The sequence below is a fragment of the Nicotiana sylvestris genome, chromosome 6 (assembly GCF_000393655.2).
Source record: "Nicotiana sylvestris chromosome 6, ASM39365v2, whole genome shotgun sequence".
Taxonomy (NCBI): Eukaryota; Viridiplantae; Streptophyta; class Magnoliopsida; order Solanales; family Solanaceae; genus Nicotiana; species Nicotiana sylvestris.
The window spans coordinates 164,930,031-165,002,119 of NC_091062.1; the positions used below are offsets into that span (position 1 = coordinate 164,930,031).

Below are 72,089 nucleotides of genomic sequence, written 5' to 3' on the forward strand. Positions count from 1 at the left end.
ACCTTGGGGCAGTGCAAATCGGAAGCTATTATGGACAAGAGGGAAATTCCCAAGGCATGTGGTTGGAGCTGACCAGGTCTACAAGAATAGTACAAGTCCGTACCGTGACATTAAATGGTTGTACCAGCCGCATATCTTTGTCATAAATGCATCCGTACTATGTTGGGATTCCCCCTCCTATATAAAGGGGGCCCATATCATTTTGTAGGACACATGATATTCAATACAAGAATAAGAACATTCCTGCTCCTCAACTTAAACATATTCTGCGATCGCTCATTTGATTTTATTGCTTACATTAATTGTGTTTTATCGATTGTTCTTCATTTATTACTCATCATTGATCATAAAGAGCCACTATCAAGGTTCTCAGAACTGTTAGTTCTTCATCGACCATTCCTAGTCAGGCACTTTAGCTCGACCTCGAGGCCCAGCATAGGCCAGCTCGAGACCCCGATTTACGGCTATTCGGTTTGCATAACATATTGTCCTTGAGCTCTTATCTCATTCCTCTAACTTACACTTAGCACCTATTACTTAATAACTAGCATTAAAATTAATCACATATTTTTATAACCACAAAATCAAATTACATAGTAATTACCATTTTCAAGGTAAACAGTTTGGCGGCCACCGTGGGGCAAAAAATAATAGTGATTGTTTTTGTGTTGGTTTGAAACACAAGTTATTCTTCACACTTTTTCTTGTCCAAGAATCTTTGATTTCAGTTCAAAATGTCTAACTCAATGAATTTACATGAAAACAACGGTCCTGAAGACCATGGAGATAATGGTGTAGATGTTCCAGGCGTCGGTGTACCACTGCGAAACCCTAAGGACGCACCAGAGCCAATACCCATGGATGTGGTCTCACGCAAGGCCCAACACGTCGATATAATCTCTCACACTAACGGGAGTATACGCCAAGAAAAACAACAAGAAGCTTAGAGAACCCCAGCTCGGGAGGAATGAGAGATTAGCCTTCACATCATTTTTGAGATGTGCCGGCACAACAACTGGCGATTGATCAACTACAAAGCCACCAAAAAACTCCAAGCACAGCAGCACCGGAAATGGCTCCTCGAGCCAAACAGGTACCGGAAAGATCGAGCAACGAGTCAGCAGCCGACCCCGCTATTATAAAGATGCTCGAGGACCTTACAAAGAGGATTGAATCGGGCAAAAAGAAGATAGAAGCCAATGACAAAAAGGTGGAGACCTACAATTCGAGGGTCGATCAGATCCCGGGCCCACCCCCGATTCTGAAGGGTGTAGATTCAAAGAAATTCGTACAAAAGCCATTCCCATCGAGTTCTTCTCCAAAGCCCATTTCGAAGAAATTCAGAATGCTTGATCTGCCGAAGTACAATGGAACTTCAGACCCCAACGAGCACATCACTACTTACGATTGTGCTGTAAAGGGAAATGACCTGAAGGACGACAAGATTGAATCTTTCCTGTTAAAAAAAATTGGAGAAACACTTTCAAAAGGGGCCATGATGTGGTATCACAACATGTTCCCTGGTTTGATAGACTCATTTACCATGCTGGCAGATTCTTTTATAAAGGCAAATAGAGAGAAATCTGATGTCTTCAAAATCAAACAGAGAGAAAACTAGATGCTACGGGAGTTTGTATATCGCTTTTAAATGGAGCGAATGGAATTACCACCACTCTTTGATGACTGGGCAGTGAAGGCCTTCACCCAAGGTTTGAACAAACGAAACTCGATAGCTTCGAAGCAGCTAAAGCACAACTTGGTTGAATATCCTGCCGTGACTTGGGCAGATGTCCAAAACCGGTATCAATCAAAGATTAGGTTCGAGGACGACCAACTAGGATCCCCCTCAGGCTCAGTATATCCTATCAGGCTCCTAGAAAAGGAACCAAGGCCAAACAAAGAAAGGTACCAACCGTACATTGAAGATCGAAGAAATGCCCCAAGGCGTAACATACCCCAAAATGACTGAAGGGCAGATCGAGGTCAGAATCCTCAGTGACTCATGAGCAGAGCCAGATTATACAGGCACACAGGACTGACGGAGGTACACCGATTATCTGAGTACAACTTCAACATTGATGTTTCGAACATCGTATCAGCCATAAGTAAAATCAAAGACACCAGGTGGCCAAAACCCATACTATTAGATACGTCGCAAAGGAACCCTAACCTGGTGTGCCAATTTCACGGCACACACGGTCATAGGACCGAAGATTGCAAACAGCTCCGAGAAGAAGTAGCCCGACTAATCAACAAAGGGCACCTCCGAGAGTTCCTCAGTGACCGAGCTAAAAATCAATTTCGGGAAAGAAAAGCAAATAGGAAAAATGAAACAGAAGAGCCACAACATGTCATCTACATGATAGTTGGAGGAATTGACATCCCATATGAACCCATTATCAAATGAACAAAAATATCCATCACCAGGGAAAAGCGAACTCGAGGTTACATACCCGAGGATGCTCTAATATTCAACAAAGAGGACATTGAGGCCCCGTCTCAACCTCATAACAACGTATTGGTAATTTCTTTTCTTGTGAATACATTTCAAATTAAACGTGTACTTGTGGATCCAGGTAGCTCGGCCAATATTATCAGGTCGAGGGTAGTGGAGCAGGTCGGACTGGTCGACCAGATCGTGCCCGCCTCTTGATTCTTCAACGGATTCAACATGGCGAGCGAGATGATAAAAGGGGAGATCACCCTCCCGGTCAACGTGGCTAGCACAACCCAAAATGTCAAGTTTCATGTCATCGAAGGAGACATAAGGTACAATGCCTTGCTCGTAAGGCCCTGGATACACTGCATGAGAGCAGTACTGTCAAACCTTTATCAAATGATTAAGTTTCCAATGAAAGACAGAATAAAAATGGTATACGGGGAGTAGCATGTACCAAGAGAGATGTTCGTGGTGCATGATGTTGTACCGGCCTCAACACATTCAACATCGAAGAAGCCAAAGGATAAGCAAACAGCAAAGTAGCAATCACAAGCTACATTCTCGACTGCACCCGAGTAAATGAGCAAATGATCGTACCGTGTCCCCGGAGCGAGCAGTTGAAGTATTAAGGCTTGAAGCGCCATCACTACTAAGGTATAACCGTCTCCCTTTTTATTTACGTCTTACACTAACCTGTGTGCAGGTGTCCGATTAGAAAAATCGAAGCACCTTCCATCTTGAAGACCATAGGTTTTAAAGCATGTGTTGCACTCTTTTCCTTCGATCGGATTTTATCCCAAGAAGGGTTTTACCGGCAAGGTTTTTAACGAGGCAACATATATATGCTACCTAATGAGAACTTAACAAGTATTCAAGGCTTCTTTTCAATTAACCACGAATACTGGGGGACATCCCCCTGGGAGATCATATCCCCAGAGAAATCAAGATGAGCCAAAGAGGGTCTCAATAGAAAAATGATATATCGGGCCAAACGGTCAAATGAACCGTGTCCACATAGAATAATTGAACCCTCGACGATGAAAACATGTATACTTGTACCAAGTAATCAATGGAGTATCTTTTACAATCAAAACGCTTTTACCAAAGGAGTATTTTTTACCATCAAAACACTTCGCACTTCAAAAAAGTTTGCTATTTTTACAAGAAACGGCCCCAAAATTTCTCGAACACTCGGGAAATGACATCACAACCTTGAAGCCGTAAGACCTCCGGGCCGGAAACGTCAAGCTCATAAGCCCTTAATAAGGCAACATCAAGTTTACAAGGAACGACTCCAAAGCCAAAAATGTTCAATGTCTCGGGGACTGTCGCCGACTGTCACCCCATCGAGCTATCAAAAACTCGAGGAAATAAGAATCCAAGCGGGCAAACTTGAGCTCGAAAGCCCTCCATGTGGAAATGCTAGAAAATGTAAGGCCTCCAAGAGGCAACCTTGAGCTCATAAGACCTCCATAAGGCAATATAAAATTTGTAAGAACTCAAGTAAGGCATGAATTATACTTGTGTCAAGTAACGAAAGAATTTGTAAGACCTTAAGTAAGGCATGTTCAAATTTATAAGACCTTACAAAGGGAATAATACCGATCTTAAAGTCAAGGCTATATATTCTAACTTGTAAGACCCCTAAAAAGTCATACCCTCGATATAAACGCCGAGGCTACCTCACTCGGGGACTGAAAGGCTACGGCCAAACACAATGACTACGGTCATAAGGCTCCGGACAAACTAACGTGACTCGGGGATGCCCGACCATCGCCATAAAATCACAGGACTTCAATTACTTCGAAATACTTTGAAAAGAACCGGTTAATCACGCTACCCTCGGCATAAGCAAAAGAGCTCCAATCATGTCAGCTCCAAACAATGAAAAGTCTTCGAAACAATTCAGCCATCTAGCAAAACTTTCAGAGGTGCTCATTTATCGTCACATAACGGCCCACCATTGAGGTTCTTATTGAACCATCGAAGAGTCGGACGAACACAAAAACTTCAAAAGATTTTTGACGAGGGAAAAATAAAGCCTATATTAGAGGTCGTACCGACCCAATGCGTAAGAGCCTAAGCGCCAACCTATATTAAAGGTTGTACCGACCCAACGCATAAGAGCCTAAGAGCCAGCCCATATTAAAGGTCATGCCGACCTAACGCGTAAGACCCTAAGAGCCAGCTTAAAATTTAAAAACTTAAGGATCGATGATCTCTAGTCGAAACTCGACTCGAAGACTGAGCCTGAAACGGTTAACTAAAAAGCGCCTAAGGGCAAATGCGTAAGAGCCTACGGGCCAGCCTAACAAGCCTCAGGGCCAATTTGTAAACCTAAGGGTTTAACCCCGAAGTCCAATTCATCTAGCTAATCATTGACAAACATCAATATTCAAAACAAAAGAAAGGTATACACAAGCAAAGGGAAATTCATGAAAAGGGAAAACCAAAAGCTTATTTTTATATGCATATGTGAAATAATACAAGGCTCCATTTACAATGTTCTCTAAGAGCATTGTATGCAGAATCAAAAAGTAAAGCCTAGTCTACTTTCCACTCGAGGACTACGGCTCCATCGGCCTCTTCCTCATTATCTTCGACATCGTAGGAACTTGGCATCGTATTCATCCACATTGGCTTACTCTATCTCTTCTAAGAGATCGAGGCCCCTAGCTTGGATCTCCTCGAGGGCTTTCCTCCGGGATCAGCACCGAGCATATTCATTGCTTCTGCTCTCCCGATCGGAAGCCCCTCTCAGCTCAGCTCGAGCGTCGATAGTGTCTTTTAAATAGACAGCCACTTTCGTATCAGCCTTAGCTCGAATCTCTTCAGCTTCAGCCCGGGCGTTACGCCACCTCGGCCTTCATCTTCAAAAGGTAAAACTCGATCCTTACAATCTTGCTCGTCAGGACCGAGCTATTTTCACGAGCATTCTAGAGTTGCACCTCGAGGGAAGAAGCCTTGGCCAAAGCATTCTTCTTGGCCGCAACTTGGGCATCTATCTGAGCCCTTAGCTCATTGCACTCATACTTGGCCTGACAAACTTTGCCCCAAGGGCATTCCAGGATCTTTCTCCGCAACTGAAGTATCAAAATATTAGTCTTCGAGGATAGAAGAAGAAACATGCATCCCCTCGAAACAAAGGTTACCTATCTCTCGAGGAAACCTTCGTAGTTCTGGCTTCGATTCATCTCGTACCGAAGGTGTATCAACTCCTTTTCCCTTTTTATCATAAAGAAGCCTAAGGGATTTCTCTCCGTCTAAGGCTTTCCGCAACATGGCTTCATGGAGGAGCAACTCAGACTTGAGCTTGTCAAATGCCTATGAAAAAGAAGCTCAGTGAAACAATGAAAATGCAAAACTGAAAAACCAATAAAGTCAACCAAAACTCACTACAGAATAGAGCCGCTGAGCCTCCTCAATAGTTGAGTGTACATCTACAGGCCTGGTCTCATTGTCCCCAGTTGAACCGCTATCGGTAGGGATAGGACCGTTCGAAACCCCGCTTGATTTAGGCGGCCCCTGGCCTCGAACATCCCTCGAAGTAACTTCGACGGGAGATGAAGACGGCTGCAGAAAATCTGTATCCCTCAAAGTATCTTCGACGGGAGAAGAAGATAGCGGTGAAAGATCCTTGTCCCTCGAAGTACCTTCGACCAGGGAAGAAGACGGTGGCAAAAGAGGAGCCTCTTCACCGAGGCTATAAACCTTGGGTATTGCAGGCTCAGCTACCCCGAGAGGTCTTTCGGCTAGAGTTATCGATGTGTGGCTGCTCCCCTCTGTTGCATCAATGTTCGCAAGACAGCCAATAGGTACATGATCTACCTCAACGGTTGCATCTCCTTTACACCTCCGGGCAGACCCTGCCTCACTATAAATCTCCTCGCCCACCTAGGATTCCTTGTGCTTGTTATGGCTCTTCGGCCCCAAAGCCGATGATCCTCCCTCCTATCCAAGAGGGCATGGTCTCTTCTCGGAAAATTCTCCAACGCCTGCAGTAAAGAAGTTAGGAAACACAAAGGGAAATATTCCTTAAAGAAAAGAATCATATGGTACTCACTGTGGTGTTTTGCCTCCCATCTACCCTTCGACAGATCTCGCCAATATACTCATCGTAGGTTGATCAAGTTGCCAGTTTTTGAGTCTAACCCGCCAGATTAGGGACCTCGTATGGCAACCATGGGATTGCTATGGAAAGGGAAAAGAAAACACCTTTATGGAGTCTGCCTTCACTATGAACAAAAATGACAAAAGCACAAGTGTACCACTTACGTGTGAAATTCCATTTCTCAGGGAATTGTAGGGACTCTACGCGGATAATGTCAACAGTTCGCACTTCGACAAATCAACTCATCCACTCTCGGTCCCTGTCTTCTTCATTACTGGCAATAAACGGCCGGGTGGATCGACGTCGTAGAGTAATCAGGCCTCGGTAATGAAAGGGCCGGTACAATCTAATAAGATGGCTGAGGGTGAAATCAAGCCCAGCTTTATCTACAAAGAACCTTATCATCAACACTATCCTCCAAAACGACGGGTCTGTGCCAGGGTAACCCGATATCTTCTACAAAACTCGAGCACGACTCTATCGAGAGGTCCCAATGTAAAGGGGCACGTGTATACATTCAAAACCCCTCTACATAAGCCATGATGCTCTCTTCTAGGGAAGGTACCTACAGTACCGCCTTTTCTCCCCATCTGTAGTCTCTCTAACTGCCTCAAGGTGTTCCTCTCCTATTGATGAGATGAACCTCGATGCATGATCCTAATGGCCCTGAACATTAGGAGGTCTCTAACGTAAAGTCCCTCCTAGAGACAAAGCATCTCAAGGTTATCTCACCGTATGTCGGCGGTGTACTACCGACCAAGCGGGAAGCAGAAGCAGAACTCTCCTCTTCTTAGTGAATAGATTTGGGCGTAGCAGCCACAATTATGGTGAAACAAGAGAAGGAGATGAAAACTTAGGCGTAAGCTTTGAATTTAAATGGTGAAAAACTAATGCAAGGGAGGAGAGCTCTATAAAAAGGATAGTTTCTCAAAGTAGCGGAATCCTCAAATAAGAAGAAAGCAAATACATATATAGAGCAAGCGGTGGTTGTTCGTCTATTCTGAAGGCCAATAAATTCTGACCATGCCATTACCTCTTTTGGGGAAGTGTACCGGTGGGACCACCTCGATCACTTCACGGTCGTGTCATATGAATGACACTATCATACAGCTCGAGAGCTATCGAGATCCCCACATCGATCTAGCCTCAAGATGGTGCCCGATCTCAAGGATCTTTGTTACTACAAGTATAGAATCTAAAAGAGCTATCAATCTAGCCTCGAGATGGTGCCCGGTCTCGAGGATCTCGGTTACTCCAAGTATGGACTCTAAAATAGCTATCAATCTAGCCTCGAGATGGTGCCTGATCTCGAGGATCTCGGTTACTCCAAGTATGGTCTCCAAAGAGCCAACATCAAAATTCAAAGATTAACTTTGCATAAGCACTGAAGAATAAAATTTGAAGACTTGAAGCAAATGAATCTTTATGCATTCCCAAAAATACATTTACAAAGGGTGTCTTTACAAATCCCCCCTGAGGAATCCATATACAAAAAGAAAGAAAAGGAGAAGCAGAGATGACAACGCGAGTCTATTCTTCACCCTCACTACTATCTGAATCACTTCTGGAACCCTCATCCGAAGAAGTTGAAGGTGCTGATTCTTCCTCTAAGGCTCTGGCTTTCTCAATCTTAGCAGAGAGATCGACACCTTTGGCACTTGCTTCCTCGAAGGCCTACCTCCTAGCTTGTAGACGAGCATGAGCAACGGCCTGAGCCAACTTGTGCTCGGCCTTCTCGGATATCTCTCTGACTCGATCATTTGCGGTGGCGGCATCTCTCTTGTATGAGGACGCATGTTCATTAGCCTCAGACTTGGTCGCAGATAATGCAGTGGCCTCCTTCTGAGCACTTCGAAGAAGATCCTGGGCCAAGGACAACTCTCCCCCAAAAGGTCTTTCTCCGAGGTCACGGTCTCTGTATCCTTGGCTGCAACCTCTTCCTGAAGTTGCCCTACCAGGGCATTCTTTTGCCTAATCTGCAAAGGCGAATCAATATAGTGAGCATCAAGTCATAAGAATAAAAAGATGAACTCATAAATTTCGTGTTACCTGCTCGGCAAAGCTAGTCCATTCCTGGTGCACTCCCTCCAGACTCGCCTGAAGCTCACTCAACTCCTCTTCCTTTCGGGTAGAGGAAGCCTTCGACTCATTTAGCTCCGAGGTGAGCTTCTCAAGCTCCTTCTCACGGCATGAAAGCTTATCTTGAAGCTTATAAAAGGCATGGTCATATAATTTCTTGACCTACAACAAAGCAGAGAAGTTAGAAAAGCAAGGGTAAAATTTGAAGTGCAAATGATATGTCAAGAATATCACCTACTTTTGGGGCCTCTCAGCCTCCTCGAGAGCGACGGGGGCGTCGAGATATGTGTCCTCGTCGACACCGACGAAGTAGTCCTTAAACGTATCGTCCTCTCCCTAAGAGATCGCCACATCGGCAACGCCCCTGTTCTGGGCATCCCTTATTTCCCCCAGAGAAAATGATGGGCCCGATTCAAAGCTTCCCACAGTATCGATTTCTATAGGGGTTTCTTCTCAACCCCAAAATATTTTGAATTCAGGCCCTCCAAAATCACCAGTTGAGGATTCCCTGGCATGGATTGTACCATGTCCAACTTAAGGCTCGGGGGCTGCACCCAAACCCTCCTCGAGGGTCTCGTCAACACTAATCTGGTCCAAATCGGCCACCCCTGACTTAGCGGCCTTCCGCCCAACAGCTTGTGGAGCATCAGCGCTCCATCTTACCCTTTGTACCAAAAGGTGATCGCCATCATCATCATCTTTGTCTTCGGCATAAAGATTTGCTGCAGCAGTCGAAGTCAAGACCGTGGCATCGGTCTGAGGCCTGCGAACCTTGGGTTTCTTTGATTTTGGAGACTCGATCGATGTCTCCTTCATCCTTTTCTTACCCTTGTCAGGTTCTGAGGCTTCTTCTTCACCAAGAGGAGGCGATCTCGTCGACAAGCCTTCCTTGAGGCCTGTAGAGGTATGTTGTATTAAACTTACCGCCACAAAGAATACTCATAAGAAACTTGGTAATGACAACAACAAAAACATACCGGGGTTCTTGGCCTGCCACCGCGTTTTGGCCAAACACGCTCGCGGTATGGAAAAGTAGAGTCTAACAGTTTGATCCATCCTAGAAGGTTCTGAACCGCGTCGGGGAACCAAATGGTGGCTACATAATTAAAAGAAGATCATTTTAGAAGAAGAAGAAGGGGTAATAAAATGTGCTCGATGTAGGGACACTTACACTTCATGTTCCATTCCTCCGGGAATGGCATCCTATTAGCAGGGATAATATATGAGGTTCTTAATCTAACAAACTGGCTCATCCATCCCCAATCTTTGTCCTTATCGATGCTCGAAAAGAATGTCTTGGCGGATCGATGGTGAAGCTTGATTAAACCCCCTCGGAAGAAACGGGGGCTGTACAATCTGATCAAATAGTTGAGGGTAAAGGTCATGCCCTCGATTCAGTTGGAGAAATATCTAAGCATGTAAACAATCCTCCAGAAAGAAGGATAGATCTAACCGAGTGTCACTCGGTACTGATGACAAAAGTGAAGAATCACTGGATCATCGGTGGGGAAGAAGAATCTACAGGGCCTAGAGTGAAGGGGTATGTGTATACGCAGAGGAAGCTAGGCTTGTGTGCTACTATGCTTTCCTCAGCATTTGGGATCTCTACTTGCACTGCCACCCCCATCGGCAGTCTATCTTTACTCTCTTTGTGTCGGTCACCACATTGATGTACCGAGACATGGGGCTCGCATCGGCCCGGTGTAGAAGGGGGTTTTTCAATGGTAAAATCGGAGATCATATCGAAGTGGCTAGGGATACATTGCTCAATACTTGGAGGTGTTTTTGGTTTGCACCTTGGACGGGATGAAGAAGTGGTGCCCTCTTTCTGAGGTACCGTTTTGGAGGTTTTAGCCATAACTATAACAAAGTTTCTAAGAAAGAAAATGAAGAGACAAGCACAGAAAGGAGATAAATGCAGAAGGTGGTGAACTTAGCTCTGAAAACTTAAAGATATTGTAAAATTATGAATGACAAACAGTTGAGGTATTTATATAAGCCATTTGGGCAATGTTTGAGAAGCAGAATAGTCAAACCAATAACGGTTCGTGGGCTTTTTGATAAGTGTTGAAAGCGACCTCTGTGCAGCCTTTGAGTCATGCCATTTAATGCTCTGACGGGCTGACGTCATGATGGAAGTATCGAAGAGGCAAGAATTCAAGACTGTTTCTTATCATTTTTACTCTAAAATACGCGGGGACTATCTGTATACGACTAAAGCCGGAGAGTCTGATTTTAAGATCATTATGAAACTCCATAGCCCGTCTCCAGAAGGCTTGAGGCACAACTCAAGGTTCGACCCCGAGGGTTCCCTATGTTCGACCTCGGGGCACTGCAAATCGGAGGCTATGATGGACAAGCGGGAAATTCCCAAGGCACGTGGTTGGAGCTGACCAGGTCTACAAGAATAGTACTAGTCTGTACCGTGATATTAAATGGTTGTGCCAGCCGCATATCTTTGTAATAAATGCATCCGTACTATGTCGGGATTCCCCCTCCTATATAAAGGGGACCCTTATCATTTTGTAGGACACATGATATTCAATACAAGAATAAGAACATTCTCTGTTCCTCAACTTAAACATATTCAGCAGTCGCTCATTTGATTTTATTACTTACATTTATTGTGTTTTATCGATTGTTCTTCATTTATTACTCATCATTGATCATAAAGAGCCACCATAAAGGCCTTCAGAATTGTTAGTTCTTCATCGACCATTCCCAGTCAGGCACTTTAGCTCGACATCGAGGCCTAGTATAGGCCAGCTCGAGACCCCGATTGACGGTTATTCGGTTTGCATAACATATTGGCTTGAGCTCTTATCTCATTCCCCTAACTCACACTTAGCATCTATTGCTTAACAACTAGCATTACAATAAATCATGTATTTTTAGAACCACAAAATCAAATTTCATTGTAATTACCATTTTCAAGGTAAGCACCAATGTTTGGAAAATTTGGTGTTCTTGAACAACTTGAAAGATTTCTAGGGATTTCAAAGATTTAATGATGTTAATACTAGTGTTAATACAATGTTATTAACTTAAAATATCCACACAAAAAACTAACCTTGTATTCTTATGTAGTCCCTAAGGTCGAATCCACCATGAAAGAACCAATCCTTAGCTCAAGAAAATCCCAAAAATGGCTGATGCCCGTGACTGCCTTATATAGGCACAGGTGCTTCAGCGACTTGTATCTTGCGTTGTGCAGGTTGTACCTCGTATTACAAGTTTTTCCTTGGTGGACACCTTTTACTAAAACGTCCATAACTCCTTGTATAAATATCCAAATGGCGAACGGTTTGAAGCATTAGAAACTAGACTCGAAGATCTTTTATTTGATAGGTTGTCCATAATATAACTCATATATATAGGCATGCTCTTCTAAAGTTAGGTTTTCTGTGTACTCATTTGGAACTTTAGTCTATCATGTAATTTCAACCTTGACTTAGACTTAATTCTTAGACCCCACATAACTTATAATATGACTCGTACACTTATTATCATACGAACCTGTTGGAACCTTGAAATCCCAATTCCGAGGTCGTTTACTCAAAAACTCAACCTTAGTCAATTCTTCTAACTTAAAGCTTTAGAAATGAGAATTTTCTTACCAAATCAACTCCGAACTTCCCGAAATTCAATTCCTACCACACGCATAGGTCATAATACCTGAAGTGAAGCAGCTCAAGGCCTCAAACAGCCGAACGACGTGCTAGAGCTCAAAAGAACCGATCCGATCGTTACACTTACCAATGAATTTAGGAAGAAAATCTCTTGAAAAATAGCCTCTAGCGAGTTTAGGGTTGAGAGTTTTAAAAAATGAGCTAAATCCCATTTTTTCCTCTTTTACCAGCTGTGGATGTCGCAATTGCGATATCTTATTCGCAAAATACGAAGATCGCAAATGTGAGAAAGAGCTCGCAAATGCGAACCCTTCTCATAAAGTCAGTCATCACAAATGCGATGTTTTGGTCGTAAATGCGAACCCATATCACTTGCAAATGCGGATCATTCCTTCGCATATGCGAAGAGCCAGGACACACTGAGTCACAAATGCGACTCTGCCTTCACAAAAGCGGCAGTTGCAAGTTCGCAAATGTGAACATTTACCTCGCAAATGCGAGACTCCCCCAATCCAAACCATGCTTGAATGCGAAGCCTTGTTCACAAATACAAGCCAAATCTCGTAAATTGCGAGATCTCCAGCAGAGCACCAACAATAGTAAAGGCATCAACTATTATTCTAAGTCCAAAATCACTCTGTAGCCTATCTGAAACTCGCCTGAGACCCTCTCTCTCAAAACTAAACATGCATACAAGTGAAATAACATCATAAAAACTTTCACGCATGATCAAAACACCAAAGTAACACCTAGAACTACGAATCGAACACCAAAACAAATGAAATTTTCAATTTGTACCGACCCGGCTGGTCGTTTTGAGCAATTGAATCTAGTTCGGTGGTTTAAGGTCATGATAAGCTTAGTATTATGTGTATCAACTTGCGTGCATGGTTGGATTCTGTTTCTGGATGAATCGGAGTCGAATTGGAAGAAGGAATCTAGTTTTGGAATCTTAAGCAGTGAGAATTTGACCGGAATTTGACTTTTGAGTAAACAACTCTAGAATAAGTTTTGGATGATCTCATTAGCTTCGTATGGTTATTTTGGGCTTAGGTGTGCGTTCGGATTTGGATTTGCAGGCCCGTAAGGTAATTTAAGGCATTTTGGCGAAAGTTGAAAAAATTGAAGTTTGGAAAATGGAGAGGTTTGACCCATAGTTGACCTTTGTGTTATCGAGGTCACAATACGATTCCAAAAGTTGGAACAGCTATGTTATATCATTTGGGACTTGCCTGCAAAATTTGGCATCGTTTGGTGTTGATTTGATATGGTTCGGACGTTTGGTTGCAATTCTAGAAGTTCTTGAAGTTCACAGTGATTTTCATACATTTTGGCATCCGATTCATGGTTCTAAAGGTTATTTTGATGTTTCAATCACACAAGCGAGTTCGTTTTGTGTATTCAGACTTGTGTGGGTGATTGGTTTGGAGCCCCGAGGGCTCGGGTGAGTTTGGGAGTGGTTTCGGAATAGCTCTCATGAATTTTGATTTAATGGTTCTCGTTTCTTCGCATTAGTGATGTTCTGGTCGCAAATGCGGCCACCGCATTTGAGAAGAACCATCGCATTTGCGAATCCTGAGCGGCTAGGCATTTCTCGTATTTGCGATGAGGCTACCGCATTTGCGAAAGTTAACTTTCGCAATTGCGAAGTTTCTGTCGCAAATGCGGCCTTAGCAGGGTAAGTCCAGGCTTCGCATTTGCGAAACTTTCTTCGCTTTTGTGAGTTCGCATTTGTGAACCCAGTTTCGCAAATGCGACATCTACATAATGCTAAAAGCTGGGAATTCCGAGTTTTTGCTTCATTTTCATATTTTTGAACCCTAGCTTCGAGGTGAGGCGATTTTAAGAGAGGGTTTTCATACCAAAACATTGGGTAAGTATCTTTAATCAATTTCCAACTATATTTTGTGATTATATATTAGATTTAACATCAAATTCAAGAGAATCTAAAGGAAAAATTGGGAAAAATTGTAAAATCTTTTAAAAAAAATAAAATGATAATTTGACAGGCCAAATGGTATCGGAATTTGATGATTTTGTATGGGTGAACTCGTATCGTAATGGGTATTCGATTTTTGTAAATTTTGTCGGGTTTCGAGCTGCGGGCTTGGGAGTTGACTTTTGTTGACATTTTGCAAATTGTATAAGAATCATAGCTTTGTTAATTGAAATTATTTTCTCTTGCATTGTTTGATGTATTCAAGTCATTTTTGGCTAGATTGAGCCGAGTGTTGATGAATTGGTAAAGAAAAAGCTGAATTGAGTATTGAATTGGTCGGATTGAGGTAATTTTCTTGCCTAACCTTGTGTGGGGGACTTCCCATTATGATTTGAGTCTTCTAAGCTAATTGTAGCCCATGCACGCGAGGTGACGAGTGTGTGATCCATACGATGTTGTTTGCGATCCTCTAACTCTTACTTGTTACTTGGCCCTTATTTGCCTTATTTTCCTTACTTGGCCCTTATTTGCCTTAATTGCAGTGATTGTCCTCCTTATTGTTTTGTTATTTCTTAATTGTGAATTCCCCTATGACCTTGTACATATATGATATGTGTCCAATTTGTTGTAGTTGCCACTGTAGTTATCACGTGCCTTATATGTCTTGTTCTGCTTCTTGGTTATTCTGTGATTCTCTTGTTACCATGTACTCATACTCTTGGTGGTAGAAATCCTTGTGATTGAGTTGTTGAATTGTTGTTGTTGATGATTTTAAACTATGTATGCCAGTTGATATGTTGAGGAGGAATAAGGGAGAATTGATGTTGTCTGGTGGGATCGGGTTGCACACCACAACAAGGATTAATAAGGGTAGACATATGGGATCGTGTTGCATGCCGCAATAGGAGGAATAAAGGTGATATATATTGAGGAGTAATAAGGGTGGACTGGTGGGATCGGCTTGCACGCCACAACAAGGAGTAATAAGGGGGAATGATCATGTTGTTACTGATATGGTGATATATATGCTATTTACTCTTATTATAATTGTTAAGTAGTAATAAGAGAGGATTGGTGGGATCGGGTGGCATATCGCAACAAATATATACTAGTTACTTTTACTGTAATTGTTACGGAGGAATAAGGGAGGATTAGTGGGATCGGGATGCGCGTCGCATCGATATATATATATGCTTATGTATTCCTCTTTGACTGTACAAGTTATTCGGTGGTTTTACATTTAGGATTTGGTTATAGCTGAATACTGAGAAGACCCTAGTTTATTTATTTAAGACTTGACAAATTGTATTTCGGATTTCACTGAGTTGTGGAGATCGGGTTATTGGCATTTAGTTGTCGTCTTGCCATTGTTCCTTGAATTCTTTCCCTGAAACTATTTTTCTAGTGAATTAATTTTCAAAGTGAATTTATTACGTTCAATCATTTCCTCCTGTTCTATTAAGTTATAAGTAATATCATGAATTAAAATAAAGGAGTTAGTACTACGGTGCTATTTATGACTTTTAAATTTGAACTCGTCGTGCATATATGTATCTTTCAATAATCCAAACTCCTATAAATGTTATGTTCTATTTCAATTAGCTTCTCAATTAAATTTTCTTAACCTGATGATATCGGATCTTACTTAAAAAAGTGATTTCTACTAAGTTTTAATTTAGTAAATCCTATATTAAAGGTAATAACTCATTCGATATTGTATTTTATTTGAAAAGGTTATTTTCTTTATACAAATGATTTCTAAAAATAGCTTTATCTTTCCTTGTTGATTTTCTAATTTGTTTAGAAGTTGTAATCTACTATATGTCTCATTTAGTAATTGTTCAGAGGTATGTAATTTAAAGTTAGTGAATATCAATATTATTTCTGTAAATGTTAGGCTTACCTAGTTTAGAGACTAGGTGTCATCATGAATCCTTCGGAGGGATTTTGGGTCGTGACAAGTTAGTATCAGAGCTCTAGGTTCATAGGTACTACGACTCATAAGCAGTTTTAGTAGAGTCTTGCGGATCGGTATAGAAACATTTGTACTTATCTTCAAAAGGCTACAGAACTATTAGGAAATTCCACTTATTTCGATCCTTAACGTGCGATATTGATTCAGCTCGAAGTATATAACTTGTGTTCCTTTACAACCACATGTGTATGATATTACTCTCTCAATGTCCGATGTGCACTAATGGTTCGTGATGCTACAGACGGGCTACGAGGGAGTCAGGGGTGCTCAGACTTTGTCTCAACGTGTTGTCCAGACTGAAGATATAGAAGTATTGAGGGACTATTCAGTTGTTCATATGGAGAAGCAGCGATTTCCGGAATCTAGTTGATGAGTGCGAGATTGGGAAGGTTTAATTGGTTTACTAGTCGTCGCGATTGTGGAAAGGTCATGAGATGGGTGTTGATTGGGGATAGTTAGTGGTATTGGAGTACCATGTGATTTGTGTTGTTCGAGCTGTGAAGGTTATTTTTTCGGATCATCGGATGATGCTTTCTATGGTTCGCGCCAAGTGGAGTAGTCCACTAGCAGCATTCAGATTGTAGAGTCAGATTTACATCGGTGTTGTCCTGAGGTATATGTATATGTTGTATTGGTAGGTTCCCGAATTTTGTGTATGACTAAGGTTTGAGAACTTGCACGGGATGATGTTAGGGCTTAGGTGTTTCTGCATCATCAATGAACCTACATTTCAGTATCAAGGGGAGTCGGAGGAACAACTTTAGATTCATAAAAGGTCTATTCAGTGTGGGTATCATGGTTGCGGAAGGATGGGGTGCTTCAGAGGAAATGTGGTGGTTTATGAGTTGCTGGGCTACGTGGTTCGTGTTAAGATTATCTATTTTTGGGGCTTTGATTGGGATTATTACATATCGGCTATCCGAAGAAATGGGTCAGTTCCGTGGTGTTGGGTCAGCATGGCAATGGAAGTAATTGGTCCTTTGAATAGGAATTCTCTACTGGAATTGTGGCAACACTCTGGTATTGGAAGGTTTTTGAGACTCTGTTGTGTTGGGGAGATGCGGTTCTAATGGCTTAGTTACGTGCGGGCGGATGTCTAGGAGATCTCGATGGTTTGGGCAACGGCTTGAGTTGGTTGGCTGATATGGGCATAAGGAATATGTTGTACATTGTGGATTTCTCCTGAATAGGTATCATAAATTAATAGGGTATTGGCATTGTAGGCTGTCATATATGAAGAGTGTGCATTTTTTGAGACCTTGAGTTTGGTTTGCGGGTGTGTGGCTAGTAGCATGGTGATTACTGGGTTTTGAGGCTTTCGAGGTTCATGTTTTGTTACATGGCCGAAAACTCTATATGAGTGCTTGAGCAGAATGATGGGATGTGAGTGATGTATCAACCATTTGATTTGCGTAATTGAGATTGGGTATGGAGATTTTGGTATTCCCGAGGTTTGGGGGCTAGATGCCCTTATGTGTGGACTATTTCCTGATTGTGGATTGTGAAGAAATGTCGAGGATGGCATAATTAATAGCATGCATTATCGGTAGGTTGTTGTAGATTTTTGAAGATTATTTTACCTAATTGGGAAGGATCAGGGTTTTGTTGGGGGCTATTTGGAAGCTCAATGATAATATGTATTTCTTATCAGGTCAAGTTTGTGTGCTCTTATGAGATTGTAATTATGGTTATGTTATCATGCAAAATGGATATTATTTGTGCCCCTAGCCTATGTTATGTGCTACTCTTTTATGATGTGTTGGGCGCTGAGGTTGTATGATTATTCCCCACGCATGTTGTAATTTTGTTCAGACCTTATTGCGATGCGGGCGAGATATCCCTCGTGATGTTGATCTCCTCATTTCACCCTAGCTATGTTTGCTTTCTTTCATGTCTATTTATTTATTTATATTCATTTTCTCACAGTTATAGTTGTGCACTCTACTGTACTTGATATCAGTATTCATATGATCAGTGAACCCGAGCATGTTGGCTTGATGAGTATTTAGGAGCGGGCTGCACGCAGTAGCGGATGTTATGTGGGATACCCTTTCCTTGTATTTATTTGGTGTTGTGTTTTCCCTCTGTGGGACGATTTGATGAAAAACTATACTTTTGTTATTACACATGTTGTACTTGTTAGATAATTCTTATACTTTACTCTTCTTTATTTGTGTTGCATAATTGAGTTATTGCTCGTTTGGTGTACGATTTGTGTGGTGTGAAAATCCGCGTGGTTTCATGATGAGTTATTAGTTGGGTTGTTTGAATTGGTTGAGATGAGGTTCTTATACCTGAGCTTAGCACTATAGTATTTGGGGGTTAGGAGTGTTTGGAAGTATAAGGTAGTCTCTGCTAAGATTTTGTCAATGGCCCTTGACAGGCAGGGGAGCTTCTTGACTTGTTGACTTCATGGGTGGCTATGAGTTTCTGCATGTTTCTTTATCATGGCCAGTGTTGTGGAGGTCCGGAACAAGGTTATAATCAATGAGAAGTGTATTGCCAGCATCCAGGATGATATTTGAGCAGCTATGGTGGTCAGAGGTTATTACTTCGGGCATTTTAGTTTTGTGGAATAGCATGTGATTGTATTCTAGATTGGAATTTTGGCTCGATTTAGCTTGTTCAGGTTCATACAGTGTGATGATGTGGGATTCGGGTCCTATGATGAATTTCAGATGTTTGAGGCTTCGATTTTGTCATAAGGGTATGGACTAAGGATGAGATGAGACCTTCAGTTAAGTTGCATTGTCAGTCCTATCTAGGTTTGGGTGATGGGGAATCACCCCCGGGTGTATGTATGAGGAGCACATTCAGTGGTTCGATGGCTTTGGAATGACTCCGGGCACTTTCGAGGACGAACGTATGTATAAGTGGAGGAGGATGTAACAACCCGACTGATCGTTTTGAGCAATTGCGTCCGATTTGGTGGTTTGAGGTCACTAGAAGCTCCATATTATGTGTATCGACTTGCGTGCATGGTTTGATTCTGTTTCTGGATGAATTAGAGTCGAATTGGAAGAAGGAATCTAGTTTTGGAAGCTTAAGTGGTAAGAATTTGATCGGAATTTGACTTTTGAGTAAACGGCTCTGGAATGATTTTGGGATGATCTCAGTAGCATTGTATGGTGATTTTGGGCTTAGGCGTGCGTTTGGATTTGGATTTGGAGGCCCGTAAGGTAATTTAAGGCATTTCGGTGAAAGTTGGAAAAATTGAAGTTTGGAAAATGGAGAGGTTTGACCTATAGTTGACTTTTGTGTTATTGAGGTCGGAATGCGATTCCAAAAGTTGTAACATTTCCGTTATGTCATTTGGGACTTGCCTGCAAAATTTGGCGTCGTTTGGAGTTGATTTGATAAGGTTTGGACACTTGGTTGCAATTCTAGAAGTTCTTGAAGTTCATGGTGATTTTCATGCATTTTGGCATCCGATTCGTGGTTCTAAAGGTTATTTTGATGTTCCGATCGTGCAAGAGAGTTTGTGTTGTGTATTCAAACTTGTGTGGGTGCTTGGTTTGGAGCTCCGAGGGCTCGGGAGAGTTTTGGAGAGGTTAAGGTATAGCTCTCATGAATTTTGATTTTCTAGTTTTGGTTTCTTCGCATTTGCGATGTTCTGGTCGCAAATATGGCCACCGCATTTGCAAAGAACCATTGCATTTGCGATGCCTGAGCGGTTGGGCATTTCTCACATTTGCGATGAGGCTGCCGTATTTGCGAAAGTCGACCTTCGCATTTGCGAAATTTCTGTCGCAAATGCGACCGTAGCAGGGTAAGTCCAGGCTTCGCATTTGCAAAGCTTTCTTCGCTTTTACGAGTTCGCATTTGCGAACCTAGTGTCGCAAATGCGACATCTGCAGCATGCTAAAAGCTGGGAATTTTGAGTTTTTGGTTCTTTTTCATATTTTTGAACCCTAGCTTAGAGGTGAGGCGATTTTGAGAGGGGATTTTCATACCAAAACATTGGGTAAGTATCTTTAATCAATATCCAACTATATTTTGTGATTATATCTTAGATTTAACATCAAATTCAAGAGAATCTAAAGGAAAATTTTGGGGAAATTATAAAATCTTTCAATAATGTAAAATGATGATGTGAAAGACCAAATGGTATCGGAATTTGATAATTTTTGTACGGGTGAACTCGTATCGGAATGGGTATTCGATTTTTTGTAAATTTTATCGGGTTCCAAGGTGCGGGCCTGGGGAGTTGACTTTTGCTTACTTTTTTTAAATTGTATAAGAATTATAGCTTTGTTAATTTAAAATCTTTTCTCTTGCATTATTTGATGTATTCAAGTCATTTTTGGCTAGATTGAGCCGAGCGTTGATGAATTGGTAAAGAAAAAGCTAAATTGAGTATTGAATTGGCCAGATTGAGGTAAGTATCTTGTCTAACCTTGTGTGGGGGACTTCCCCTTAGGATTCGAGTCTTCTATGCTAATTCTAGCCCGTGCAGCGAGGTGACGAGTGAGTGCTCAGACTTAATTGTGGAAAACTTGGTAGAGTTCTTAGGTCCTTATGTTCATTAAGCGGGAAGTATTCTGATATGATTGAGTTTCCTAACTGCTTGATTTACCTCTATATGCTCCATACGATGTTGTTTGCTTTCCTCTAACTTTTACTTGTTACTTGGCCTTTATTTGCCTTAATTGAAGTGATTGTCCTCCTTATTGTTTTGTTATTTCTTAATTGTGAATTCCCCTATGACCCCGTACATATATGTTATGTGTCCAATTTGTTGTGGTGTCCAGTGTAGTTATCACGTGCCTTATATGTCTTGTTGTTTTTGTAAAGGTGTTGTGCTTCTTGGTTATTCCGTGATTCTCTTGTTTGTCGTGTACTCATACTCTTGGTGATAGAAATCCTTGTGATTGGGTTGTTTAATTGTAGTTCGTGTTGATTTTAAACTATGTCTGGTGGTTGATATGTTGAGGAGGAATTAGGGAGAATTGATGTTGTCTGGTGGGATCGGGTTGCACGCCGCAACAAGGAGTAATAAGGGTGGACAGGTGGGATAGGATTGCACGTCGCAACAGGAGGAAAAAGGGTGGACAGGTGGAATCGGGTTGCACGCTGCAACAAGGAGTAATAAGGGTGAATGATCATGATGTTACTAATATGGTGATATATATGTTATTTACTCTTATTGTAATTTTTAAGGAGAAATAAGGGATGATTGGTGGGATCGCGTTGCACGCCACAATAAATATATACTAGTTACTTTTATTGTACTTGTTACTGAGGAATAAGGGAGGATTGGTGGAATCAGGATGCACGTTGCATCTATATATATATATACTAGTCTTAGGGTACGCACTTTGCGCGTGTACCCATGATAATAGGCTAGATTCATGTAATTTGGCGACTGTTTATACCCCAGCTTGACTATGTTTCTCTGTTATAGGATAGTTAAATGATTATAAATTGGCTCTAATTGTGAATTTCATGTTTTGCAGGAGCGAGTTGCGCGTACGAGGACTTAGCACTATATTTAGAGCTAAATTGAAGCAAGGGAAGCCCCTCAGAGCTGAGTACGTTGAAAGAAGAGAGAAAAGAAGAGCTGAAATGATGATCCACTAGCGCGACCGCGCTAGCCCAGGAGTTCGAGGAAGAATACTATGCCATATGCGCGCCCACTAGCACGACCGCGCTAGTCCAGTTCGGAAAATATAATTCAGGGGTAAACTTGGAAGTTCGAGGGTAATTCCACTTAACCTATAAGAGGTCCAGCTCGCCCAAAGGGACATTATCAAGGTTTTTAGATTAAATTGGAGGCAAGAACAAGTGTGAGAAGAGCAATCAACCATTATAGTTTTTCAATCTTCTCTTTGTTATCTTTATTTGCACATTATGAATACTTTTGTGGTTTTATCTTGCTTTGCTATGAGTATATAAATATTTAGTCTAGGGTTTTGATGGAACCTATTGAAGGATGAACTTCGTGTTATGTTAATATAGTTTTCCCGGTTTAATCTCTATTTGTTCAACTGTGTTCTTGTTGTAGTTAATTGATAGGATCCTCAATTAGCTGTGCCTATTTAGTATGTATTACTCGGGAGAGAGTGCATATTTAGGTAATTACTGAACAACACCACTCCCAAAGTATATGAGGGATCAATAACTGAGGGTTTAAATGCGGGATTAGGGATAACGAAGCCTTGGGTGCGATCTAAAGTGAGCTGTAATAAAAGCCAGCTAGCGTAACTCGGGAGAGTGTGTCTAGTAAATTATCGTGATTACTCGGGAGAGATTTATGGTAATAAGAGTGCACATGATTAATAGAGACGATTAGGCAAATCCATGCGAAACATAACAGGAAGGGATTCTGTCAATAGGGGAAATGATAACCTTAGATCCTTCTCTTACTTGCATACAACCAAGTCATAGTTAGCTTTTAGTTTACTCGCTTTCATTCAGTTATAGTTAGTAAAAACATCTTCAATTGTTATTCAAAATATCTGGAAAGTTGATTATGAAGAATTTAGTAAGTCTAACGAAAGTAATTGGTAGGTTAATTCCCAGTGGATTCGACTCTAGGCTAAATACTCGGATTATATTTGCAGCGACCGCTTTGTCCTTTTTATAAGGCATAGTTGGACATGATCAAATTTTGGTGACGTTGCCGGGAATTAACTGTTTTATCAATTACAGTTGAAAGAAATACAAAAATTCTTAGTGTAGTCAGTTTTCTTTATTTTCAATCTATAGATTGAAATTTTAACATTTGTTGACTTGGTTGCACGGGTGCATTCCTAGAAACTCATCGAGAACTGGTGAAGTATTTGAAGCATTATCAGATCCTGAGAAAGTTTTCAAGGCCTTGAATCGGGCCAACCGAAAAAACAATCAACTGAACAACTCGAACCAGACATGGGAAATAATTTGTTACACCCAGCTGCGCCATTGGCGCCAGTGGCACATCTTGTTCTAGAGGTTGCTCTATATGACTGGGCACAACCCACAGTAGAGAACTTGGCCACAACAATTTTAGTCCCGCAGATACAGGCCAAGTCGTTTCAAATCCCGAACAACATGCTGCACTTGTTGCAAAACAAGGGACTATTTTCGGGGTCATACATCGAAGATCCTCAACAGCACTTGAAGAATTTTCTGTCAATTTGCAAAACCCAAAGGTATCCCAATGTAACTCAGGAAGCAATAAAGTTGTTGTTGTTTCCATTCTCAGTTACAGGAGCTACCTAGACTTGGCTAAACTCGCTCCCCATTAATTCCATATTGACTTGGGAGGAGTTAGTCAAGCAATTTGTGAATAAGTTTCATCCACCCAACAAGACTGCTCAGCAAAATGATGAAATTTTAAGCTTCAAACAGAAATCAATTGAGGCACTGCAAGAAACGTGGGAACGATTAAAAGGGATGTTGGTTATATGTTCGTACCACGGTATTCCAGATCAGATGTTGGGGCAACAGTTTTACATGGGTTTGATAGATAACGTAAAGGCTAATGTTGATGCTTCAGCTGGTGGAGCATTTTTGAGCAAAACATGGAGAGAAAACCAAAGCATGCTTGACAAGATGGCACAGAATTCGGGGTGGACAACCAAGAATACACCTATCACTCCAGTAGTTCACTTAGTGCCCTTAGATCTATCCAACACTCTTGCTGAAAATATGAACACATTAATGACACAGATGAGTATACTCACTAAAAAGGTGGAAGAATCAGGGCAGAAGCAGCAAGTACACATTATTGATGCTACCAATGGGGGTTTATGCACATCTTGCATTAGTCAGCAAGTTGGTAACCAATAGAATGCAAAAAGTGATCATCATCATTACCTTGAGGACATGAATTATATGGCTAATTATGGGGGCCAGAGATAGGGTGGTCATAATTGGGGCCAACAAATCAACCATATAGGCCAATCCAGCCATAGCTCAACAATGAAAATATGGGAGGTATGTGACCTCACAACAATATGGCACCTTACCAAAGTCCACAGGGATATAACAATCAAAATCAGCAGCAGGGTTATCAACCTCCTCAGCAGCAACATGGTAGAAGACAGGAAGATGGGTTTGCCAGACTCAAGGCAATGATGCAGCAGGTTATTGGGTCAAATGCAAAAATGAGCGAAAGGGTAGATGCACATGAGTGCAGATGGGCCAGATATTGATGTCTTTGAATAATCATCCTCATGGGATATTGCCTGCAGATACTCAGATATATCCAAAAGATCAAGGCTCCAAGAAGCTGATGGCAGTGAGTCTACGTAATGGCAGAGACTTAGACTTAGAGCAAGACAGGGGTTGAAAAAGTAAACAAGCTGAGAAACTTGTACCAGTACCCATTGAGCTAGATGATTCAACGAAACTGACAGAGGTGACGGTACAACCTGCCCAGGAAGAACACAACACATAGATTGCGACTGATAAAGAAGCTAAGGTAGCCCAGAAACCGGTAGTTGAGGTGTTTCTTGACAAAGAAAATACCCAAATCATTGGGAAGAAGAGACCTCCAGCACCATTCCCACAGAGGCGGGCCAAGTACCAGAAAGAGGAACAATACAAGAAATTCTTCGAGATGCTGAAACAAATCCAGGTAAATATTCTATTGATTGATGCTTTGAAGGAGATGCCTGGTTATGCAAAATGATGAAGGACTTGATGTCCCAAAAATTCGATTTCCAAAACTTGGCCACAGTGACTCTCACTCAGACCTGCAGTGTTGTGGTGACTAGACCAATTACTGAGAAGCTGTCTGACCCAGGGATCTTCATAATTCCTTGCACCATTGGTAACTTTGCTTTTGTTAAGGCACTTTGTGATTTGGGGGCTAGCATAAATCTAATGCCCCTGGCGATCTATAAGAGGTTGGGGATTGGAAGAGCTATACCCACTTCTATGTTATTGCAGCTGGCTGATAGAACCATGAAAAGACCCTCTAGTATCTTGGATGATGTGTTGATTCAGGTAGGGAAATTTGTGTTCCCTGTAGATTTTGTGATTCTAGATTGCAAGATTTATGAAAAAATTCCCATTATTTTGGGAAGGCCGTTCCTGGTCACATGGAGAGCTCTCATTGATTGTGAAAATGGGGAGCTCAAGATGAGGTTGAACGATGAGGAGATAACATTCAATGTGCAGAAATATATGAGGCCACCAAGTGGATTCGCCAATTATTCTCTTATTGAAGCCGTGGATGTAATCGTAGAAGCAGATGATGAAACGTTGACTATTGAAGACCCTATTGCTGCATGTCTAGTGAATTTAGATGAGGTGAATGGGGAAGAATTGGCAGAATGCGTGTTGGCTTTAAAGGGCAGAGGGTTTTGGGATAGAACACTTGAATTCGAGCCCCTGTACTTAGAAAATAGAGAGACTCCTCCAGCCAAGTCATCCATAGAAGAACCACCAAAGCTGGAGTTGAAGCCATTGCCCGCCCATCTCATTTATGAGTTCCTATGACCTAACTCTACATTACCTGTTATTATCTCATCTAGTTTGTTAGATGTGTAGGCACAACAACTTTTGCAGGTACTCAAGGAGTGCAAGACTATCGTTGGGTGGACCATGGCAGACATTAAGGGGATTAGCCCGGCATATTGTATGCAAAAAATTCTGCTGGAAGAGAGGTACAAACCTTCTAGGGAGCACCAAAGAAGGTTAAACCCCAACATGAAGGAAGTGGTGAAGAAAGAGGTGATTAAGTGGTTGGATACGGGAATCATTTTCCCTATCTCTGACAGCAACTGGGTTAGCCCGATGCAATGTGTTCCTAAGAAGGGTGGTATGACGGTGGTCAAAAATGACAGCAATGAGCTGATCTCTACAAGAATCGTCACAGATTGGAGAATTTGCAAGGACTACAGGAAATTGAATCTGGCCACCCGGAAAGACCACTTCCCACTTCCCTTCATTGATCAGATGACTGCCAGGGAGGTCTCACTTCTATTTTTTGGATAGATACTCAGGGTACAATCAAATCTCCATTGCACCAGAGGACAGAGAGAAGACATCCTTCACATGCCCATATGGCATTTATACTTTTCGTAGGATGCCTGTTTACCGTGAAAATGGTAACAACAATTAAATTTGTAAATGGGATTCTAAAAATATGTGATCTATTTTTATGCTAGTTGTTAGAGCATATGATTCTAGGAATATAAAGTTTAACTATGAAATGCAAGCTAAAACGAGGCAGTAATCAAACCGAGGGGCTTACTGCCCTGGCTTCGGACTGGTCGATGAGGGACCTCGGGGACAATACCTGGGCTCAATCTCGAGCTATCGGTGGTAGTCGAGAATGGAATAATAGTTAAGATATGATTGAATAAGGCTCTATATGGCCAATACCAAGCAATAAATGAAGAATAAGTGTGAGAGTAGTAAATGCCAAAGTGGCCTCGAGCTAATAAGATGAGCGAGTTAGAGAAAAAGAGAGAGAAAGAGATATTATTGATCTTGTGGAGAAGTAGTTGGAGCAACAACAGCCCTTTACAAAGTGGCATGGACTCTCCTTATAAAGGAGAGGAACCCGGCTATAGTACAACATGTATTAATTGTAAAGTATGGAAATGGGATGGCTAGACGCGATGTTTCGGCATGGACGCTGGATAGGTTGGCTCTGTCAGACTTAGTCGTATGCCTTGGGAGCTTCCTCTTCTGTTTTGTCCTCGACCTCCATCTTCTTTGAGTCGGGCCTCAATGAGCCCCGAGGGAGGGGACTCGGTCGTGGGTCCATGTCCTCGGGATCTCGAGGCATTCTTCCGGAATGACTTGATAGCGAGAAATTAAGTCCTCTGATTTTGCCGCATACAGATAGTCTCTGTGTTTCCCAGAATGAAGTAATGGGAAATGATTCTGACACCTGCCTCCTCGAGCTTCTTACAGCGATGTCACCCCAACGATACAACCTGTGGTGCAAGCTTTTGTGGCAACCAGGGTGTCCCATGGACTTGTGTATTTTGACATCATTCAAAGCACTGCCGATTCCTGTTCTCCAAGGTGACTGTACCGCCGTCGATTAGGTTTTTCAAGAACGCAGTAATTGCGTCCGCCTGTCAATCTTCCAAACCCTCGATGACCGTGTTGTTGCCCCCTATGAATGGGGGTGACTTGGTGTCATTTTTCCTATCCCAGTACCTTCGTTGGCTCATTTTCCCACTTTTTCTTATCATCTTCTTCTATCATTGAAATTATGCTTGGAGCTCATGGCCTAAAGGCTATTTGGTAGAGCTCCTGTAGGTTGTGTTGCGGCCTCTTGCCGGGGCTTCCCTTTATCGAGCATGACCATGCTGTCTCGTCACAGCTGTGGTCGTTGTTATGTTCACCGTTGTTGTTGTTGTTGGCTCGAGACGATGACGGACGGGGGTCAATTCTCCTTGCTCGCAAAAAGCTCTTTGGATTACATACTGTTTCTCAAAAAAGGGCTTGGATTATACACCGCTGGTCACTCTTCTACTTAGGCCTGGTGTGGACCTTCATCCCTTGGGTTTTTCCTTTCCCAAGGGAAAAAATGTCACTATCGTCCATTGAGGCTGGGGCCTGCCAAATCTTCAACCTTTGACTTTGGCGGGCCATGTCTATTTTCTCTGCCTCCTCTGTAGCCCCTCCTTTTCCTCTTCTTCATCTTTTCGCTCGGCGGGGACCCCTCGGGGGATTGAACTGGGAACCTAGAGGAGGTAATGGTCGAAGGAGTCACCCTCAAAGATGCGTGCTCGAGGGGCGGTGCTCGGGGATGCTGATACCGGAGATGGACCTTCGAGGATAAACCGAGCTCTCGGAGTTCATCACATGTACATTCTTCTGTTCCTCCGCTTCTATGTAGAGATCCTTTGTAGGCTTTTGTAATTGTATGTAAAGACCCCTCGAGGGTTATTGTACATGGAAATATATGAATACGAAGATACTTCCTTGATTTCTGTTTTCAACTTTTGTCCCATTATTGTACACTTTCATGCCCTTCGAGGCATTTGAATGTTTTCCTTTGTTGTTGACCGCTGATATCTAATTCGGACGCGAGCATTCTTTCCAATCCTCTGCCGATTGACATGGCTCTTTTCCGGGCCCGTCATCATACCTCGGACCAAGCCTGAATTGATCTAATAGGCTCGGGCTGTCGGGACCTTCGAGTTGCATGGAGATAGTATGCTGAGTTTTAGAGCTTTTGAGAGTGGTATCCTGAGCGAGGGTCAGCTTTGGGTATTGGGGGGCCTGCTTTGAACTTGATACATATAGCTTTTTAAAGCGTAGTGGATAGACTTTTGTTGGGGAGTTGCCTTATGCTCAGGCGATGCCTCGAGCTCTCCTAGAGCTTTCACGATTGGAGCTTGACACACTTATTTTTCTTTTGAGAAGAGGAAACCATGAGATCGGGTACTACCTCAAGTTAAATGATGGCATTGAAGGCTTCTCAAAGCCTGACTTCTCTTTTGGCAAAGATCCTCAAGGTCAGGCACTACCTCGAGACTGGAGACAATATAGTTGACTCTTTGAGGCCTAACGTCTTGTCGATAGATGCCTATGGAGTCGGGTACCGCTCCAGGATCTGTATCAAGTCCGTTGGCCTCCCAGGCTTACTCTGGACAGGCGAATCATCATTGTTCCTTGCATATATGTGGGGTGGCCTTTGTCTCTTTGGGAGATCTCATTACTCTAGATAGTTATCCCTCCACCTTGGCATCGGGTTCTTCGTCTCTTCAGGTGCAAAAAGCGTTGGATCTTGTCATTGCCTTAGTCGGTTGATTCTACCATAGCCATGGCAACTACTTCGAGGCCGGCCCGGCAGGGAGAGGAGAGTTCCACGCCCATCGTTAAGGACCTGCGGGAGTTCACTCTGAAGACTGTATCTTTGATAAAGGAGGAACATCTGGAGACGTTGAGGAAATACTGCAGATGGAGCGAGGGGATAATGTTGCAGGTGCTTTCCCCGGGTGAGAGCATTACGGACTCTGCTGATGGATTCTTGAGTGTAAACCTATATCCCTTTGCATTTGGCCCCTTGACAGGGTCGTGCTTGATTTCTACTTGAAGTATGTGGTTACTTTGGTGCAAATACGTCCGTCGTTCTGGCGAGTGGTGCTGATGATAAGGTTCTTTACGGAAAAGGCTAGGCTTGCATTCACGCTCAGCCACCTCGTTAGGTTGTATCGACCCTTTCATCACCGGGGCCTGTTAACCTTGCGGTGTCGTTCATCTATGCCCTTTGTTGTCGATGACGGAGAAGATGGGGACCAAGAATGGATCAGTCGATTTATCTGGGTTTGGACGGCTGACATTATCCTCATGGAGCTTATGCCGTTTCAAGAGGGTTGGAATTATGCTCGTGAGTGGAATGTATGGCGCGTTCTCAGATTTTACTTATAGCAAAAGTTAGTTGAGTAATCGTGTTTTCCCCTTTTGCAGCAACTTCATGGACCCCGGGCAAAGTTCTCGATCTGCTCGGCTAGGTCCAGAGGTTGGTGACTCGTTCGACCTGCGATGAGTGTAGGTGGCGAGTTGTGTCCCATAACAGATGGGAAGAAAAATACCAAGGTATGCGCGTACGATGCCTTTACCTTGGTCTTCGTACATTTGAGATGACACTTTCCTTTTTCCTTTGCACTAGCCTTGCCGTTGCAAATATTGGGCAGCTCCTTAGGGTGAGGATGTGTCCTTCCGGAGAGGGGAAGGAGTCGTTAGCCTCCAATCTGAGGGGTGATGGTGACAAACGAGATCTGTATCAGCAGTGTGATGGAGCTTTTAGTGGGGCTAAATGGGCCCGTGTCTTCGAGGAGAGGACATCGTCTGAGCCTGCTGTTCCTGGGGTGTTTGATTCCCGGATGGTGGTTCCTCCGAGTGAATATGCTTTGCCCCAGGTTGGTTCTCCCAAGGACGAAGAGGCAGGATCAACAGGAGTGTGCTCTGCCTTCGAGGTAGCCCGCCGGCTTTACTTCATGGTGAGTTTTGGCGCACTTCTACTGTATTTCGCGTCCTCCTTTCTTCATTGAGTTTTTATTTTGCAGGCCTTTGATGGGCTAGGGTCTGAGCTGCTCCGTCAAGCGGCCAGGCTTCGGAAAGCTCTGGACTAGGGTGAGTCCCTTAGGCTCCTTAATGAGGAGAAGGAGGCTGAGTTGTTACATTAGCGATATGAGGCGTACCGGAGCTCAAATTACGAGAGCTTTTTGACGGAGTAGGTAACCTTTCGTAGTACGCATTTTGCTTTTCGACCCTTAAAGTTACCCCATTTTTTCTATCTTAGCTACAGAAAAAGACGGAGGCCTTGGAGTACGCTAAGGGCGACACTGACCGTGTCAGGAATGCTTGCGGTGAACTAAGGGCTCTGGTGCAGGCTCAAGCTTTGGAGGAGAAAGGTGCCTTGGCCAAGGTTCCTGCCTTGAAGGCTCAACTTCGATTGGCTCATGATAATGCTATAGTTCAAGCAGATATGATCGGGAAGCTCGAATCTGATCTCTCGAATATCAGGGCTGAGATAATTAGTGTCCGGGCTGAGGTAGGATTAAGTCAAACCACGACTAATCAGGAGATGGCGATTCGTATGAAGGACACTGCTGATGCCCAAGCCCAGTTGAAGCGGGCCCTCGAACGTGAGAAGAGTATTGAGGAATATGTTTGTTGCAGATCCCGAGGAGAGGTACTTGAGGAGATTAGCGTTAGTGGCTTCCTTCTCTCGGAGGAGTTGACTCGAGCAAGGGCGGACGAGCACAACGCTTGGTCCCTTCTTGCTGAAGTCATGGAGAGCGAATCTAGGGCTGGCAGGTCGTAGCCTTTTGGAGCGTAGATTTCGCCGCTTTTCCATTTTGTACTTGATATTTGCAGAGCATGTTTGTAGATAGAGAGAGAGCCTTTTGCGTATGTAAATAAGAAAAAACTTGGAGTTTTATCCTTGTTGTATCTCTTTCTTCATTATTTTCGACCAAGCAGGCTGGTTTCGATGTCTGGTGGGATCCTTGTCGATCCGGAGCTTACTAGATAGACCCAGAGGCCCTTAGGTGCGCCTTTTGACATGAGTAGTTGTTAGGGCCTCTGTGTTTTGCCTAGCTGTTTAGGCTTAGTCCCCGAGTTAGGCCCTGATTCGAGTTTTCTGACCTTCAATCCCCTATGCCCGCATAGGCAGATGATAATTGTCTTTATTTTTTGCCCTTGGGCGTTTGTTGTGTCAGCTATTTTGGGTTCAGTCTCCGAATCGCGTTGCGACTCGAGCTTTAATTGACCCTCAAGTTTTTCCCTGCTTGCATGTGCGGATGGCAATGGCTTTTGTGCTTCGGGTCGAAGCGACCTAACAAGTGTGTGGCTCGGAGGTTCGTTTGTCTGGAGACAATGGTGTTTATGCCTTTCCATTAGGCATATTGTATTTAACTATTTTGGATCCGGTCTCCGAATCGGTTTACGACACGAGCTCATTTTAATCCTCAAGTTTTCAGTTTTCAAGCTGGCGACAGTGGCTCTTACGTTATTTGGTCGTTGAGACCTTTTAGTGTGCGGCCTGGAGGCTCGTTTGGCTGGCAACAATGGCTCTTACACTTTTGCCCGTGGGCTTTTTGTAGGCTTTGTTTTCCTTTCGTTAAGGTCTTTTTTTTTAAATAATTTTGCTTGACCTGTCGTCGGTTCTGGAAGAACCTCGATTTCAAGTCGTTAGCGGCGATGTTCGAGCACCTCGGAAGGTTCTTAGCTCATAGGCTGAGTAGCTCGAAGCCTTGTGTTTTGGAGCAGACATGGTCGAAGCTCGTTTGCCAGTTGAGTGAATCCTATTTTAACCGGTTCTTTTCGAAGTATATTCGATGTAATGGCCTGTGATTTTGTTAGTGACAGTCGAGCGTCCCCGAGTCACGTTAATTAGGCTAGATCAGCCATTTTGACCGTAGTCATATGTGTTTGGCCGGAGCCATCTTTGATCCCGAGTGATAGCTTAGGCGTCTACACCGAGGGTATGCCCTTTCGAGATTCTTACTACTACGACGTATAGCCTAAACTTCGGGATTGAGTTTTACGCCTATAGTAAGGTCTTACAAAATTTTCATGCTTGTTGAGGTCTTACAGTTTGTCATGGATGTTGAAGTCTTACAGTTTGTCATGCCTGTTGAGGTCTTACAATTTGTGTTGCTTATGTAGACTAGATATGGTTATACCGAGTCTGCCTGCTCGGGGTCTTACAGTTTCGGGTTTTCTAGTGATTGGAGACAGTCTCCGAGTCATCGAGTTTGCTTCGGCTCGAATGTCGTTACTTGTGAGCTCGGAGTTACCTTTATGAGGCTTTATAAGCCCGGAGTTCCGACCTTGGGGTCGTGCGGTGCCAAATTATTGATACTAAGTCTCCGAGTATTTCGAGACGCATTTGGTGGGGAGATCCCCACCGAGAGTATACTAAAATTTACTTCTTTGGAGTATGAGATGCTGAAAGATATCCTTTTATTGCTTGGTGTAAATACATATCATTTCGTTGTTGTGAACTCGAGCTACGCGGGCACGGCTCCTTGGACCATTTGGTTTGGTATATGATTCCTTATTAAAACTCAGTCTGCCGTTACCCAGTCCTTTCGAGCAGACGGTGCCTCCAAGGGGGGTGCCCTTCATCGTTAGATTGCAGAAGAAGGCATGTGATCATGTCGGATCCTCCTCATGGGTACATTACTCCGCTAAGTATTTTGCTGGTGATACCTTCTTTAGGGCGGGAGTCCAGCCGAGGGGAAAGAGTGTGGCGGCTCATGTTAAGGCCTTGAGGGCTCCGAGTAGAGTTAGATCCCCCGAATGCCCTGACCCGGTGTCTGCATATAGGTTAGTGAAATATAACGAAGGAGGGAGGTAGTTTTTATTTACCACATGATGCGTAGGCAATGTTTTGAGGTTTGGTATATTCCCGTTGTTTGGAGGTATGGATTCTATTATAGCCCTCCGCTGTGTTTAATCTGGCTTGGCCGACAATGTGGTTCTCTTACCTTCTGACTCTTTCAAGAGTGGATATGTTGATGCCAGCGACGCATCATATGATGCGGGATTTCCCCTTGTTGCGTATCGCTTCCTACTGACGGTTTTAATTTCGTCCCTTGTGTGGTATTTCGTCCTTTTGGTGAAGTGGGGGCAAACCCGTCCTTGGATGAGGCGCCCGCGGTCGTCAGGATAAGGCGATCGCGCCTTGCGCCTCTTTTGATGATATGGAACTTGGCGTTTCGGCCTAGGCCAGTCATGTCGTACTGAGAAAATGGTCTTTCTCCTTGTTATAGTGATCGCCGTTTGGAATTCATCAAAGATTTGGGATGAGGTTGTGTTTTGACCCGGCGGTCCGAGCTGTCCAATCATCATTAGCCCGTCAGTGCTGATCGATCCACCTGCACTCATGTGCACATGTTTTTATTTAAAATGGATCGAGTGAGGGAGGAGGTTACCAGTTGTCATTGCAATGTCGATATGAGGTCTCGATACCCTCTTTGATAAATGTAAGGGCGTCCTCGGGGGTACACCCTCGGGTTTGCCTTTCTCTAGTGGTGAGAAATTTTGCTCTCCTTTTTACAAGTTCTTGGAAAGGGTCATCGTTCCTCCATCATTGCGGTGATGCACTGCGGCACGCTTGCTTTGTTCCTCCTGGCTACCTTCCGTACTGGGGACTGAACTTGAATTCGGTCGCTCGTCAGTTCTCGGCAGTGATTTTTGCTGAGCGGCTTAGCGTCTTTCCTTCGAAGCTGGTGATTACCTTCGACCCCGCCGTCACACTTGCTACGTAGTTCCCGTGCCAGGCTGTGACGCCTTTGAGAGGAATTTGAATGAATTGGCCTGAGCCATTTGACGTCCCCGGCTTCGCCTATGGCGAGCACGATGCTTGGTACAGCGATGTGGAAATTGTACTCTAGTGGGCGAGGCACTCTTGTCGGCCATGCGTCCTCATCGAATCTGGTTTTATTAGCTATCCCTCGAGGATTTTACCCTCGGGCCTTTCTTCGATTGTTGCGAGGTAGTTTGCACCTCGGGACGTTCCTCTTGTCTGCGGCACACGGGTGGTACCTCGCTTTGTTTGGCATTGGCTTCTTTGCTACGAGCCCGTTTGGGTAAGTTGAGCCCGAGGGGGCTCCCGGGCGGTCATCCATGACCCTGGTTTGCGACTAATGTCGGGTATGGGTATCCGACCAGGTCTTGACTGGGTACCTGATCAAGCTTTGTTTGGACTATCCTGAAATCGTTGGGTTCGGTTTGTTTAGGCTTTGAGTGAAGGCCTGTATTGCCCAGTCATCTAAGATCGGGGGTAATCCCGTTCGTTCAGTCGGGGAATGAGGTGCGAATCCCTGTAGCGTTTCATTCTCCCTTTGCTCAGCCTTAGATGTTTTGGGCTTTGTCGTCGTTTTGATGGCGCCTGCGTATGCCTTTATGGAGGAGTCTGCCGATATGGTAGGTGAGTTTAAGGGGTTGGGCGCTAGGTTATGATGCCATGTCATAGTCCCTTTCGAGAATGTTTCCCCTAACCTCTTCAATAAGGAGGGTTCGGTCTCATCATATTTTGGGTCGTTGCCTTTTCCTGCGCATGTATAGGCGGTGATGTGTTCGTTGGGATTTGAGGTCCCATTGTACATAGGGAGTTCTGGCATTCTAGACTTCTTTGAAATGGGTCTCGGGGCCATTTCCTCGGGGAACGGCCGTTGCATAAACTTCCATGAACCTGATTCAATCCTTTTGGAGAGATCCCCAAGCCTCTTTGCTATGGTAGGGTCGGCTACCAATCCATTATTGCTTGACTTCTCGGGTACTCGCTCGGCGGGGGGAGCCATTTTTGGCACTGTTGTGCCGGGAGTCTTCGGATGGCTTTGTAGCTGAGTGATGGCCAACTGTTGTGCCTGCAACATTTCAAAAATAACATGAAGGCTAACTTCCTGTTCTTCCCGGGCTGGGGTTCTTTGGGCTTCCTGTAAGTCGATGTGCCGTATGCTCCTGTCGGTATGTGAGGTGTCGCCGACCCGTTGTACGTCCTGTGAATCTGTGTTCGCTGGAATTGGCCCGGGCACATTAACGGGATTCTGTGGTGGCGCGCCGACAGTCGGAATAGCCACGCCATTTTTCCTGTGGTTTTCGAGGTTGTCATTTTCGACTCTGTTTACCGAGCCAGACATTTTGATCTGGAATCAAAGATCTTGGACAAGAAAAAGTGTGAAAGATAAATAGTGTTTGTGTAATAAAACTAGCAAGAAAATAATCACTATTATTTTTAGCCCCACGGCGGGCGCCAAACTATTTACCGTGAAAATGGTAACAACAATTAAATTTGTAAATAGGATTCTAAAAGTACGCGATCTATTTTTATGCTAGTTGTTAGAGAAGATGATGCTAGGAATATGAAGTTTAACAATGAAATGCAAGCTAAAATGAGGCAGTTATCAAACCGAGGGGCTTACTGCCCTGGCTTCGGACTGGTCGATGGGGGACCTCGGGGTCGATACCTAGGCTCGATCTCGAGCTATCGGGGGTAGTCGGGAATGGAATAACAATTAAGATATGATTGAACAAGGCTCTATATGGCCAATACCAAGCAATAAATGAAGAACAAGTGCGAGATTAGTAAATGCCAAATTGGCCTCGAGGTAATAAGAACGAGCGAGTTAGAGAAAAATAGAGAGAGAGAGAGAGAGATTATTGATCTTGTGGAGAAATAGTTGGAGCAACAACAGCCCTTTACAAAGTGGCATAGACTCTCCTTATAAAGGAGAGGAACCCGGCTATAGTACAACATGTATTAATTGTAAAATATGGAGATGGGATGGCTAGATGCGATGCTTCGGTATGGACGCTGGATAGGCTGGCTCTGTCAGACTTAGTCGTGTGCCTTGGGAGCTTCTCCTTCTGTTCTGGCCAAGACCTCCATCTTCTTCGAGTCGGGCCTCGACGAACCCCCGGGGCCTCGAGGCATTCTTCCGGAATGACTTGATAGTGAGAAATTAAGTCCTCTGATTTCGCTGCGTACAATGCCCTTTGGACTATGCAATGCACCCGTCACATTCCAAAGGTGCATGATGGCCATCTTCACTGACATGGTCGAACACATAATGGAGGTGTTCATGGATGATTTCTCAGTGGTGGGAAACTCATTCGACGAGTGCCTTATAAATCTGACCCAAGTGTTGAAACGATGTATTGAGACTAACCTGGTACTTAATTGGGAGAAATGCCATTTCATGGTACAAGAGGGCATAGTCTTGGGACACCAGGTATCAAGTAAGGGGATCAAGGTGGATCGTGCTAAAGTTGACGTGATAGCAAAGCTTCCACCCCCACTTCAGTCAAGGCAATCAGGAGCTTCCTCGGGCATGCCGGTTTCTACCGGAGATTCATAAGAGACTTCTCGAAAATTGCCAACCCTCTCTATAAGTTGTTAGAAAAAGATCACCCATTCTTATTTTCTGATGAATGCAGGGTAGCATTCGAGGAGTTGAAAAAGAAGCTAAGTCACAACACCCATTATTGTCGCCCCCGACTGGGAGCAACCATTCGAACTTATATGTGATGCCAGTGACTATGCAGTGGGGGCAGTGCTGGTACAGCGGAAAGACAAGCTAATGCACCCAATCTACTATGTCAGTAGAACTCTGAGTGGAGCCCAGCTGAACTCCACTGTGACTAAAAAGGAGATGCTGGTTGTGGTGTTTGCATTCCACAAGTTCAGATCATACCTGATTGGCTCTAAGGTAATTGTATATACTGATCATGAAGCTCTTAGGCACTTGATTGAGAAGAAGGAGTCCAAACCGTGCCTGATTTGCTAGGTGTTGTTACTGCAAGAGTTCGATCTCGAAATTCGTGACCATAAGGGCATAGAAAACCAAGTCGCTGATCATCTATCATGACTTGAAGGAGCTAAAAACTCATATGAGGTTGAGGATATTCTGGAAACCTTTCCATACGAGCAGCTACTCGCTACAAGCCTTGAGGAAGTGCCATGGTATGTAGACTTTGCAAATTACCTAGCAAGCGGTATAGTTCCTTATGACCTTTCCTCTATGTAAAAGAAAAAGTTTTATCGTTGCTGCCGCATGTATTATTGGGATGAACCTTATCTGTTTCGAATATGTGTTGACAATTTGATCCGGAGATGTGTCCCCGAGATAGAACAATCTTCTATTTTGCAGGCATGTCACGCATCGGCGTATGGAGGGCATTTTGGAGGAGTTAGGACGACCACGAAAGTGCTAGAGGCTGGGTTCTACTGGCCAATAGTGTTTAAGGATTCACATCAATGGGTGAAGGGCTGTAATGAATGTCAGCAAACCGGGAACAATTCTTGTCGCCATGAGATGCCCATGAACCCAATTCAAGAGGTTGATGTGTTCGATGTCTGGGGGATAGACTTCATGGTCCCCTTTGTCAGCTCTTTTGGCAATAAGTGCATACTTGTTGTTGTAAATTACGTGTCCAAATGGGTGGAAGTTGTAGTACTTCCCACCAATGATGCTAGAGTGGTGGTGGGGTTTTTTATGAAGAATATATTCACTCGTTTCGGGACCCCAGGAGCTATTATCAGTGACGGAGGCACTCACTTCTGCAATCGAGCCTTCTAGAAATTGTTAGCAAAGTACGATGTGCGCCACAAGGTGGCAACCCCATATCATCCTCAGACTAGTGGATAGGTCAAAGTGTCGAATAGAGAGATAAAGAGTGTACTGACCAAGACTGTGAATGCCACAAGAACTAATTGAGCGAAAAAGCTAGATGATGCACTCTGGGCCTACAGAACTGCTTTTAAAACACCAATTGGTATGTCACCATATAAGTTGGTGTTCGGGAAGGCCTACCACTTGCTAGTGGAATTAGAACATAAAGCTTGGTGGGCAATGAAACAACTGAACCTGGACATTGAGGCTGCGGGCACAACTAAAGTCACAGAATTGCATATTCGACGAGTTCCGATATCTTGCCTTTGAGAGCAAAAGGTTGTACAAGGAAAGAATGAAGAGGTTGCACGACAAAATATTATTGAGCTAAATTTCAACCCCGGGGACATGGTATTTCTCTATAACTCAAGATTAAGGCTATTTCCGGGTAAACTCAAGTCACGACGGTCTGGACCATTTCGAGTGGTCGAAGTATTCCCTTCAGGGGCCGCAGAGATTTCATCAGAGATTGAAACTATATGTAGGCATGAATGAACCAAAGGAAGTGTCAGAGATCCACCTGACTGAACCTCAAAGGTCGAGCGAGCCTTAAATGCGCTTATATGTGTTGTGCCGCGACGTTAAATCAGGTGTTGCATGGGAGTCAACCCATTGATTTGTTGTAATCGTCATGCCACGACATTAACTAAAGCGCTAGTTGGGAGGCAACCTAATAATAGTTAGTAGTTGTTAATTTTGAGTTTGGGAAGTACTAACCAATGCAGGTGAGCTTAGGCAGGTGATAAGTCCTTCGGACGCGGAAAGAACAAGTGAAAAAATGAAAAACATTTTCGTGCCCAGGAGAGCGCCAGCACTACCCACCGCACTAAAGGCCGTGCATATGGGCAAACATTTTTCCTCAGCTCTCAAACACTAGCGTGACCGTGCTAATGGCCACGCATATGGCCAAGTACACTATCTGGACTAGCGCGGCCGCGCTCGTACCGCGCTACGACCGCCCACCTGATGCATTTTTTTAACTTAATAATAGTTTTTGTTATTTTATTTTATTTTTTTCCCCTTTATTGTGTATGATAAGTTTTTTCCCCTAACTATTCCCCCCTCCCCCCTTCTAATTAATCCCCTCTCTTCACTTCAAATATTCCCACACACTGAAAATTCCCCCCAACCCTAACCCCCTTCTTCTTCAACTTCCATCTTCTTCCAACTCCCTCTTCTCCAAATTCCCAACCCAAATTTCCCAAAGTTCAAGCTACGCTCTCACCTACTCTTCTTCACTTCTCCCCACATTCTCTCACTACAGGTATGAGTTCTTTTTGCCATTTGTTTTCTTCTTTTTTTTACTGAATTTCATTTTTATTTTTTTAATTATGTACTAGCTTTTTCTTTTCTTTTCTTAGTAGGAATTTGTAGTGTATGTTGTAGTGATTGTGGGTGGTAATGTTGGTGAAGTTGTATCTTAACTTAGCGGATGAAATTGGGGAAATTGTGGTGTTATTGGGGTTGCAACATGTTTGAAATGGGGTGTGGGTAGATAATTCCCACAAGATGTTTGTTTAAATGCCTCAATGAATATAATTGAGTAATTGTGACCGATTGTGCGCGTGAAGTCTGAGTAACCGCATTGAGTCACAATTTTTTTGGGCTGTGCTAATATTATTCCTTTTCTAGGTACTATGGCTCCATCTAGGAAATGCCGCATCACAGATGCCTCTTCCAACAGTCAAGCTGGATCGTCCAGGGTGCGCGGGTCAGCTCCTGCTCGTCCCTTTGATAGTAGCAGGTTCATCTCTGCCAAGGCTCAGGACCAATTTGCGGATAAGGCCACTAAGAAATCCATACCGGAAAGGGGCATAGATATATGGTCAGTCCAGCTGGGCTACCCTCACTTGTATAATGAGCTGCTAAGGCGGGGGCTACAAATCTTCATTGATGAGCCGGATGAGGGAAATGTGATGGTTGTCTGTGAGTTCTACGCAAATGTAAAAGAACATGTGAATGGCATAGTAACTGTGCGCAGAAAGGCAGTGGATGCCTCTATTGAGGCTATACGGAGGATTTACCAGCTGCCCCCTCTTGTGGATCCATATGAAGACTATTATGAGGGGTATGGCATATCACACACGCAGTGGGAGATGTTCTTTGAAACAATCTGTGTACCCGGAAAGGAGATTGTCTTGATGAAGTATGGTCAGACGTTTCACTCCGCGGTATTTACCTTTGAAGGGAAGTGCTGGTTGTATATTATCAACAACCGCCTGATCCCATCTTCCAACACTACGGAGGTGAATGGTCCTCGAGCGGCTCTGATTTAGTCTTTATAAATGGTCACAACTTTGACATGGCCAAAGTGATTCATGATGAGATGTTCACCCGTTGTCCGGTAAAAAGGTATGGGTTCTTCTTCCCTTCCTTGGTTACTTGACTTTGTCGGGCAGCTCGGGTGCCGAAAAATATGGATGTTGATGGAAGAGTGCCAAAAGACCACAAGTTTCGAGCAGATAAGGTCACTACTGGGAAGGAGCCGGTGGCAGCAGGTGGTGATGATAGTGGTGATTCTGATGACTCTGAGGAAGAGGAGACTGAGTAGGAGGATGTGAGGGTCGAGCCACAGGACCATGAGCAAATTGCAGCACCATCTGGGGCTACTCAGGTTACTCGGTTCATAGCTTTGGAGCAGGAGGTGGCTGGATTGCATACTTCGGTCACTGACTTGGGTACACATGTTGACACAGTAGCTGCCCAGCAGATGAAATCAGAGAAGAAAATATTGGGTTGGCTGAGAGCTCTGGGTCATGCTTGCAATTTGAACCCAGACACGGTCTCCAATAAAGAGTGATCTTTTAGGGAAGATCCTTTACCTCGCCATTCTTTATTTTGAATGACATGAGGACATGTCTTCCTTTTAAGTGTGGGGTGGGGGATACTTCAATGTATGTGTGTATATGTAACAACTTGACTGTTTGATGTTTTCTTTGTTTTTCTTGATTTTTTTTGTGGTTTTGAGTAATGGACAAATTAGGTAAGTTTAAAGCAGGTAAGTTGACTGGTCCCGACGACGGATCTCTTTCGACGGGGTTCTTGAGGGTCTAAGTCGACGCAAAAAAAAATCTAAAAAAAAAATAGGAATATGTTGGACTCTTCCCGATGACGGATCTTCTAGATAGTTTTTTTAAGGGAAGTAAGTCTAAAGAAAATACCAAAAAAAAAAATTTAGGTAGTGTAGTAACTCCCCCTTGGTATTTCTTTGGGTCACGGTGGTTTTCCAAGGGTTTTGCTTGAACCGGGTGTAGTTAGTTTCTGTTTATTTTGTTTTTAGTTTTTAGTTAGTATTGATGGGCTATGAGCTGAAATAGAAAGAGAAACCCTCGGCGTTGATACACCTGAACACAGTAGACACTAGAGTGTAACGCTTAGTCACAGTGGTTGATTCTTGCTAGAGTGCCTTAAATTGTATGTTTGTAACTGACTTGAATACTCAAGCGAGAGTGTTTTGATAAGCCAATCTGGAGTGAGTCATGTGCCATGTGTGTGTGAGTCGTACTGTATTCTATGCTCTACATTTGATGCCTAGAACTTGCCCCGTGTGTTTGCAAAGCAAAACAGTAGCTTTATTCAATCTTAGAAGTGATATAGGCCATTTTGTGTTAAGCCAGATATATAAAGTATACCCATCTAAATGCAATACATCGTAGTTAACCCCATTGAGCTTATAAGCATGTTTCTTTGGCAACAACATTACAAACCTTACCCAGTTATTTGAACGGCCCATCTGTTTGAACCCTTTTTTTCCTCCCATGAGCACTTGAATGATTATGAAATATGCACAAGCTAAAGTATGGGGTGGTGGTTTGATTTTTGAGTGGAACCGATGAAATAGAGAAAATGCAATTTTCCTTCTACCCTTGTGCTAAAGGACAGAAAAAATAAGCACCACTTAAAAAGAAAAAGAAAAAAAAAAGAGAATGAGTAAGTGTAATATTTGATAAGTGGTGACTTGATACAATTGCACCTAATGGAGTGGGATGTTATGAATACAAATGTGGTGGAATGTCTGGTTGACATAAGTATGGCTTTGAATGTTAATGTGATTGTATTAAAAGTGCTTAGGGAGGTTAGTCACTATATCGAAATATATCCTACCAGTCCCTTCGCCTACATTACAACCAAATGAAGTCCTAATTGATCTTAGACTGAATGGGCTCGATTAGTAGAGTAGTACACTACGGGCAAGCCTATGGTGCGTCTGTGTGGCATATGAATTTTCTTTCAGAGAGTGAGCGGATGTTGTCTATATAAGTTCCTAATTGTTCTTAATATTATTATTTGTGGAACTACTCTCTTGTGTGATGTGAGGGCATGTGATTCACGAAGAAAAGGTAAGTCTTGACTTCTGTATAGAGTAATTTGAGTAAGTAAGAATATTGCACGGCACATGAGAGTCGACTTTTGAGGCAAAGATTATTCACTACTAGACGTAACTTTGGTGATTTGTTCTTGGTGTGATACGTTGGGGGAAAAGCTTAGTGAAGGAACCTTTATATAGTGTGGTGGATTGCTTGAGGACTAGCAATGATTTAAGTGTGGGGTGTTGATAATAGGCTAGATTTATGTAATTTGGTGACTGTTTATACCCTAGCTTGACTATGTTTTCTAATTGTGAATTTCATGTTTTGCAGGAGCGAGTTGTGCGTACGAGGACTTAGGACTGTATTTGGAGCTAAATTGAAGCAAGGGAAGCCCCTCAAAGCTGAGTACGTTAAAATAAGAGAGAAAAGAAGAGCTGAAATGATGATCCACTAGCGCGGTCCCGCTAGCCCAGGAGTTCGAGGCAGAATACTATGCCATATGCGCGGTCAGTAGCGCGCGGACTAGCGCGACCGCGCTAGTCCAAAACAAGTGTGAGAAGAGCAATCAACCATTAGAGTTTTTCAATCTTCTCTTTGTTATCTTTATTTGCACATTATGAATACTTTTGTGGTTTTACCTTGCTTTGCTATGAGCAGCTAAATATTTAGTCTAGGGTTTTAATGGAACCTGTTGAAGGATGAACTTCGTGTTATGTTAATATAGTTTGCCGGTTTAATCTCTATTTGTTCAACTATGTTCTTGTTGTATTTAATTGAGAGGATCCACAATTAGTTGTGCCTATTAAGTATGTATTACTCGGGAGAGAGTGCATATTTAGGTAATTATTGAACAACACCATTTCCAAAGTATATGAGGGATCAATAACTGATGGTTTAAAGGCGGGATAAGGGATAACGAAGCCTTGGGTGCGATCTAAAGTGAGCTGTAATAAAAGCCAGCTAGCGTAACTCAAGAGAGTGCGTCTAATAAATTATCTTGATTACTCTGAAGAAATTTACGGTAATTAGAGTGCTCATGATTGATAAAGACGATTAGGCAAATCCATGTGAAACATAACAGGAAGGGAAGTCAACTTAAATGCATTTTAAGTCAAAATTTCAATATTTTCACAGATTTTCACATAATAGCTTTCCGTCTACGCGTCCGGACTACGCACGCAAATCGAGGTGATACTGAAAGAGGTTTTTAAGGCCTCGGAATGCATAATTCATTTTAAAAACAAGTGAGAGGACGATAAAACATGGTCAAAGTATTTGTATTTGTTTGTTCATAGATTATGTGTTGTCATTGAATGCCTTTCTATTTTCCCTGCAAAAGATTCAACCCAAAAAGATCTTTTGAATCAGATTGTATGCAATCATATACTCATTGATTTCGCAATTTTTAAGGTATCGCTGAAGATTTTAGCTTAATCTAGAAATCGTATTCTTATTCATGTTTGTTCATTATTGTGGATTGTTTTTTAATGATTAGAGAATAATTTTTTGCTTTTAGAAGATATCTACCCGTGGACCAAGTGTGGTACCTTTTAAAAATAGATTTACAAACTTGTAATTCAATTTTTTCTTAATTTAGAATTTTAAAATCAATTAAAATTTTGCTTATTACATCTTTCCTTATTCGAACTATGTAGAAATTCTAAAACTTAAAAATTTAAAATTAATTATAGCTTACATAATTTTTTTCCTTATTTGAATTATTTTATATAAATATAATACATTTCATATTAATTTTCCTAAGGATTAATCTCCACATTGATTTCTTTCCAAGTTTTTGTTTCATGTTTAAAACAAATATAAGTGTAGTTATTACTTTTATTGCTCTTAGCAATTGATATAGAGACCATTATAATAAAAAGGAATGAATTCTTAATCCCCGATGTCAATCACAAAAATATTTAAAAATATTGATTGACTCTTATTAGGTGCCAGGTTTGCGAGTGGTTTAATTATTCTACCTAAATTTAACAACAAATTATAGACTACTTTGGTAAATAGAATAATTTTTAAATTTTCCTAACAATCGGAATTATCACTTCAAAATGATAATAAATAATTGTTCCTTTTGGTTTGATATTCTGTTTATTGAATCACGACAATACTCTGATCATTAAGTCCAAATCAATTTCTGAAATAACTACTATACAATTTATAACAATACACTTTTTTGGGGATAAATCTTCTCTTCTTGGTGAATACTAAAAAAAATAATATGACAATTTGGTATCATACTATTTAAAAGTTTCTCAAAAGAATTGATAATAAAGCGATGTTATATGTTATTACTTCTTATCATTGAAATCTGAATTACTTCCTGTACTTGTATACAATATTTTATTAATAAACGTGGAACACACGTGCAACGCACATACACTAAAGCTAATATAAAATATAAATATTAAAGACCTTCTTGTTCTTTTCTTCTTATTGTTTCTTCTTTTATTATAATAATGAAATTATTAAAAAATAATTTTAATTCCCATTCAGAAGATCTTAGTTTTCTCCTTGTCCTAAATATTAGGACTTCCTAAATTATTCAAATAAAGAAAGATTTTGTAATCAAAATTTTAATTGAGTTTAAAGTCTTAAATATTAGAGGAATAATTTAATTACAATTTTGTCCAATTTAAAACTTATTTTTAAAGGGTAAAAAAAGCGAACAACATTTCGCTATGCGCCTTCGTGCTTTTAATAATAATGGTTAACAATATTCCTAAATATAAATAAAAGTTGAAAGTGAAATTTTCATAGTGTAAATTGAAAGTTCTAGTAATTCTAAAACTGAAAGGAAATAAAAATAAAAAATTCTAAATATTAGGGTAATTAATTAAATAATTATTCCTAAATAGTAGGAAATTAATTAAATGACTATTCCTAAATATTAAGAAAGTAATCAAATGATTATTTTGTCCACTGTGAGATATATTTTAAAGGGGTAAAAAAGGCAAATAACATTTTACTAAGGGCCTTTGTGCTTATATATATATATATATGCTTATGTCTTCCTCTTTGACTATACAAGTTATTCGATGGTTTTACATTTTATTTAGGATTTGGTTATAGCTGAATACTGAGAAGACCCTAGTTCATTTATTTAAGACTTGACAAATTGTATTTTGGGTTTCACTGAGTTGTGAAGATCGGGTTATTGGCATTTAGTTGTTGACTTGCCATTGTTCCTTGAATTCTTTCCCTGAAACAATTATTCTGGTGAATTAATTTTTAAAGTAAATTTACTATGTTGAATCATTTCCTCCTATTTTGTTAAGTTATTAGTAATATCGTGATTTAAAATAAAGGAGTTAGTACTACGCTGCTATTTATGACTTTTAAATTTGAACTCGCCTTGTATATATTTATCTCTCAATAATCCAAACTTCTATAAATGTTATGTTCTATTTCAATTAGTTTCTATATTAAATTTTCTTAACCCAATGATATCGAATCTTACTTAAAAAGGGATTTCTACTAAGTTTTAATTTATTAAATCCAATATTAAAGGTAATAACTCATTCGATGTTGTATTTTATTTGAAAAGGGTATTTTCTTTATTGAAATAATTTCTAAAAATAGCTTTATCTTTCCTTGTTGATTTCCTAATTGGTTTAGAAGCTGTAATCTACTATATGTTATCTAAATGAGACTCTTTGAACATCTTAATTACATTGGTCATAGTCCCTATGTACTGAGTAGTATAAGGATGACATTATGCAAAGTGAGATAGAAATTTGTTGGCACAAGGTGCCATATGTGCTAAAGGATTGGAAATTGAGGTTATGATATGAGACATCGAGTTTTGAGATGGTTGGAATTGTGCATCAGAATGGATGTGATTGACTGAGTTAACATCGCCTTCCTTATTTGGGTACATTTTGGTTGTCTGTGTTCCGACTATGTTGGTGTTAATTTACTTGGCTATCTTACTTTACCATTCGTGTTCCCTTATATTGTCTTCACTGTTTGTAGTTTGATTTCTCCCTGTTATTGGTATTATTTGTTGTCTTTACCATTGTTAGTTTATTACTATATCATGTTCACTTTATTAGACCAATAGGTGTCTTGACTGTCCCTCGTCACTACCCCATTGAGGTTAGTCTGGATACTTACTAGGCACCACTGTGGTGTGCTCATACTACACTTCTGTACATTTTTTTGTATAGATCGAGGTATTTAATCAGTAGTAGCTGTGTAGATTATCGCGGTGGAGACTAAAGTTAAACTTGTTGCTGCATTCGCAGGCCGCGGAGTCACCTTCGTTTGTACTTATTTTCATTGGTTCCTTTTTATTCTGGAACGGTGACATATTTATTTGATATAACTACTCTTAGAAAGGCTTATGACTTGTACAACCGGTTTTGGGAGTTGTAATTGTTCAGAGTTATCTAATTTAAAGTTAGTGAATATCAATATTATTTTTGTAAATGTTAGGCTTACTTAATTTAGATACTAGGTTCTATCACTACTCCTTCTGAGGGATTTTGGGTCGTGACACAATGAAACTTAAGAACATGTAATTTTTCAACCAGATGTCCAAATTACGTCAAAGCAACTCCGTTTCGCACCAATGTTTGCAGGCAAGTCACAAATACAATAATGAACTTATACAAAGTTCCGAAACCGAAATTCGAACTCGGTAGCAACAAAGTCAACCAATGGTCAAACTTAGGAACTCTTTAAACCTTTAAATTGCTAGTTTTTAACAAATTGCATTAATTCAAGTTAGGGACTTCCGAATTCGATTTCGGACATACGCCCAAGTCTCAAATTATGATACAGACCTCCAGGACCATTAAAATGTTGATCCGGATTCGTTTACACAAAATATTGATTGTAGTCAACACAAATGAGTTTTAAGGCACGATTTTACAATTTCATCAATTTTCTCATAAAAATGTTCCGAAAAAAGGACACGGATTGCTCACACAAATCGAGGAAGGTAAACGGGGCTATTCGAGGTCTCGGAACACAGAGTGACTCAACTGCTTGATACCCTTATAGTTGTTGCAATTCTGGACATCCGCTTTATTCTTGTACACCGGGACCATCAAGTTCCACCTTCATTCATCAGGCATCTTCTGCGTCATAAAGATGACATTAAATAATGGAGTAAGCCACTCCAAGCACGCCACCCACATCCTTCCAAAATTCTATCGGAATCTCGTCCGGCCCGGTAGCTTTACCCCTACTCATCATCTGCATTACCTTATCAACCTTCTCCACTTTAAAGCGCCTACAAAATCCAAAATCTCGTTGGCTCTCTAAGTTCTCCAACACCCTAAGCACGATGTTCATGTCCCCATCCTCGTTCAAGAGTTTATGTAAATATGTCTGCCACCTAAGCCTAATAGATGCCTCATCAACCAAAACCTTACCATCCTCATCTTTAATACATCTCACTTGATCCAGGTCCCGAACCTTCATCTCGCTAACTTTAGCTAACTTATACAGTTTCTTGTCACCGCCTTTATTCCCTAGCTCCTCATACAAACGGTCAAATGCTGCAGTCTTAGCCGTCGTGATCGCTAATTTTGCCTCTTTCTTAGCCTTTTTATAACACTCACTATTCGTCCTCCACTGCTCCTCGACTGCGCTCTCCACAAACTTCAGATATGCTGCTTTCTTGGCTTCTACATTTCCTTGGACTTCTTTATTCCACCACTAGTCCCCTTTATGGCCTATCGCGTATCCATTCATGACTCCTAACACCTCTCTAGCAGCTTCCCTATTACAATTTGCTATCGTGGTCCATGTGAGCACGTGATTTTTGCTTTACTAAAACCACTCCAAAATAAATCAAAAAATAAAATAAATTTCTTTTACTGTGTAATTCTTGAATTTGCGTGGTGTTAAATATTTGTGTTATGTCAGTAAATGTTTACTTTGTCATAATAAATTGAAAATTAAAAAAAATATATGTTTCATGCATATCTAGGATTTAATTATGCATTTAATAATTGATTCAAAACAAAATCACAAAAAATATGCATTTTTATTTTTTCGTCATATTAATTGTGTCATTGTATGATTAATGTTTTATCTACGTGTTAATGGTTATTAAACGATAATTAGTATTATTATTATGATAATTTTGTTTTTATTATTTTAATTAGGAATTTAATAATTAGGAATTTAATTAGGAAATTAAAAGAAGTAGAAATTAAGTGGGTAAAACGGATCTGGGCCAAAATCCTAAACAAAAAAATCAGGCCCAAACCATTTTTAACCCCCCCACAGCCCAATCTAGGCAGCCCAGGTCTGGTCCAAACCAGACGAGCCAAAACGACAGCGTTTGGTCGTGGCTTCTCGGGGACCGTTGGATCAAATCCAACCAACGGTCAAGATCTCACCCCCTTACCCGTAACCCGTAACCCGACTCAGCCGACCCTGGCATTTAACCAAATGACATCGTTTGGTTTAATGAATTGATCCTGGCCCTTCATTCTACTTGATCTAACGGTTAGTATCAATCCACCCCACCCCTATATAAGTCCCAAGCCCCTACCCCGGCCCCTAACTGAACGCCCCCCTCCTCTCACTGTTCATCATCGTCCCCAAACCCCACTCCTAACCCTAGCCGCCATAGGATCCCACCACCTGAAACCCGGCGGCATCAACGCCGCCGGTCACCAAAATAACACCCTAGAATCCCCTGCATCCTCTACACAGATCTAACATTGGTTTCCTTCGAATCAGGCCCAAACTCTTCGAATCTTAAATCGAAGGTTGGCCTGAAAACCTTACCTTCTCCGATGGCTTCCAAAATAACACCACAACTTCCCCTAGATACCCTCATCACGGATCTGTTAGTTGCATGGCTCGAGTCCTACTGGAACTGCTCGAATCTTCATTTGAAGATTCGAGTAAAACTTGAACCTATCCCAACCTACCTCAAACTAACACCAAATGACCCCTAGGCCACCCTCACCCTTGTATCATATTTGGTTCTCCTCGAATCTGACCAGAAATGGTTAAATCCCAAATCGAACCTTCAGGAGCCCTAAATACCAAACTTCTGGATTTTTGTCCAAATTGATTAAAAGATTGAGGTTTAATCGACCTTAGTCGAAGTATTTTCAGTGGAAAATACTTCGATTAAGGTCTGTTTGATTTCAAACCAAATACGAATCCAAGTTGAGTCCAAGTCGGAATGTATTTGAAGGGTCAGAGGTATTTTTTCTATTTCTTATATGTATTCTACGTATATTATATGTTTGTTTTCATTAGTCTGTTTAATTTTTCATAATTTTCTAGTCAATTTTGTTATACTGTCCCCTACCCATTCTACTTGATTCCTAAAGTGAAATGTTTCTGTTGGTTATGTTTGTTTACAATGTGTGTAATCGACTCGATTAAGTTCGTCGATTAGTTACATTATGAATCCCCGTTTATGATAATACATTGTAATAACCTGCTCACCTGTTTTGATTGACTATTATCATGTTGTTGTAATCAGTTAGTTAGTCCTTGCTAATTAGTTGGTTCTTGTTTAATAAGTCAGAAAGTTTATCAAACATTTGAGTATTAATTTCTGAGCAGTTGGTTTCAGGTAGTGTCAGTATATTGACAATGCCCCTGCATTCATACATATTTCAAATTTAGTTTGAATTGTTCTGTTGAATTCTGTGTGATGTTGTTGAGATGTTAGGTAAATTCAATTTCACAATTGTTGGGTAGATACAACTGTGTTAGGAAACTTAAGAGAATTGGTATTAGCTGTTTTAAATCAGGTTGATAATTAGGTTTGAACAGATTTTTAAATCTGTTTCATAATAGATTTTGATCTTGTATTAATGGGCAGTAATAACAGTAGGATTTCAGGGCATTTCTGGGAATGAAACAGTAAAAAACAGTGTTAGTACTAGTGTGCTGGAAGTGGAATGTAATGGCTATAATTTAAGATACTAATGGGAAACAAAGGGTAATGGGGCTACTTAAAATCAGGATAGGATCATATAAAGTATTAAAAAGTAGTTTGTAGTGGAACTTTCTGTTTTTTTTAAAAAGAATAAAGGGGTCCAAGAAGAACTTAAAAGTATAGGACCAGCGCTGTATAAATACAGGTAGCTGGACAGCTTAATAGGGGGGGACTTGAAGAGAGTTTGAGAGATTTTAGGAGAGGAGAAGAAGAAAAAATCTGATTTAGGAACCTTTTCAGACAGAAAAGAAAGGAAAGAGAAAAAATCAGTAGTTCAAAAGAAAATCTGACTTAGCAGATTTTAAGAGAGTGAAAAGTCAGATTTAAGTGTGGAAAATCAAGCAGAAAAATCAAATTCCTTTCGGAATCTGAAGAGGAAGAAGAAACAGAAAAGAAACAAAGAGAACAGTCACACACACACACACAGATACAGCAGCAGAAACAGAAAAATCAGAAAAATGGGAATTTGAAACTGAAAAGAAACTGAAATCTGAAATATTGTTCTTTTGTTGAATCTGTTCAACTTTATTTGATTCCATTGTTCAGTTAAAATCTGCAGTGTCTTTTAAAAATATCGTCACTGTTCATTTGGGTTCCCCGGATCCTGTTTGTTGCTCAAATCTGCTGAATTATTTGGCATATTCTGCTGAATTTATTACTGCTGCAACTGCTGAAATTTACTCCTTCTACCTTCATTTTCAGGTACATATCTCTTAAACTTTATGTTGGAAAGAGATTCAACATGACAAATAAATGAAATTTTAAATTGTAATATTGCCTCCTATCGTTTAAGTTTAAACATTTAAGTTTCAACTTTGATTTCATGTTGGATAGCCAGTAGTGAGTTCGACTTGATGGCTACAAGTTGATTGTCTTATTTTTTCACTTTGTAATAATGTTATCCATGCTGAAATTTCATTAGTTTAGTTATCTTTGAGTTGTGTAAATAGGAAGCATGGCAGAAAGTTGGCTTTATTTACACTTTACGGTATTATTAGATAGGTATAGCATAATATGGAAATATCAAAGAAAATATGCTATTAGTTTATTTTGTTAGTTAATTAGTTGTTGTTTAAAGCTAGATGATGATTGGTTGCAATTAACTATCTTTTGTCATAACATTGGTTGTGTTCCTAATCTATAGTTGAAAGACGAGTTAGTATAATCTGTTATGTTCACGATGTCAAATATGGTAAGTAATATTGCATGCAATATCATTTTATTAAGTCAATTAGACTTGTTCTCTTTCTTAATAATAAAAGGGTTTAGGAACTTATACGATGTGAAAGTTAATAGTTGTAATAATTCACATAGATTTAGAATCAAATGGGTTTGATTATATATATAACTCAATCATAGGCATAATTAATTAAATTAATTTCGCCTATTGGATCAAAACAAGTATATGAGAATAAGATGAGATGTGCGAACACAAATTGCAAAACTTTATATCAATGGTAATTAGGAATAGAACTTGCACTAATTAATAATAATAAAAGTTCTTGAAAAATATTCTTTCCTTTATAATTCATTTTCAGTTTCATATACAATTCATTCTTTGGCATATATATGTTATATTTGTCAAAAATAGCATTAATCATATTTTTATTCTGTTCTTTGAATTTGAATAGTTGGAATGAATATAATTTATACTCGGAAATTATCGACGGGCGACCTTTAATAGATTGTGAATTATTTTCAAAGAATTCAAAGGCCTCTAAAATGGGAGTTCTCATGATTTTCACATAAAAAATGTATGAATATAATAAACAATTTGTGAAAAATCCATAATACCATTACAAGTATTTTGCACAATTAGGGATGTGTTCGCGTACCCTGATTATATTTTAAAAAGCAAACTCGGATTATGCGTCCGCGCAATTTCGAGCGAATTGAAGAAAAGGATTTTTCCAAAGGCGTTAAATAATTTCATATAACCCGAGGTGTGCAGTTCATTATCTAAACAAAAGGGGTGATGATGTTCCTGATTTTATTTTATTTTATTTTCGAATATATATTTTATAAAAACTATAACATGGACATATTTATTGTGTACACGTACGCGTGGCACGATCCTCGGTAATTATAAAAAGTATATAATACGAATATACGTACGCGTAATTCGTCCCTATAATCGTAAACAATAAGTAAAAAGCGGTAATAAAATCATGCAATAAAAACGTATTTAGTAAAATCAAGATAATTAAGCCAATAATAAAAACAGTTAAGCGACCGTGCTAGAACCACGGAATTCGGAAATGCCTAACACCTTCTTCCGGATTAACAGAATTCCTTACTCAGGATTTCTGGTTCGCAGAATAATAAACAGAGTCATATTCTCCTCGATTCAGGGATTAAAATTGGTGACTTGGGATGCCTTAAAATTCCCAGGTGGCGACTCTGAAATAATTAAATAAATCCCATTTCGATTGTCCTTTAATTGGAGAAAACTTCCCACGCGCCCCGCGGGGTATGTAAAAAGGAGGTGCGACAGCTCTGGCGACTCTGCTGGGGACAAAAGTGTTACTGTAACCCAGAACCATTGGTTCAGGGTTTAAAGAATTCGAGCTTAAAATATCTGTGTTAATTGGCTTTATTTACTATATGATTTTCAACTGTTTATATGCTAATATGCTAAATGTTGCTTTTTACCGCTTTAATATTATTTGAATTGTGAATATATACAACTGCTACGAAACCCCCTTCTTTCTGAGTCTTCTGAATTTATGGTGTACACGTGCGCGTGACCCACCTTTCTGTTAAAGTCATACCAAATAAGACGGAGTTGGGACAAGTAACTAGGCCGGGCAGACTTTCGTGCTCCCGGTACGTTGCCCCCGCTTCGGCTCAAACTGTCCGTTTGGGTAAGCCAGGTTTAGAGCAATCAACCTCAGGTTTTACACTTAGAATAACTCAGCCATGTACCGGATCCCTAGTAGGAACGTCTATTTGCATCATACACATTTGGCTTTGGAGATTCAACACAGGGGTTGGATCTGTCTAGGACAGGTGAACCCGAAACAAAAAGACCATCTTGATGCATCCTACTTGCTACTTGTGCATTCATTTGCCTCGAACATGCTTGTTGACCAGCTTAAATGAAATCATGGTGAGAACTGAAGAATAAAATAGGTTGTTTTTTTAAAAAAAAAAATAGTTTTAAAATTTTGAAATAAAGGTATTTAATAAATAAATAAAAAATTCGAAAATGATTTTTTTAGTATAAATTTTCAAAATGAATTTTGACTTTATTAAAATTAAATTTCAAATACAAAATGAGCACCACACAAAGCCCCTCGTCCACAAGTACGGAAGAATTTCTATGTCAGCTTCAAATGTGGTGGTATGATTTAGGCGAAGACAGTCAAAAATGGATCGTCAAGCATTTGGGAAATCTCACGGACATTATGAAAGTTAAATCCCGTGATGATCTGATTGCGGCGTTAGTAACTTTCTGGGACCCTGTTCACAATGTTTTTCGTTTCTCTGACTTCGAGCTTACTCCTACATTAGAGGAGATAGCTGGCTATGCTGGTTTTGACGGAAGTCTAAGAAATCAAAGCTTGATATTCACAAAGGCTCCTTCGGTACATCGATTCTTCGGTCTTCTGAACATCAGCAGTCAAATCAGGAAAAGCAATGTCATCAATGGATGTTGTTCCTTCAACTTTTTGTATTCAAGGTTCGGAAAATCAGATGGGTTCGAAATTCATGAGAAAGGCCTTACTAATAAGCAAAACAAAGACACTTGGCAGATTCACCGTCGATTTGCTTTCATGGTGGCTTTTCTAGGAGTCATGGTCTTCCCAAACAAAGAGCGAACAATTGATATTCGCACCGCAAAAGTTGTGCAAATCCTTACCACCAAAGAAAATCACACCCTTGTCCCCATCATTCTATCAGACATTTATCGGGCTTTGACTTTATACAAATCAGGAGCAAAAGTCTTTGAAGGATGCAAAATTTTGTTGCAAATGTGGGTGATTGAACATCTCCAGCAACAACCCAAGATCATACAGTATGGGTCAAACAATGATAATTGCATCGAGAGCTATGAGGAAAGAACAAAAATTTATCGAGCTCCAGAAGGAATAGAAGCATGGGTATCTCATCTAAAGGCTTTAACGGCAAATCAAATTGAATGGACCCTGGGATGGCTCCCGATGAGGGAAGTAATACATGTCAACCTCAAATAGTTATCTACTATTGGGATTAAGAAGCATTCAACCGTATGCACCACTAAGAGTCCTAAGGCAACTAGGGAGATATCAAATATTTCCTGATGATGAAGATTTGAGTATGCAAGTAATCGAATTACACCCAGAAGCCACTATTCCCGAAGCTCTACTTCAGCAAATGTGGAATGGATGTTGATACTTGAAAAGTGATACTCAAGTCCCAGACACTACAAAGGGTGAGATAAATCCTGGATATGCAAGGTGGTTCGAAAAACGGTCTCGCGTGGATGATGTACCAGAACCTGAGCTAAAAAGGCCAACAAAAAGACCCCATGTTCAAAACTTCAATGATAAAATCCAAGAGCGGTTGATCTGGGGAGAAAAAGAAAAAGGGTACAAAGCAACTATCCATGCCCTAAAAGAAAATCTGAGAAGCCTCAGTTTGGAGAAAGATTTACAAGCACAAGAAGCCGAAGGCGAGAAGAAGAGTCTAGCTTGTGAGAATGAAAGTCTTCATGTCCGATTCCAAAAAATGAAAAGAGTTTCTGAAACGCCAAAGAGGAGTTGGAAGGATCAAAAAACCATCGCCAATCTCTTTGAAAGAATGCAAGATTATGATTCCATTCTTGCGGAAAATGAAAGGGCATTGAGCAAAGCAAAAGAAAGGATCCAACAATTAAACGAAGAAGCCAGATCTAACAAGGAACGCCAGGATAGGCAATTCGAAAAAGACAAGGCACAATTCAAGAAGGAAAAAGACTATTGGATGCGATCAGAAGACCAGCTTCGTTCACAACTAGAAGAGGCAAGAAGATGCAATAGAGAACATCAACAAGCAGACCTCGACAGGGAAAGAGCGCAAGCAAGATTAGAGCAGGCCAGACTCCGAGCTCTATTAGAATCTGCTCTAGATCGGGAAAATCGTGTCAGAGATATAGCCACCACTCGTTAGCAGCAATTGCAGAACCAAGACCAACGTCTCCAAGATTTTAGGGCAAAAATCTACGACCTGGCGGTCTACACTTCTCAGAGTTACGTAAACTGTCAGGGAATGGACTATGAAAGGTTTACAGAACATGCACCCATTTTTGCCCGTCATCTAGCATTGGAATTGGAAAGGATGTATCGTACGCTGGGAGGTCATCCAGGTCAAGCTCCACATTAAGCAAATAGTCTAACACAAGTGGAAAGTGGGGCACGTTGTGAGATGTTAAGAATTGTATCTTTTATTTTTTTTAAGTGTGTGTGTTTCAAGCCATTTTCTTAAAATTTTCAAATGTAATTCCATCTTTGTGTAATGAATAAAAGTGATTGCCTTTAGTCCGAACTACGCAAGGTCTGATTCATGTGGGGGCATGATACGTAGGCAATCTCTAAGATTCGACCACCACGATAAAAGATATATATAATAAATAAAAGTGAAAAACAATAAAAATTTCAAGAAAGCTGGGACGACACAAGCAGCCGAGCAAATGCATAATAGAAAGGGATTATTTGTCTAGGGGCATTGCATCTCAACGTGCGATTATATATGTGTTAAACTTTCAAAACTAACAAGTTTGTTCATTTTCAGAATTCAAGCAGTTAGTTTCTCTAAAGAGTATACTGGCATATTATCACTATCACACAAGATCAAAAGGACCAATACCCGAAAGTATGTCTATCCCAGATGTTGACACAGGTATGGAGCTAGAGGAGATGGATGTCGGGAAAATGAAAGAAGAGATGTTTAAACTCAAGCAGCAAATGGCTGAGATGTACCAAGCCTGGTCTACAGGACAGTTACCCCCATCTCACCCAAATAACCCTGCTCCATCAATGACCCAAACTCAGGATAATATCACCACTGAATTATCCCCAAATTTCCCCATTTACCAGCACTACCGAGGCACCACCTCTCAGACACCGCAGTCTCCACCTCCAAAACCCGTTCCATATTTTCCTCCACCTATGACTCCTGTTTTCGTAGCACCTCCCCCTGCTACATTCCACAAATCTCCTAGTGAGCCTACATTCCAGGCCCAGGACAACCAATATTACCCCCCGGAGCCCACCCTCAAAGCCTCCGAAATTCATTCAACCACTCCTCGTTTTGATCTCCCAACCGAAATTGACAAGCCAGCCAAAAATGCTAAGCAAGAAGAGATGTTCAGGAAGGTCAAGAGTCTAGAACAATCGTTCAGAGACATGCGAGGATTAGGTGGGCAAGTCAGTGTAGCCTACAAAGATTTGTGCTTGTTCCCAAACGTACAATTACCAGTTGGCTTCAAGATGCCCAAATTTGACTTATACAACGGGCACGGTGACCCAGTAGCCCACTTAAGGGGTTTCTGTAGCAAGATGCGAGGAGCTGGGGGAAAGGATGAATTATTGATGGCTTACTTCAGTCAAAGTTTAAGCGGATCAGCTTTGGAGTGGTATACACGCCAGGACCATGGGAGATGGTACACCTGGGATGACCTGGCACAGGCATTCGCATACCATTTCCAATACAATCTGGAAATCATCCCAGATCGATTATCTTTGACAAAATTTGAGAAGAAACACAATGAAAGTTTCAGAGAGTATGGTTTTCGGTGGAGAGAACAGGCAGCAAGAGTGGATCCTCCTATGAAGGAGAGCGAAATGGTAGACTACTTCCTCCAAGCCTTGGAACCGACTTACTATGCCCACTTGGTTTCAGCGGTTGGGAAATCATTCAACGAAGTAGTGAAGATGGGAGGTATGGTGGAAGAAGGCCTCAAGACAAATAAAATCATGAGCTATTCGGCAATTAAGGCAACTACTCAAGCTATTCAAGACGGGGTAGGAGGAATCGGAAGAAAGAAGAGGGAGGAAGCAGCGGTAGTTGATTCAGGAATTTGGCCGGGACCCAGAGGTTCACCGCTTTACTATAATCAACAACGACCTCGCCAATCAGCTTACCACCATGATTCATCCCAACACTACTATCACCCTTCAGAGCCTCATTTTTCCATTAACCATGCTCAAGCATACAATCAGCCACCTGTTCACACCAATTGGCGTGCTCCTGTCACACCAAATACTTACCCACGAGCCTATCCCGGACCAGGTTTCAGGCCTAGGCCAGCATTCAGGGGAGAAAGGGAACAGAAAAAGAAAACTTACACTCCATTGGGAGAGTCTTACACCAGTCTGTTCCACAGGCTGAGACAGCTAGACATGCTGAGACCAATACAATCCAAGCTACCCAATCCTCCTCCAAAGAATCTGGATTACACCATTAGCTGTGAATATTGCTCCGGTGCACCAGGCCATGATACGGAGAAATGCTGGCATTTGAAAAATGCCATACAAGAGCTGATTGATACTAATAAAATCGAGGTTCAAACCCCTGAAGCCCCAAATATCAATAGAAATCCAATGCCAGCCCATCAAGAGGCTAATATGATAGAAATCATACAAGCTGATGGGGAGACAAAGAAGCCATCACAAACTGTCATGATGATCAAGTCTCATGAAACCAAGCCAGATAAATAGTTGATAGAGGAGAAGCCGGTGTCTAAGCAAAACAAAAATGGTGATGAACTATCTATGATAGTCGATGAGGGGTCATCGAGCAAAGTTGCCGCAAAACAAGAAAGGCCGAAAATAATAGTACCAGGGGTTGCTAACAAACCCATTGTATTTGTGGAAGGAGCCCGTACAGATCGGGTTATTATCGCACCTGTAATCCAGCTGCCGGTCATCAACAACAAAGCCATCCTATGGAATTATGAACGGGTGACTGTAATGTACAAGGGAAAAGAAATCAAGGAAGAAGTGTGTGAGGTGCAAGGCTTGACTCGTTCGGGAAAATGTTTTACTCCCGAAGAGTTAAGAAAAACTAAAAATAATCCAACGCCAACAAAGAGAGCTGTGACGGAAGAAGAGGCGGAAGAGTTTTTAAGAAAAATGAAACTCCATGATTATTCTGTTGTGGATCAATTAAAGAAGATCCCCGCTCAAATTTCATTGTTGTCATTACTGATCCATTCAGAGGAGCACCGTCTGGCTTTGATGAAAATCCTGAATGAGGCTCATGTTCCTGAAAAGATCTCTGTAAATCATTTGGGAAAAATAGCCAACAGAATCTTTGAGACAAACAGAATTACATTTGCTGATGATGAATTACCTGTGGAAGGTACCGAGCACAACAGAGCTCTTTACCTCACAGTGAAATGTGAAAACTCCGTAGTAACCCGGGTATTGGTTGACAATGGGTCAAGTGCAAACATATGCCCTCTCTCCACTTTAAGCAAATTAAAAATTAAAGAGGAGAGGATCCAGAAGAATAGTATCTGCGTACGAGGGTTTGACGGTGGAAGCAGAGATTCATTTGGCGACATAGTGTTGGAACTAACTATAGGGCCAGTTGAATTCACAATGGAATTCCAAGTGTTGGACATAACTGTTTCTTACAACTTGTTGTTGGGTCGACCATGGATCCATGCTGCTAAAGCAGTCCCGTCAACACTACATCAGGCTGTCAAGTTTGAATGGGATCATCAAGAAATAGTCGTGCATGGAGAAGAAAGTTTAAATGCTCACAACAGTACCATTGTACCGGTCGAGGGAACAGAAATTGACCAAGGACCATGGGTATACCAAGTGTCCGACACAGTGTCAATAGAGAAAATTCCAGAGGGGAAATACCTTCCGAATCCAGAGATATCCTCTGCATCAGTCATGGTAGCTTATGAAATGTTAAAGAATGGCTTTATACCCGGCAAAGGTCTGGGTTTATCTTTGCAAGGAATTATACAACCAGTATCTCTCCCCGAGAACTGGGGAACATTCGGTTTGGGGTTCATACCCACTGCCAATGACGTGATAAGGGCTAGGAAGCTGAAACACCAAGCATGGGTTCTTCCAAAACCAGTCCCACATCTGTCAAAGTCTTTTGTCAAGACCGGTGCTAAAAATCGCCCGATAACAACAATTCCTAAATCCCGGGTCAATCCTGAGGAGGAATTAATTGAAAGGTTCGAGAAATTGTTTAGTGATGTGAATATGTTGGAAAGCGGAGAAGGGTGTAGCAACGCAGAAGTTCAATTCGTTGGGCCAGAAACAAAGCTTAATAATTGGAAAGCCACTCCTCTCCCAATTCGAAAGGAGTCTTGGTAGTTTATTTTGATTTTCTTTCAGTTTGTTTGGGTTACTTCAGGGTTGTAATCCCAAAGCTTATCTTACAGTTTGTTTGAAGTGTGCAAAACCTTGTTATCTTTCATCATCCAATAAAAAGCAGTTTCCTTTTTATTATCATTCCTGATAGCTTTCTTTTCTTTTTCTTCTTTCCTGTACAGTTCCTTTTACGCTGGCTCTAGTGATATGGCATGCATGAGGAATCCTCAGCCCAGTCTTAAAAATCAATCTGGTTCCGAAATATTAATTCAAGAAATATATTGTGATTATGAATCAGAATATGATGAAGATGAGGTTTTTGAAGAGATTAGTAAAGAGTTAATTCACTTTGAGGAAAAAATCAAACCTAACTTGAGTGATACCGAGGACGTCAATATAGGGGACACGAGTAATGTCCGGGAAACTAAAATAAGTGTCCATCTCGAACCAAAGATCCGAGAGGAGTTAATTAAAGCACTCATAGAATTCAAAGATGTTTTTGCATGGTCGTATGACGACATGCCGGGCCTGAGCACTGATTTAGTGGTTCACAAATTGCCCACCGATCCAACGGTGCCTCCTGTCAAGCAGAGGCTGAGAAAATTCAAGCCTGACATGAGTGTGAGAATTAAGGAAGAAATCACCAAACAATTGGAAGCAAAGGTCATTCGAGTCACTCGATATCCTGTTTGGTTAGCTAATGTCGTTCCTGTGCCAAAGAAAGACGGCAAAATTAGAGTATGCGTCGACTATCGCAATCTCAACAAAGCAAGTCCAAAGGATAATTTCCCATTACCCAATATCCATATTTTGATCGACAATTGTGCCAAGCATGATATAGGGTCTTTCGTGGATTGTTATGCCGGGTATCATCAAATTCTAATGGATGAAGAAGGATGCAGAAAAGACGACATTCATCACACCATGGGGAACTTATTGCTACCGGGTAATGCCATTCGGTTTAAAGAACGCCGGAGCAACCTATATGAGAGCAATGACCACAGTGTTTCATGATATGATACACAAGGAGATTGAGGTATACGTGGACGATGTGATCATAAAATCAAAGCATCAGGCCAACCACGTTGGGGATTTGAGGAAGTTCTTCTTAAGACTTCGCAGGTACAACCTCAAGCTTAACCCTGCCAAGTGCGCATTTGGAGTTCCATCTGGAAAGTTGCTGGGATTCATAGTCAGTCGACGAGGCATCGAGCTAGACCCATCAAAGATCAAAGCCATCCAAGAACTGCCACCTCCAAGAAACAAAACTGAAGTAATGAGTTTGTTGGGAAGGTTAAATTACATCAGCAGGTTTATTGCTCAGCTCACAACAACCTGTGAGCCAATTTTCAAATTGTTGAAAAGGGATGCTGCGGTCAAATGGACCGATGAGTGTCAAGAAGCGTTCGATAAGATAAAAGGGTACTTGTCAAACCCACCCGTGTTGGTCCCGCCAGAGCCAGGAAGACCTTTGATTCTTTACTTGACGGTTTTGGAAAATTCATTTGGTTGTGTATTGGGGCAACATGACCTCACTGGCAGAAAAGAACAGGCCATCTACTACCTTAGCAAGAAGTTCACAGCTTATGAGGTTAAGTATACTCATTTGGAAAAGACATGTTGCGCCCTAACATGGGTAGCTCAAAAATTGAAACACTATTTGTCATCCTACACTACTTACCTCATTTCTCGGTTGGATCCATTGAAATACATTTTTCAAAAGCCTATGCCAACGGGAAGACTTGCAAAGTGGCAGATATTGCTCACAGAATTTGACATCATCTATGTGACTCGAACTGCAATGAAGGCTCAAGCACTGGCCGATCATTTAGCCGAAAACCCGGTCGATGAGGAATATGAGCCGTTGAAGACTTATTTTCCTGATGAAGAAACAATGCATATCGACGAGGTGGAGCAAATTGAAAAGCCTGGCTGGAAACTTTTCTTTGATGGAGCCGCTAACATGAAAGGAGTCGGAATAGGAGCTGTAATCATTTCTGAAACAGGGCATCACTATCCTGTTACGGCTCAATTGCGATTTTATTGCACCAATAATATGGCTGAATATGAAGCTTGCATTTTGGGGTTAAGGCTAGCTGCAGACATGGGTATCCGAGAAATCTTAGTCATGGGAGATTCGGATCTTTTGGTACATCAAATTCAAGGAGAATGGGAAACCCGAGACTTGAAGCTCATACCATACCGACAATGTCTACATGATCTTTGTCAGCGGTTTCAATCAGTGGAATTCCAACATATTCCAAGAATCCATAATGAGGTTGCCGATGCATTGGCTACCCTGGCATCAATGTTGCACCATCCGGACAAAGCTTATGTAGATCCGATACATATTCAAGTCCACGATCAGCACGCTTATTGCAATATGGTTGAAGAAGAATTTGATGGTGAACCATGGTTCCACGACATCAAGGAGTATATCAGGATGGGGATATATCCCGCACAAGCCACAGGAGATCAAAAGAGGACCATTAGGCGATTGGCAAATGGATTCTTCTTAAGCGGAGGAGTTTTGTATAAAAGAACACCAGATCTTGGATTATTAAGATGCATAGATGCCAGACAAGCTACAGCTGTCATGTCTGAAGTACATTCAGGAGTTTGCGGACCCCACATGAGTGGATATGTGTTGGCAAAGAAAATCCTCCGAGCTGGTTACTATTGGCTTACCATGGAGCGAGATTGTATCAGTTTTGTGCGCAAGTGTCATCAATGCCAAATACACGGAGATTTGATTCATTCTCCACCATCCGAGTTGCACACAATGTCGGCACCATGGCCCTTCGTTGCCTGGGGCATGGATGTGATTGGACCAATTGAGCCGGCAGCATCCAATGGGCACAGGTTCATTCTGGTAGCTATTGATTATTTTACCAAATGGGTTGAGGCCAAGACATTCAAATCAGTGACCAAGAAAGTTGTGGTCGATTTTGTCCACTCAAATATCATATGTCGATTCGGAATCCCGAAGGTGATCATCACAGATAACGGTGCTAATCTTAACAGCAACTTAATGAAGGAAGTATGTCAACAGTTTAAGATTACACATCGCAACTCTACCCCATATCGGCCCAAGGCGAATGGAGCAGTAGAAGCAGCCAACAAAAACATAAAGAAGATACTTCGGAAAATGGTAGAAGGTTCAAAACAATGGCATGAAAAATTACCATTTGCATTATTGGGATACCGCACTACTGTTCGCACTTCAGTAGGAGCAACTCCTTATTTGTTGGTATATGGCACTGAAGCAGTAATTCCTGCAGAAGTTGAGATTCCTTCCCTTCGGATCATCGCCGAAGCAAAGATTGATGATGATGAATGGGTCAAAACCCGTCTGGAACAGTTAAACTTGATTGATGAAAAACGATTGGCCGCAGTATGTCATGGTCAATTATATCAAAGAAGAATAGAAAGAGCATACAACAAAAAGGTGCGTCCACGGAAGTTTGAAGTGGGTCAACATGTGCTGAAACGTATTCTTCCACATCAGGTTGAGGCAAAAGGCAAATTTGCCCCGAATTGGCAAGGACCATTCATTGTGACCAGAGTATTATCAAATGGTGCACTATGCTTAACAGACATTGAAGGCAAATGCATAGATATGGCAATCAATTCTGACGCGGTAAAGAGATATTATGCATAACTTTTTGAGTGTTTGTATTTAGCATTATTTCGAAGATTGGAATAACAAAGGCAATTTATTCTGCTATCCGAAACACTATACCCTTTGTTTCCCCTTTAAGCCATACTTGTTTCTTTCCTACCCTCTCTTGGAATCAATGAAAATCAAGTATGAAATAAAAAAAAATCACTATCATCAAGTGAACTACGTTTGACCTGATTCCTCAAAAAAGGATACGTAGGCGCCTCACGGCTCGGTCATAGGGTGCACAATATACATAATGTGCACAAAAAGAAATATCAAGCGACCCCAATCAAGAAACTGGGGCAAAAATTATATTGGAAATAACGAAAAGATTCCAAGAGTTGTAATTTTAAACCCATACCAAAGCTATTTAGCTTTTAATACCTTTTCCATTTTCTAACCCCATACCAAAAAGACCTTTCGATCAATCTTAGAAAAATGCCGAGTCAAGCCAATGAAGATGGTTCATAACACTCTGGTACAAACAAGAAAAGAAAGTAAAAATGACAGAGTCTTATAGGTGAAAACCCACACGGGCGCCATAAGGCGACGGAAGTTGAGAGGAAAGTAAAATGAGAGAGTCTTATTGGTGAAAACCTTCGTGGGCACCATAAGGCGAAAAGAAAGTGAGAAATGAACAAATGAGGAAAGTTTATCAGTGAAAACTCTTTGAGACGTTGCAAGTCCAACAGGTCTGTGAAATGAAAAATGAAGTTGAATTACGGAAATTTTGGCAAAAACAAAAATGAGACAATTGAAAGGAGATTGATTAAAAGACTGGGTTGATTAATCCGAAATGCATACCCTGATCATTGGTGCCAGTAACTCCAATCAGATAAGTTTTTATTCTTTCTCCAACAGTCATCCAAACTTGGATTTTTCTTTTCATTCTATAATTGTCGAAATCAGCGTGTTTCGTCACTAATAATCTTACTTTTCTAAAAGCTTTGAGATAAGTTTTATTCCAAACAAATAAGAAGGAATGTCAAGGTATACTACCAAGATGCAAGGTTACATGATACAAAACACGGCCACGAAAGGTGGTAGATAAAAGATATGGGTATAAGAAAGGTGAAATCAAAAGTGGATCAGCAAAGTCAGAAGGGACATATGATTACAGTTAAAAGGGTTTGAAGGAAAACGTACAGAGAGGAATCCTATAGTCAAGGATCAATTACAAGGACAAAACAGTCTTTTCAACCATTCCAAGGCAATAAAGAGAGATGAGGAGAAGCCTCACCATCGGCAAGAATGCCCCAGTTAACCACCCTGCTTTAAACTAATGAAGTTTTCTTAGAATTAAAGAAGTCAGGCGTCCACCTGGAGAATGAGGATGAGAATTAAAGAAGTCAGGCGTCCACCTGGAGAATGAGGATGAGAAAAGAAGAAGTCAGGCGTCCACCTGGAGAATGAGGATGAGAAAAGAAGAAGTCAGGCGTCCACCTGGAGAATGAGGATGAAGAATTAAAGAAGTCAGGCGTCCACCTGGAGAATGAGGATAAGAATTAAAGAAGTCAGGCGTCCACCTGGAGAATGAGGATGAAGAAATTAAAAGAAGTCAGGCGTCCACCTGGAGAATGAGGATGAAGAATTAAAGAAATCAGGCGTCCACCTGGAGAATGAGGATGAGAATTAAAGAAATCAGGCGTCCACCTGGAGAATGAGGATGAGAATTAAAGAAGTCAGGCGTCCACCTGGAGAATGAGGATGAGAATTAAAGAAGTCAGGCGTCCACCTGGAGAATGAGGATGAGAAAAGAAGAAGTCAGGCGTCCACCTGGAGAACGAGGATGAAGAATTAAAGAAGTCAGGCGTCCACCTGGAGAATGAGGATGAGAATTAAAGAAGTCAGGCGTCCACCTGGAGAATGAGGATGAGAAAAGAAGAAGTCAGGCGTCCACCTGGAGAATGAGGATGAAGAATTAAAGAAGTCAGGCGTCCACCTGGAGAATGAGGATAAGAATTAAAGAAGTCAGGCGTCCACCTGGAGAATGAGGATAAGAATTAAAGAAGTCAGGCGTCCACCTGGAGAATGAGGATGAAGAATTAAAGAAGTCAGGCGTCCACCTGGAGAATGAGGATGAGAAAAGAAGAAGTCAGGCGTCCACCTGGAGAACGAGGATGAAGAAGAAGTCAGGCGTCCACCTGGAGAATGAGGATGAAGAAAGAAAAGAAGCAGTCAAGGCACCCACCTGGAGAACGAGGGAATACAATTGAAGCGTTGAAATCAAAAGCCCGCTCATATGATAAAGGAGCACATTTAGAATCAATAAAGCAGAGGAGTCCAACAAAATCCCCAGCAAGAAACAACGAGAGTCCCAAAAGAAAATACGGGACACAATAAAAAGGAATACGGAATAAGCCAAATGCCCAAGAGTCACCAAGATATCAAGACAACAAGAAACGCAAGGGCATGATCTAGATAAGATTTTTTTATAATTCATGTACCATAGACTAGTTTAGCTTTTTGTATTACCTTTGAATTAAGGTGTAATAAGGAGGTCAGCAAGCAGTAAAAATAGCACGAAGCAGCAGTAACATCACAGTCCCACGGTAGTCCCAGCTACCCAAAACTTCCCGAACTACATTGACCTGATTCCTTTATAGCCAAGGATATGTAGGAAACCTTTGAAGCAGAGGTTCGGTCAAATCTTTCAAAAAATGCTTCCCACGGAGTATTTGAACGGGCAAAAATCGCTCGTGTCTGCTCACTTTATCTTTGCACGAAAACTCTTCGAGTTTCCGCACAAAGAGGGGCAGCTGTGAGCACGTGATTTTTGCTTTACTAAAACCACTCCAAAATAAATCAAAAAATAAAATAAATTTCTTTTACTGTGTAATTCTTGAATTTGCGTGGTGTTAAATATTTGTGTTATGTCAGTAAATGTTTACTTTGTCATAATAAATTGAAAATTAAAAAAAATATATGTTTCATGCATATCTAGGATTTAATTATGCATTTAATAATTGATTCAAAACAAAATCACAAAAAATATGCATTTTTATTTTTTCGTCATATTAATTGTGTCATTGTATGATTAATGTTTTATCTACATGTTAATGGTTATTAAAAGATAATTAGTATTATTATTACGATAATTTTGTTTTTATTATTTTAATTAGGAATTTAATAATTAGGAATTTAATTAGGAAATTAAAAGAAGTAGAAATTAAGTGGGTAAAACGGATCTGGGCCAAAATCCTAAACAAAAAAATCAGGCCCAAACCATTTTTAACCCCCCCCCCACAGCCCAATCTAGGCAGCCCAGGTCTGGTCCAAACCAGACGAGCCAAAACGACAGCGTTTGGTCGTGGCTTCTCGGGGACCGTTGGATCAAATCCAACCAACGGTCAAGATCTCACCCCCTTAACCCGTAACCCGACCCAGTGACCCGACTCAGCCGACCCTGGCATTAAACCAAACGACATCGTTTGGTTTAATGAATTGATCCTGGCCCTTCATTCTACTTGATCTAACGGTTAGTATCTATCCACCCCACCCCTATATAAGTCCCAAGCCCCTACCCCGGCCCCTAACTGAACACCCCCCCTCCTCTCACTATTCATCATCGTCCCCAAACCCCACTCCTAACCCTAGCCGCCCTAGGATCCCACCGCCTGAAACCCGGCGGCATCAACGCCGCCGGTCACCAAAATAACACCCTAGAATCCCCTGAACATCCTCTACACAGATCTAACATTGGTTTCCTTCGAATCAGGCCCCAACTCTTCGAATCTTAAATCGAAGGTTGGCCTGAAAACCTTACCTTCTCCGATGGCTTCCAAAATAACACCACAACTTCCCCTAGATACGCTCATCACGGATCTGTTAGTTGCATGGCTCGAGTCCTACTGGAACTGCTCGAATCTTCATTTGAAGATTCGAGTAAAACTTGAACCTATCCCAACCTACCTCAAACTAACACCAAATGACCCCGAGGCCACCCTCACCCTTGTATCATATTTGGTTCTCCTCGAATCTAACCAGAAATGGTTAAATCCCAAATCGAACCTTCAGGAGCCCTAAATACCAAACTTCTGGATTTTTGTCCAAATTGATTAAAAGATTGAGGTTTAATCGACCTTAGTCGAAGTATTTTCAGTGGAAAATACTTCGATTAAGGTCTGTTTGATTTCAAACCAAATACGAATCCAAGTTGAGTCCAAGTCGGAATGTATTTGAAGGGTCAGAGGTATTTTTTCTATTTCTCATGTGTATTCTACGTGTATTATATGTTTGTTTTCATTAGTCTGTTTAATTTTTCATAATTTTCTAGTAAATTTTGTTATACTGTCCCCTACCCATTCTACTTGATTCCTAAAGTGAAATGTTTCTGTTGGTTATGTTTGTTTACAATGTGTGTCATCGACTCGATTAAGTTCGTCGATTAGTTACATTATGAATCCCCGTTTATGATAATACATTGTAATAACCTGCTCACCTGTTTTGATTGACTATTATCATGTTGTTGTAATCAGTTAGTTAGTCCTTGCTAATTAGTTGGTTCTTGTTTAATAAGTCAGAAAGTTTATCAAACATTTGAGTATTAATTTCTGAGCAGTTGGTTTCAGGCAGTGTCAGTATACTGACAATGCCCCTGCATTCATACATATTTCAAATTTAGTTTGAATTGTTCTGTTGAATTCTGTGTGATGTTGTTGAGATGTTAGGTAAATTCAATTTCACAATTGTTGGGTAGATACAACTGTGTTAGGAACTTAAGAGAATTGGTATTAGCTGTTTTAAATCAGGTTGATAATTAGGTTTGAACAGATTTTTAAATCTGTTTCATAATAGATTTTGATCTTGTATTAATGGGCAGTAATAACAGTAGGATTTCAGGGCATTTCTGGGAATGAAACAGTAAAAAACAATGTTAGTGCTAGTGTGCTGGAAGTGGAATGTAATGGCTATAATTTAAGATACTAATGGGAAACAAAGGGTAATGGGGCTGCTTAAAATCAGGATAGGATCATATAAAGTATTAAAAAGTAGTTTGTAGTGGAACTTTCTATTTTTTTTAAAAAGAATAAAGGGGTCCAAGAAGCACTTAAAAGTATAGGACCAGCCCTGTATAAATACAGGTAGCTGGACAGCTTAATAGGGGGACTTGAAGAGAGTTTGAGAGATTTTAGGAGAGGAGAAGAAGAAAAATCTGATTTAGGAACCTTTTCAGACAGAAAAGAAAGGAAAGAGAGAAAATCAGTAGTTCAAAAGAAAATCTGACTTAGCAAATTTTAAGAGAGTGAAAAGTCAGATTTGAGTGTGGAAAATCAAGCAGAAAAATCAAATTCCTTTCGGAATCTGAAGAGGAAGAAGAAACAGAAAAGAAACAAAGAGAACAGTCACACACACACACACACACACACACAGATACAGCAGCAGAAACAGAAAAATCAGAAAAATGGGAATTTGAAACTGAAAAGAAACTGAAATCTGAAATATTGTTCTTTTGTTGAATCTGTTCAACTTTATTTGATTCCATTGTTCAGTTAAAATCTGCAGTGTCTTTTAAAAATATCGTCACTGTTCATTTGGGTTCCCCGGATCCTGTTTGTTGCTCAAATCTGCTGAATTATTTGGCATATTCTGCTGAATTTATTACTGCTGCAACTGCTGAAATTTACTCCTTCTACCTTCATTTTCAGGTACATATCTCTTAAACTTTATGTTGGAAAGAGATTCAACATGACAAATAAATGAAATTTTAAATTGTAATATTGCCTCCTATCGTTTAAGTTTAAACATTTAAGTTTCAACTTTGATTTCATGTTGGATAGCCAGTAGTGAGTTCGACTTGATGGCTACAAGTTGATTGTCTTATTTTTTCACTTTGTAATAATGTTATCCATGCTGAAATTTCATTAGTTTAGTTATCTTTGAGTTGTGTAAATAGGAAGCATGGCAGAAAGTTGGCTTTATTTACACTTTACGGTATTATTAGATAGGTATAGCATAATATGGAAATATCAAAGAAAATATGCTATTAGTTTATTTTGTTAGTTAATTAGTTGTTGTTTAAAGCTAGATGATGATTGGTTGCAATTAACTATCTTTTGGCATAACATTGGTTGTGTTCCTAATCTATAGTTGAAAGACGAGTTAGTATAATCCGTTATGTTCACGATGTCAAATATGGTAAGTAATATTGCATGCAATATCATTTTATTAAGTCAATTAGACTTGTTCTCTTTCTTAATAATAAAAGGGTTTAGGAACTTATACGATGTGAAAGTTAATAGTTGTAATAATTCACATAGATTTAGAATCAAATGGGTTTGATTATATATATAACTCAATCATAGGCATAATTAATTAAATTAATTTCGCCTATTGGATCAAAACAAGTATATGAGAATAAGATGAGATGTGCGAACACAAATTGCAAAACTTTATATCAATGGTAATTAGGAATAGAACTTGCACTAATTAATAATAATAAAAGTTCTTGAAAAATATTCTTTCCTTTATAATTCATTTTCAGTTTCATATACAATTCATTCTTTGGCATATATATGTTATATTTGTCAAAAATAGCATTAATCATATTTTTATTCTGTTCTTTGAATTTGAATAGTTGGAATGAATATAATTTATACTCGGAAATTATCGACGGGCAACCTTTAATAGATTGTGAATTCTTTTCAAAGAATTCAAAGGCCTCTAAAATGGGAGTTCTCATGATTTTCACATAAAAATGTATGAATATAATAAACAATTTGTGAAAAATCCATAATACCATTACAAGTATTTTGCGCAATTAGGGATGCGTTCGCGTACCCTGATTATATTTTAAAAAGCAAACTCGGATTATGCGTACGCGCAATTTCGAGCGAATTAAAGAAACGGATTTTTCCAAAGGTGTTAAATAATTTCATATAACCCGAGGTGTGCAGTTCATTATCTAAACAAAAGGGGTGATGATGTTCCTGATTTTATTTTTTTTTATTTTCGAATATATATTTTATAAAAACTATAACATGGACAAATTTATTGTGTACACGTACGCGTGGCACGATCCTCGGTAATTATAAAAAGTATATAATACGAATATACGTACGCGTAATTCGTCCCTATAATCGTAAACAATAAGTAAAAAGCGGTAATAAAATCATGCAATAAAAACGTATTTAGTAAAATCAAGATAATTAAGCCAATAATAAAAACAGTTAAGCGACCGTGCTAGAACCACGGAATTCGGAAATGCCTAACACCTTCTTCCGGATTAACAGAATTCCTTACTCAGGATTTCTGGTTCGCAGAATAATAAACAGAGTCATATTCTCCTCGATTCAGGGATTAAAATTGGTGACTTGGGACGCCTTAAAATTCCCAGGTGGCGACTCTGAAATAATTAAATAAATCTCATTTCGACTGTCCTTTAATTGGAGAAAACTCCCCACGCGCCCCGCGGGGTATGTAAAAAGGAGGTGCGACAGTCCACATATTACTCTCGTTCCCACTACTCCTCCAGGCTCCCATAGCCACCAACTTCTCCCTAACTCATGAGCTTTGTCCTTAGTCAAGGTTCCCCACTTGATCTTGGGTTTTCATATGCCGTTTTGTTCTTCCTCTTTCTCTTAATCTCTAGGTCCAATATTAAGAGCTATCTCAAAATTTGATATGAATAATCTAATTTGATGTGAATATGACGGATACTAAAATTTGAAGAAGAGACATGTATGTGATAAGATAGACTCTCAATGCACGAGCAATATTTCTATAGATTGATGAGCAAACAAATTTCAAGATAGACAAATAAAAACCCTTCAAAAAGAAAAGAGTACTCCGACTTAATATATACACCCTTCGTTTTAAATTATCTGTCATATTTTTCTTTTACACGCTTTTTAAGAAAATATTAAATAATTATTTTTAACTATTTTACCCTTATTTATATCTTAAGATATAATCTCTCTTCATATAATACTTACTCATAATTAAGGTATTTGTAGTCTTCAAGAGCAATTAATAATAAGGGTAGAAGAGGAAATAAATAATTAATTTACTCTCAAACTTCTAAAATGACAAATAATTTTTGACAATTATTTTTAGAAATCGCGACAAATAATTTGAGATGGAGAGAGTACTATAGTATATCATATGATCTAGGCTAAGTATAACTAACTGCTCAAAACCACCATGCAAATTAAAATAAATTAATCCGTCCGTAGTAATTGAGTTTTCTTTTTAAAAATTGATTTATAATAGATTAATTTATTCATTTTATATATTTTTAGTACTTAAGAATTTGAAATAATTAAAGTTTAGCTTATTAAATCGTTTTATTTGGGCTACTATGTTAGAATTGCTCATATTTTAAACTTAAGATTTTATTTCTATAAATTATTCTCTCATATGAACACTTTAAAATAGAATTATTATTAGCTAAAATTATACTTTGCTTATTAAATATTTTATTATTTGAACAACTATACAGCAACTCCAAACCTTTAACACTTTAAAATCAATTAAGATTTATATTGATTTATCATGGTACATGTTGCAATGTGTGTAGCCAAAAACTAGCATAGTGTGAAATATATATTCTCATTCATAACCGTAAATACACTCCTTTGTCAACTAAAAGCATCTAAATAGTCACCAACTAAGTTAACTTAACTTATTGTTGATGAAAACTTTAAGAGGCTATTTATGTATTTTGTCTAAATAAATTAGAAAAATATATATTTTTACTCGCTAAAAAAATAATAGTTAATATATTTATATTATGTGTGTGTGTGTGTATATATATATATATATATTATAAAAGCAAGAAAACAATGCCGGTTTTACAAAAATAACCTTATAATATTAAGGATAATAACTCATCATAAAAATACATAACCGAAATTCTAGATATTTGTCTTATAATCCTATTAGTTTTAGGTCATAATACTACACATTTAGAAAAAGGAGAGCCTTTATTGTTATAAAAGCATAAATACAATATTAATATACCAAAATAGCCTTAAAATATTAAACGGGAGAACTCATAGGGAAAGGACATAACTTCAATAACCTATTTTTGGACTACAATACTTTCTATGCTAATTTTTAATATGTAAGTGTTACGACCCGGATTTTTCGTCCCCGGGAGTCGTGATGGTGCCTACT

General features: G+C 40.6%; 1 protein-coding gene across 1 annotated transcript; it reads left to right on the top strand.

Annotated features, from left to right (window-relative positions):
• The first annotated feature begins 24,113 nt into the window (after positions 1-24,113).
• On the top strand, positions 24,114-25,602 carry LOC138871611 (uncharacterized). Its single transcript, XM_070149498.1, has 3 exons — positions 24,114-24,250; positions 24,351-24,397; positions 24,767-25,602. Exons 1-3 carry the CDS (start codon positions 24,114-24,116, stop codon positions 25,600-25,602), a joined length of 1,020 nt encoding a protein of 339 aa, XP_070005599.1.
• Positions 25,603-72,089: the final 46,487 nt, after the last annotated feature.

Excerpts from the sequence above, each read along its gene's own strand:
- LOC138871611 (XM_070149498.1), top strand. The coding sequence starts at position 24,114 with ATGGCACCTTACCAAAGTCCACAGGGATATAACAATCAAAATCAGCAG. Across the intron at positions 24,251-24,350 it reads ATGATGCAGCAGGTTATTGG|ATACTCAGATATATCCAAAA; the intron begins GTCAAATGCAAA and ends TATTGCCTGCAG. Across the intron at positions 24,398-24,766 it reads GCTCCAAGAAGCTGATGGCA|GAGATGCCTGGTTATGCAAA; the intron begins GTGAGTCTACGT and ends GATGCTTTGAAG.